Source organism: Triturus cristatus, chromosome 1_1 (assembly GCF_964204655.1).
Source record: "Triturus cristatus chromosome 1_1, aTriCri1.1, whole genome shotgun sequence".
Taxonomy (NCBI): Eukaryota; Metazoa; Chordata; class Amphibia; order Caudata; family Salamandridae; genus Triturus; species Triturus cristatus.
Window position 1 is genome coordinate 698709234 of NC_140579.1, and position 72089 is coordinate 698781322.

Consider the following 72089-nt stretch of genomic DNA (forward strand, 5'->3'; position numbering starts at 1 on the left):
CCAGGCTATACCGGATAAGGATCGGCTGGGGCGGAGGGCGCCAGCTAAAAGAGACAACCAGCGTAGTTTTACAATAAACACTTCAAGGGGAGCGGGAAATTGTTAAAAAACGCCAGTAAGGCTAATCTTGGTAGAGTAGAGATAACACAAACAAACAAATTGTAAACCAGGCCAGTAGGGCTAACTGGACAGAGTAAGGATAATTCAAACAGGACTAATAAAGTGGCTGCAAACAAGTACTTACTCACGCCCCGGGTATTCTGCTCTGAACACCTACGTGCCTCCAGGATCGCCGGTAGTTGACACGGTTTTGGAGGCACTATTTATGTCCAAAGTTGATTGGGTGTTCAACCCGGAACAGCTGCGAGTGTCGTGGAAACAGAGGCGGGACTGTGTTTCACGAAGTTGTGGATGGCGGCCATGTTTGAATGGTCTAGAAATGTCAAGGAGTAAGAGTCTCCGTATCGACGATTAAGAAGGGGGGAACACATGAGTGTGTCTCGAGGGTGTGCGTGGCGTATGGACCCAAAAATAAAAAATAATAATAATAAAAGTGCCTCAGGGTCACGCAGTGAGTTGGTTAACTGGTAGCACCTCTAGCTACTGTGGTTAGCACGTCGGCCATATTGGAACGGGTCTGAAAGATATCCCAAAGTGTGTATATTATTGAAAGATTGCATGGTCTGGATACAGGCACATGGATTGGTACAATTGTGTCCGTTCCAAATTTACGTGTCATCGTAAGGGTGTCTCTGTGTCATAGATCTTAGAAGACACGTGTGGACATGGTGATGCATAAATACAGCAACCGTGTGGTGGTCCCAAAAGCCGGGCAGTCGAGTGAGGTACTATCATCCCATACACTTCTGGGATGGGAGCGTCGGCCCTGGTGGGTCCGGGACACTGTTCATGTGTGTGTGTGTCAGCAGAATGACTGGATAAGTTAGGTCATACATAGATATGGTGGTGTCTGAGTGTGATTGACCTGAGAGGTACAAGTGATCTGACACTCAGTGCTGGAGGTGGGGATACACAATTAATAAGGGTCCGTAGACTACAGATATCTGTGCACAAAAACTCTCATGTGTCCATACAATTAAAAGCTGTAGTAATCTAATTGTAAACGGGAAGAGACCCGCTGTTATCGTCAGGAGATAGAAACACATATAGTGAATGTCCGTTGGGTACAGGTGTCAGTACACAAACCCTCTCAAGTGTCCATACATTAAACTGCAGTAATCTAGATCCAAATGATAAGAGGACCGCAATAGTAGTCTGGAGATGGAACACAGGGATGGAGCTACAGTCAAAGCAGGTAGGTGTCGGGTCTGCAGTGGGTGGTGGAGTAAGGTTATGATAGCTGGTATTATGGATTGAGGGAACTCCATGGGATGTCGTCGTTGAGACCTGTGACATCAGTGCGGAGTCTGAAGACCCAGCGTTGTTCTGTTATGAACAGGTTGGTTGGTGTCCATGAGGGATTGTGGTCAATCACAGTCCATTTGAGACTGTCAGGGGAATGGTTGTGTTCCAGGAAATGATTCTGCAGTTTAGTCTGTGTTTTCTTGCACCGTATTGTACTCTTATGTTCTCCGATGCGGGTTTTGACAGGTCTTGTTGTCATGCCTATGTATCGGAGTCCGCACGGGCAAGTAATCAGATAAATGCAGTTTTTAGTATTGCAGTTGGTGTGGTGTCTTAATTGCCAAGGTCTGGGAAGTCCCAGATCCAGCTCTTTCACAGGTTTTGTCTGGTGGCAGGTAGTACAAGAACCACATGGGAAATGGCCTACACCCGGGGGTAGTGCCCACAGGGTTTCTCGTGGTTTCATACCCGCCCCAGAAAGAACAGGAAACCACGAGAAACCCTGTGGGCACTACCCCCGGTTGTAGGCCATTTCCCATGTGGTTCTTGTACTACCTGCCACCAGACAAAACCTGTGAAAGAGCTGGATCTGGGACTTCCCAGACCTTGGCAATTAAGACACCACACCAACTGCAATACTAAAAACTGCATTTATCTGATTACTTGCCCGTGCGGACTCCGATACATAGGCATGACAACAAGACCTGTCAAAACCCGCATCGGAGAACATAAGAGTACAATACGGTGCAAGAAAACACAGACTAAACTGCAGAATCATTTCCTGGAACACAACCATTCCCCTGACAGTCTCAAATGGACTGTGATTGACCACAATCCCTCATGGACACCAACCAACCTGTTCATAACAGAACAACGCTGGGTCTTCAGACTCCGCACTGATGTCACAGGTCTCAACGACGACATCCCATGGAGTTCCCTCAATCCATAATACCAGCTATCATAACCTTACTCCACCACCCACTGCAGACCCGACACCTACCTGCTTTGACTGTAGCTCCATCCCTGTGTTCCATCTCCAGACTACTATTGCGGTCCTCTTATCATTTGGATCTAGATTACTGCAGTTTAATGTATGGACACTTGAGAGGGTTTGTGTACTGACACCTGTACCCAACGGACAGTCACTATATGTGTTTCTATCTCCTGACGATAACAGCGGGTCTCTTCCCGTTTACAATTAGATTACTACAGCTTTTAATTGTATGGACACATGAGAGTTTTTGTGCACAGATATCTGTAGTCTACGGACCCTTATTAATTGTGTATCCCCACCTCCAGCACTGAGTGTCAGATCACTTGTACCTCTCAGGTCAATCACACTCAGACACCACCATATCTATGTATGACCTAACTTATCCAGTCATTCTGCTGACACACACACACATGAACAGTGTCCCGGACCCACCAGGGCCGACGCTCCCATCCCAGAAGTGTATGGGATGATAGTACCTCACTCGACTGCCCGGCTTTTGGGACCACCACACGGTTGCTGTATTTATGCATCACCATGTCCACACGTGTCTTCTAAGATCTATGACACAGAGACACCCTTACGATGACACGTAAATTTGGAACGGACACAATTGTACCAATCCATGTGCCTGTATCCAGACCATGCAATCTTTCAATAATATACACACTTTGGGATATCTTTCAGACCCGTTCCAATATGGCCGACGTGCTAACCACAGTAGCTAGAGGTGCTACCAGTTAACCAACTCACTGCGTGACCCTGAGGCACTTTTATTATTATTATTTTTTATTTTTGGGTCCATACGCCACGCACACCCTCGAGACACACTCATGTGTTCCCCCCTTCTTAATCGTCGATACGGAGACTCTTACTCCTTGACATTTCTAGACCATTCAAACATGGCCGCCATCCACAACTTCGTGAAACACAGTCCCGCCTCTGTTTCCACGACACTCGCAGCTGTTCCGGGTTGAACACCCAATCAACTTTGGACATAAATAGTGCCTCCAAAACCGTGTCAACTACCGGCGATCCTGGAGGCACGTAGGTGTTCAGAGCAGAATACCCGGGGCGTGAGTAAGTACTTGTTTGCAGCCACTTTATTAGTCCTGTTTGAATTATCCTTACTCTGTCCAGTTAGCCCTACTGGCCTGGTTTACAATTTGTTTGTTTGTGTTATCTCTACTCTACCAAGATTAGCCTTACTGGCGTTTTTTAACAATTTCCCGCTCCCCTTGAAGTGTTTATTGTAAAACTACGCTGGTTGTCTCTTTTAGCTGGCGCCCTCCGCCCCAGCCGATCCTTATCCGGTATAGCCTGGACCCATTAAACATTGGGTAGGTTTACCAGTTTGTCTATAAACAGTATATTGCCACACCACCACTATGTAGAATAGTCGTGATCACGGGATTCTGCTGAATAATTTCACCGGCTCCGTTATCCTCACTCACCAGATAGACCTCTAGACATGTCGTTAATAAGCTATCACACTCGACACAAGTCATTTTTCAGATACCGATCCAATCATACCTCAATCTGAAACCCTGCATGACTCACCTTGTACTAGGGCAGACCACGAGGCATGTCGTCAAGAAGTAGTCTCACTGGTCACTAGACAACTTTGAGACACTAGCTCAACGGATGCAGTTATGCCTCCCCCTGATACCCTGCATGAACTTTACACTGTGGAGCTGTCTACTATGCATGTGTCCCGCACTGATTTATCTTGCGTGACCCGTATACCGACAGAGTTGATAGAACCACTAGTCTTTCTTGCACCCGCCCCCCTCCCCTGGCATGTGGCACAACCATGATGCGAGTATTTCTCCGCACCGACTCGTTTTGATACCAGGGACATGTATTACGCCCCCTGGAGATGTTGTTGACCACTTCATTTTGCCTCCCCTTTTTTGTCTCCCTGTCCCCTTTTTCTCCTCCCTTTCCTTTTAGGTTCGCTCATAGGGACTCGAATAAAACGTGATCCCTATACTATGGACATATAGGATACATTCTGACCTATATCAAATTTTGTTACCACTTTCCTTTTGGTCCTGACGAAGCGCTACGGATCCGTTAGGGACCGCTGGGAAGCGCGAAACATGTTGACCACCCACCTCACGTTCTCACTCTCACTCTAACTTTATCACATACGGGTCGAGAGTAACAGAACTATCTACCTTTCCCCTACCTTTTTAGAGTGCTATTTGGGCACCACTCCCCGTTAGATTTTAACCAGACCCGCAGGACCCATTAATAAACCGTTTGGGGTTCCTACAGGTCTTTTTAGCCTCACCACACCACCCACCATCCCCACACACCCGCACGCACAACTACGGCTACTCCAGTAAAAAGATCTCCGACAGAGAGCCCTCCTGAAGGGCCCGTGAGGGACTGCAGCGCCACCCCCACGAGGAGCAACGCCCGATGATGATGCTTTGCACCCGCAAGGGTGTGTGAGGGCACTTGGAAATCCACCCAGGAGTATCTGGCCTACACGTTAGACATCACCGCGAACCTTCACAATCACCATTATTTTCCCAACCCCTCAGCAGTTCACCACTTTGGGACTGCACACATTGAATCCTGCCACACTTTTGCCAGTAACCGGAACAGACCCACTAGCTCATGACTGTATTGAAGTTATTACTATAACGACAAAACCCAGACAAGACTTGACAGATGTCCCATTGTCAGATCCAGACCTGACGTTGTATGTAGATGGTTCATGTATGAGAACAAGTACAGGAGAGTTAGTGGCTGCTTACGCAGTCACCACAGATACTGAAGTCATTGAAACTAATCGTATAAATACTTTGTCAGCTCAAGCCGCAGAGCTCATCGCTCTGACACAAGCCTGTATTCAAGCTACGAATAAAAAAGTCAACATATACACTGATTCACGTTATGCATTCGGAGTTGTACATGACTTCGGCGTGCTGTGGCGAGAGAGAGGTTATTTAACTTCCCACGGTGCCCACATTCAGCACGGACCCCTCATTCATGCCTTATTAGATGCAATACATCTACCCACTGCAATATCAATTATGAAATGTAAGGCTCATACGAAGATTACTGATATCATTTCCCAAGGCAATGATCTAGCCGACAGAACAGCTAAACAGACTGCTCAAACTCAAACCCCCGACATGACAAAGACAATAGTCCCGACACCGACACATTGTATGACAGTTAAAGATCCTACCCTTGACGTAATTGACATACAGACACATGCTACACCAGACGAAATAAAGAAATGGACTGAATTAGGAGGGATCCAAACGGACCAAGGATGGATGATGAAGGAAAAGTCTGTGTGGTTCCTTCCTGATTCAATGGTCCAAGTTATAATTAACACTATACATAGTCCAGCGCATCTAGGAGAAAAAGCTATGCTAGACAGCATTCAACACATTTGGTGCAATAAACATTTACGAGCAGCAGCAAAACAAAAAGTCCGTACCTGTATGATCTGTTGCCAGTTCAACCCAGGAAAAAGCGTTCCCGTAGAACAGGGTGGATTTCATCCTCCTGACCACCCTTTTGAAGTCCTCCAGATGGATTATATCCAGATGGAACGATGTCGAGGATTCAAATATGTTCTCGTAGTTGTCTGCGCTCTGTCCCGTTGGACGGAGGCATACCCGGTTTCAGATTACACTGCCCCGACTACTGCCAAACAGTTGGTTCGAGAATTCTTCCCACGATACGGTTTACCACGTGTTGTCTACTCAGATAACGGCCAGCCGTTCTCATCCGAATTAATGAAACATGTTTCACTTCTGCTAGGGTATCAGTGGAAATTCCACTGTGTTCGACACCCCGAGGCAGCAGGTCTCGTAGAAAGACATAATCAGATACTGAAAATCAGACTGTCCAAAATATGCAGAGAGAAAGGTGTCGACTGGATAGTAGCATTACCAGTTGCACTCTTTTACATGAGAATGGTAGCACACTCTCGAACAGGGCTATCCCCGTATGAGGTGATCTTCGGCAGACCACCAAATATGTGGGGGACGCCTGTACCACGCAAAATAACTGATGTTGACTGTAATATGCTGACAGATTACTTGGCTTCCTTGATGTCTGCACTACAATCTTGTCGTTCACAGGTTGCTGCAGCATTTCCCGACAACACTGAGGTGAAACCCCATGACGTAGTTCCGGGTGATTTCGTGTTTGTGAAAAATTTCGACCGAAAGACTCCGCTGGAGCCCAGGTGGAAGACACCCAAGTTGGTTCTGCTGACCACAAGAACAGCCGTGAAGATCGAGGGCCGCAAGGGCTGGATTCATTCAAGTCATATCAAGAAATTTCATGGACAATCCTCGGATATAGACATTGTGCCCTGCACTCCCTCACAGACTGATTCAAAACTTCCTTTGGTTGAAAAGACTGAAACCGAACTCTACAAAGAAAAGTTGAGGCCTAGAACGTCAGACGATTTGATTGTTTAAGTCCTCTCCAAGGTGAAGCGGTTGAATCTGTCTCTGACATGTATCCTCTAGACATGAATTATGGACAGTCGCGAAAAATGATGAAACGACAGGCGTATTGTAAATCACTGCGTAGCCATTGCATAGTGACATTAATAATCTTGTTTTTCTTGAGTCTTTTAATAATTACTGCAAGCATATTGTTGCATATATATTACCCTATTTCTAGACATGTTTATAATGTTACTGCTGAACATTCTTTTAGTGACTTACCTCCGCATGAATTGTCTTATAGACTTGCGCTGCGCAATAACACTTTCATTAGTATGTTACATCATTCCCATCAGACTAGTAATGCCACTAATTGTTGGGTGTGTGGTCGGCTCCCTCCCTATCAGAATTATGAAGGAGTCCTGCCATTCTTTCCACACCCATTTACACATAACGGCTCCTGTGGAGCATGGTTTAGTTTAATCAATTCCATAGACTCAGACACAGCAGTTTACCAGGACCAGTGGGTATGGGGAAACCTGAACCTAGTTTTACTCAAGGTCTGCTACCCTGACAAGGAGGGTCGCCCCAAAAGAACAGGAACTGATCTAGAAAATGAAGTATATGGATTAGGTAATTTTACACCTAATCTCATGACTCTAAATGTCGTATCCGAAGTTGAACTAGTCTTACCCACCATGTCAGTATTCCCAGCAAAGGGTGAACTGTGTGTAAGAAAGGTTGGTTCCATACATATGGGCCATAGCAAATGCACTACTATAGTAGACTTCAGTGATCAAGGCAAATCTTCATTTAGAGCTTATCGCCACTCCTACTTTATATGTGGTCAGACTGCATATATGCGTCTACCTCTAGATTGGGATGGTACCTGCTACATTGCATTTCTTTTGCCACCTGTTTTCCTAGCTCCTCCTGATTATTACAGAAATATTCATTTAGTACACAACAGGGAGCGGAGAGATCTCCCAATTGTCGATTACACTGAAACAGCATGGGAAAAATACACAGATTTCAATAAAGGCATCTTTCCCTATATAGGTACTGTTACTAATAGTAAACTGATACGTAGATTAACTAGAACCCTTGAAGCAGTAGTGAATGAAACTATTTCCGCCCTAGGCAATTTAACAGAAGAGCAGTCTGCTATGCGGATTGTTGTGCTTCAAAATCGTCTTGTCCTCGATGTCATCCTGGCTGATAGGGGCGGAGCTTGTAGGGTCATCGGATTAAGCTGCTGCGTATTCATACCAGAAAATTCGCCATCTGTATATAAAGCCATCACTCGCCTTCATAAGATTGTAAACCAGATACACCAGAACCCAGGCACTTGGACTTGGTCCAGTTGGTTTTGGAGTGTGATATCAGCCTGGGGATGGAGAGTTCTATCCTTCCTAGGTATTGGCCTTCTCATACTATTCAGTTGCTGTCTATGTCTACAATGTGGACCAGCGATCTGTGGTCTGTGTGCCACATCGTGTATTCCACCACCAAGATTTTGTTCGTCACGGAAGAAGAAAGAAGAACAAATGATGTTATATTAACAGATCAATGGATTAATGAAGATTGATATCTCTTAACGGGCAAGTAGGGGACAAGGAGGGAATGTGGAAATATGGATTTTTCTGGTCAGTTATGTCCCCTATCTTGGACCCCAACGGTTCTATGTGCATGTCACAAGTACATGTATGTTCCCTCCAGTTCCAGTTATGAAGACGCAAATACATGTGCGTCCACCGTCAACATGTCCTCTGTCAGATCCGCCATGAATAGGCCGGATATTCCATTCCTAAATATGAAAGGCCACCGGCTTTATATGGTTCACTTATGCCATTTTACAGTCCAGGCAAGTAGGCCCAGATTCTGTCATCAAACTCCTCTTGCTTTCTGCCTCTGAAAACTCCAGTTCGAGCCTGCATCTGTGACCATGAACTTTGTCTCATTCTCTGCGCGGCTCACGAAGCCTGACATCAGCCTATTCTCTGCCAAGAACTGTATTTCGCCTTCGAGTTATCTGCTTCCCCCTCAGCCGATGCATTCCTGTCTAGTAGTTTAAGTAAACATTCTTCCAGCTACCGAGCAAAAGGCTCGACTTCTCTGTCCTCATGCAAGTAATTCATAGCCCTGTTACCATGGAATATTCCTACCCCCTCGCTTTCAGTGTAGACATTTAGACGCTTGTACACCCACGCACAGTCAGTATAGAATAGATTCTGTCCGAGAGTCCTTCTTTTATGGATAACATAGTTCTTTAAACATAGGATGTTAGATATGATTTGGGATTAGGTTGACTTGACCCCCCAGACTTCTTGTCTCCACATGTAGAGCTAAATGTCAAGTCCCCTTCACCCCCTAGTTACACGTCAATTACACGTCATGCTGCTGCGCGCGCATCTATGCCAAGTATTATCTTATAGATCCACCTATAGGTGACATCATAACCAATTATGTTCCTTTTTACTCCTTGTTCCACCCATTTTTGGTTACGCAGACAAATCGTCATTTTTCCTTATCAATTGTTACGCCTACTGTATTCGCTTCATTGTAATGTATGATCTATAAAAGCCATTTCATGTCAATAATGTATGTACTTCACTTCCTGAACCTCCGTGGTGATGGAACTTGGAGCAACCGATTATAATCGATTATTGGAATAAAGCCCATTCCGAACCTCTAATACCACGGATTCTGCCTCTCATTTTACTGAGCTATTTTATTATGTTTCTGTATCAAATTCAGTCCAGGTAAAGGAAAATTATTTACCACAGGAGGGAAATCCAACAGATGGCTGCCACGGCTGAACACCAGCACAATCTTGCAGGGATATGCCAGGCCCTGCTACATTATGTCACATCTGTGCCTCCCCACGGTCTTGCGCCAACATATGCTGCTGCTGGCGCATCCACATCCTCAGCTCCGAACCCTGATGTGTTTGTGCCTCACAGTGCTGCTCCCACCATACCACCACCTACATGTGAGACACATGACACATCAGAGGATGAATCTGAGGATGAAACTGCCACACTGGCAAGGCGCAAGTACACCTACCAGTGACGTAAAAGGACTGTCTCAACATTGGATTGTTCATAACATCATTCCACTGACCTTCCCCTTCCACTGTCTTCCGACGTCCACCAACACTCAGCTTGGACCCACACATGGACCTGCAGCAAATCTCCTTTTTTCCTTGACAATGGCACTGCAAACTCCGCCTCTTCCCCTGGCTCTGTCACTCACAATGGACTCTGCCTGCCATTACAATGGGCATCCAACCAATCCTGTGTCGTATGGGCTACTTCTGGTCCAGTCTAACCCTTGTCTTGTAAATAAATTCCCTAAAATCACACAGATGTGTGTTTCCATGACCAATCAAGTATTTAACTAAGGCAATAAGTAAAGGGCTGTGAATTCACAAGAAGGTCCAGCAAGGGAAATACAATCAATGTACATGTGTCACCTGACACGGATAGGCAGTGAGATGACCGTGTATGTGCAAAAGCAATCAATCAATTATTTCAATCACAACATCTTTAAAGTGTACCACTAACCCGTGAGTGTCTCAAGGAGCGGGGGGGGAGTCTGCCACTGCTTGAAAATCCTGTTTTTGAGGAGTCTTATTAAGGTTAGCATGTCCTGGGTCTGCCGTAGGAGGGTGGGGAGAGTGTTCCAGTTGTTAGCGGCGAGGTGGCATAATGATCTTCCGCAGGAAGTCGCTCTTCAGATGCGGGGGACTGTGGCGAGTGCGATGTCAGCGGAGCGGACCTGCCGGTTTGGGTTGCAGAAGCTGAGTCGTCTGTTGAGGTATGCAGGTCCAGTGTTGTGGAGTGGCTTGTGTGCGTGGTTCAGGAGCGTGAAGGTGATCAACTTGTTGGCGGTGAGCCAGTGCAGGTCTCCCAGGTGTGGTGTGATGTGCTGTCGGCGAGGGATGTTGAGGACCAGGCGTGCAAAGGTGTTTTGAATGTGTTTAAGTCATTTTGAGAGTTTGGCCGAGGCTCCTGCGTAGAGGGTGTTTCTGTATTCCAACTTGCTGCTGATGAGTGCCTGTGTGACTGTTCTTCATGTTTCGGTGGGAAGCCACCTGTAGAACTTGCCAAGCATCTGGAGGGTGTTGAAGCAAGAGGACGAGATGGCGTTTACCTGCTTTGGCATGGGAGAGTAGAGTTGATGATGAACCCCATGTTGCGTGCGTGGTTGGTTGGTGTTGGATCAGTTCCCAGTGCATTCGCACACCAGGATTCATCCCATGCGGAGGGGGTGGAGCCAAGGATGAGCATTTCTATCTTGTCCGAGTTTATCTCCAGTTGGCAGTTCTTCCTCCACTCGGCAACGGCTTACAGTGAGGGTGGCCATGGTGAGGGAGAAGATCAGCTGGCTGTCGTTGTCGTAGGAGATGATGTTGAGGTTGTGCTGTCGGGTAACGTGTGCGAGCGGTGACATGTACATGTTGAACAATGTTGTGTGAGGGATGAGCCCTGGGGTATGCCGCTGAAGTTTAATATGGATTCTGAGCAGGAAGGGTGGAGGCGGGCGGCCAGGGTTTTGCCGGAGAGGAAGGAGGTGGTCCAGTCACGAGCCTTGTCTCTGATCTAGGTGTCGTGTATGCGTGTGCATAGTGTGCGGTGCAAGACAGTGTTGAAGGCGAATTACAGGTCCTAGACAATGAGTGCTGCTGTTTCGCTGTTGTCCATCCGTGGCATTATGTCATTGGTGGCAGAGATGAGGGCAGTTTTGCTGCAGGAGTTGCCGAAGAAGCGTGAATGGGACGGATCCAGGATGCTGTTTCCATAGAGTTAGTGGGTCAGTTGTCTGTTAATGGTCTTCGCAATAAATTCTCACAGGAATGGTAGCAGGGAGATGGGACGTAAGTTCAGGAGGTCCTTGGGGTCAGTCTTGTGTTTGTGGAGTAAGGGGTTGATCTCGGCGTGCTTCCAGCTCTACGTGAATGTTGAATTTTCGAAGGAGACGTTGATGCTTATCTGGAAATGGGGTGCAATGGTGGTGATGGCTTTGTAGCAGATGTGGTGTGGGCATGTGTCTGACGTTGATCCGGAGTGGATGTTGTACCAGATTTTGATTGTGTTTGTGTCATTTATGTTGGTCCAGGAGAGCAGGGGGTTGGTGCGGATGGTGTCCGTGGGGATGGAGGTCTCAGTGCTATGCGTGGCAGTCGTGACTTTGTAGCTGTCATGGATGTCTGCACTCTTGCGATGGATGAAAGTGTCAAGGGAGTTGCACAGGTCTTGCAAAGGTGGGATGTTGCTGGTGTTGGAGCTGGTGTTGCAGAGTTCTTTCACTAGGTTGAAGAGCAATTAGCTGGTGTGTGCGTTGTTGGCTATGCGGTCTTTGAGGGAGGCCCGATTGCGGATCTGATGAGGTGATGGTGTCTGCGGGTGGCGTCTTTGTCTGTTGCATAGCTGTCCAGTGTCTGTTCTCGGTGCAATTTCTTCACTAGCTCATGGCAGGTCTGCATTGAGGCATGGTGGTCTGCATTGAACCAGCTGGCTTACTTGCTGGTGTGTCTGTTGGAGTGTGTCTTAATCTGGGCGAGGGTGTTGGCGCAGTCGCCGATCCTTTGTCTGAGGTTCTGGGCGGTGGAGTCAGTGTCGGTGGGTGTGCTCTGGGCAAGGCTGGTGGTTAGCTGGGCTTCTGTGACTTTGCTCCAGCTGTGCCGGTGGATCTGTTGGGTGTGGTGGTGCGTGGTGTCTTTATGGAAGGCGAAGTTGATGCATCGATGGTTGTTCCAGTGGAGGTTGGTTGTGTGGTTGGAGTAGACGTGGGAGCTTGCGGAGAATATGTGGTCAAGCGTGTGGCTGGTGTAGTGGGTGGGTGTTGTGAGGAGTTGTATGAGTCCGCAGTTGGCCAGGTTGTCGATCAATTTGGTGGATCTGGTGCCGTTAATGTACACGAGGTGGAAGTTCAGGTCAACGTGAAGGATGTAGTCTGTGGATGTGAGGGCGTGTGTACTGACAAAGTTGGCAATCAAGTTGCAGAACTGTGTTTGGGGTCTGGAGGCTCTGTAGACAAGGGATACTCTGCAGGTGGTGTTGGGATTGGTGTGGATTTGGAAGTGCAGGTGTTTGGCGTTGCTGAGGATGTCGTCGTTGTTGGTTGAGACTCTGAGAGTGTTCCTGTTGATGATGGCAATTCCTACTCCTACTCCGTTGGTGCGGTCCCTGTGGTTGATCTTGTAGCTGCACAGGATGGCTATGGCGAGGTAGGGTTCCGAGGAGGGGTACATTCAGATCACTGTTATGAAGGCCATGTCTGGGGAGGTTGAGTCGAGTAGGTCCCAGAGTTCACTTGCGGGTTGGCGTCCGTGGCGGGTGTTGAGGACAATGCATCTGAGGTAGTTGGGTTCCTACCCAGTGGGTGGATTTGCTGATCGGATGCTGGTGACGATGCTGTTCCGGCAGGAGAATTGTCCTTGTGTGCGTGTTGGTCCGGGCAGGAAGCAAGTGTGTGATCATCCAATGTTGAGGGTGTTGAGGGTGCTAGCATCGTAGTGGCAATGTGTGTAGTTGCGTTTGCGGTCCCAGGATGTTCCTGCACATTGCGCGGTCCAGGCGTGGACTTACGCCAGAGGAAGGGGAGGTGGGAGGATCAGCCTGGCGTGTGGGCGGTACGAATAGGTGTGTTTCTGTGTGGGTCAGCAGGGGATACTGTGGCGGGAAGGGGGAGCGGAGGCGGGTTGAAAAACACGTGTCCAAATACAGGGTAAAAAAGGTAAATGAGCAATACAACTAAACCAGGCAGAAGGGAGCACAGTGGGCCAAACTAAATTACACTTGCGATGAAGGTACTGATGAAACAACCAAAGTCAGACAGTGAAGAAGGGGCACAGGGGGTCATACGAGATTACACGGGCCAAATTGCACTGCCCACATTGATCATATAGCACAATCTAGCAATATACCAACTCTGACCCATGTCCATGTAGGACATAAGTGTGAGAAAGTGCCATCTTTCTTGCATGGTATGCCCCAACATTTTGCTGAATTGATGAATGTACTTTGACTGAGTGTGCCCTGGTCTCCTGCCAATCAGGTGCCCAGGGCCTATGTTCCTTCCCTAAAACATAAAATCCCGAGTTGGCAATCCCTGGCCACATGTCAGCCCCTGGTAAATGGTACCCTAGGTACCCAGGGCCTTGTGACCAGGGAAGGCCTCTAAGGGCTGCAGCACTTATTGTGACACCCTTAGAGGCCCTGTACCCTAACACAACCACACTGCCCTTGCAGGCTGAGTGTCTGGGTACAAGGAAAAACAAAGAGTCGACATGGCACATATCCCTGTGTGCCATGCCCACAACCTACACTGCCCTGACATACATCAGCCACCCCTCTAGCTGGGTGCCCTATGACAGTGGTGTGGGCACAGGAGCATGAGCCCTGTGCCCCTACAGTACCCAGGTCCATTCCTTGGCACCGTAAGTGCAGTGCTGCCATTTAAGAGTATATGGTGCTGAGAGCTCGTCAAACACGAACTCCACAGCACCATAATGGCAACACTGAAGACTGAGAAGTTTGGTATCAAACGTCTCAGCACATTAAACCCGCACTGATGCCAGTGTGGGATTTAATGTACAAAGCACTACAGAGGGCATCTTAGAGATGCCCCCTGAAACCTAACCTACAAACCACGTATGGACTGGGAGGCTGCCTAGGCTGCCTCACAGCAGACATGTTGCTGGACCCCAGGGGGGAGAGCCCCCGCTCTCATGGGCCTGCAACAATGCACATCCTGGGCGAGGTGCTAGGTCTCCTCCCCCAGCATGGGCAGGGGGAAGCTTCAAAGGCATGCCGCCTCTGTGAGCTTCTCCAGGCCACTTGCTGTACACAGCAAACTGGCCCCCACCGCTTCTGACCCCCACTCTGGCGGGAATACTGTCCGGAAACCCCAAGTAAGGAAAGGGGATGTGACAGCCTGTCAACCCCACCCCTCAGGTGGGGGAGGCGAGGTGAAGCACATCTCCGGGCGATCGCCATCTTGAAGATGGGAAGCCCTGCCCAATCAGGACTAGGCTACTGCCCCCCTCCCACAGGAGAGTGGCAGGATAGGGGGTGTACCCACCCCAGGGCAGGGACCCATTGGTCCCTGCCTTTTACCTACCTGTAACGCCCCTAAATCTAGTATTTAGAGGCACCCTGAACCTTCCTTCTCCAGATTCCAGATTCCGAAAAAGCAAAGAGCAAGAAGAAAGAAGACCTGCCGCGCAGCTGCTAAGAAGAGGAAGACACCAACTGCTTTGGCCCCAGCCCTACCGGCCTGTCGACCCTCGAACCTGCTCCTGCTCCAACCCGGCATCTCTTGTGGCCAGCAACCTCCCAAACCCCAGAGGACCTGGCTACCTTTTGGCTCTAAGCACCTGGGACTCCCATGAGTACAGGCTCTACTCAAAATCTGCTTCTAATCCCTGGCATCATCCCGGAACCGCAAACCTTGCACACTCTGCACCCACCAAGCCTGGCCTGTGCCGGAGTGGACAAAGACCCAGAGGACGTCCCCCCCGGCGACTATGACCCCGAATCCGGCCCCCAAGGACTCACCTCGTCGCTCCTGACGACGCCTGCAGCCCCAGAAACAGGGACCCCCCCAACCATGATCAACAGAGGGTAAGATTTCTCAACACCAAAAGGCACCCCTGCACCCGGCACCCTGAGGCCCCCTGTGCCCGACTCCTGGGCACCTACCTATCCTCCAACTACCCAGCTCACCTCCTGAAGTGGTGTTGGCACCTGAAGAATCTTCGTCCCCGAGCTTGCAGCCTTTGTTCGTCCTGGAGCTTTCCCATTGCAATCCATTGAGCGCCCAAAGGCTCAAAAGCACCCTGCAACCAGCCGCCCGAGTGGCCCTGGCAGTGAAACTTCTACTTCTGCCTACTTTCCCATTTGCCCTGAGCAAGTGACCAGGAGCCCAGCACCCACAGTCACGTGACCTGCTAGTCAGCAGTCACCAACCAAGGCCCCCCTGCCTCCCATAGGATAACATTAGGCCTAACTCACTCTACAGTGCCGCAGAGGCTGTAACAACTGTACCAACCTGACCCTGGGAGACCCCTGAGTCTGTGCCCAGAACCTTAACTCTGCCAGTCGAGTACTTACCCAAAAGCCGATGACCCCATTTTCTTCCATAGGGTAACATTGACTGGTATCATACAAAGAAATACTGTGGGTCTGAGAGTTCTGTGTGAATGCCTGATATATTCAATAGAGTGAAACCATCTGGGGTATACCCAAAAAGGTTGAGTTCCCATCACCCACAAAGGTGGCTATTCATCATCTGGGAACCCTGAACTGAACCATAACAACCAACCACTAGGTAATTATGGCGGTTATATGGTAGTCCCAGTCGTGGGTGACCAAGGGTAGGGTGATGGTTTGCAGTGCCAAGAATATAAAAGGAAAAAGTGCTATTAAAAATGGCTATCAAAACACAAACAATTTTATTCTGGTGCTGTCTTGATGCCACTTTAAAAACAGTGCGTGGACAGTGTAACAAATAACTGTCAGAGTGGTGGTCTACATGTTTCGGCTATCGGACTATGGAGTCCAAGCTCTCATCAGGACCTTATGCGCTACTGCAAAAACGTGAAAAAGGAAACTTATGTAAATTAGTAGTTAGGATAAATTCCCAATACGACCTGTTTATGTTAGTCCGTTTCCCTGGAGTTTTGGGGGGGGAAAACAAGAACCTAGTTACAATAGAAAAAAGAAAATTCATTCATTTCTGAGCAGTATCAGTATCCAACACAGAACACGGCTAGATATAGTATGCTAGCGATCAATTGCACAATACTGGTAGATGTATTGTTTACACAGAATGATATGCTTATCAAAAGATTGCTTATGTACTTACCCGTCAATTTTCGGGTATGTACCTCGCCTCGCCTGGCATCCGCTCAGGACAGGAGGCACCGCTCTATAAAGAAGAGAGTATCAATGCGTAAAGTAAATGACCCCTGGGTAGTGTATCCTATTTAGTTACAGTGGGGGGAGGGAGAAAAACTTCCACAAACTATCGTTTGAAGACGCAACTATGAATGAATGGCAGAATCACATAGTCTAGTCAAGTCTAATCAGACGGAAAAAACACAGATATGTGTGCGTGCTAGTACAATTGGAAGTGCACTGTAGTGATGGCACCCACTTGGAAGCGGGTAAAAATGCAAACCGAGGCTTTTAAGTTAACATTGAGTCCCTTGTTTGTCTAATCATAGCACTCGGTAACTGAAGCGGTGAACGCTCGGGCTAGAAAGACGTGCAGGCGTGCAGTGTCACGTTTAAAAACTCACGCCTCAACTATGACTCATGTAAGTGGTATTAATACAAATTCTTAAGTTAGAGAGTCTGATGGCAAAACGGTAGGACTCACCTCTCCGTCGGTACCCCGCGTTAGCAGCTGAGCTGGAAGGGGAGGTGGCGGACCGGCCGGGGGAGTCTCCTAATAAAGACCAATGAGCGTCCAGCCTCGTCACTTTCTACGGGGCGCTCAAAGGGACGAAAAACTTGTCTTGTTTTACAACAGAAGGGAACTTGGGTAATGTAGTTTAGTTCCTCTGTAGGACGTATTTCGGCGACATATTGAAGTGTCTACCGAAAAGGTACAATCAAGGTATTTTATACAGCAAACTGGTGCGCAACAAGGCGCCAGTCGTACGGAAGGCCGCTAAGCGTAAATCATGCTTATATACGCTGTCATGGTATCACAATCAGTATGTAGACGTCATGTCACATGTTTGTCAGGATTAGAGATTCCAGTCATACGGAAGGCCACTTAGCGTAAATGATAACTATGTATGCTCAAATGGTGTCACACTGAGGGTGTAGACAGTGCGATGTCACGTAATAACCGATGGTGTTGGTTAATAATGCCATAGGTGGTGTCAGTCTATAACGGCTATTAAAGGGTAAATCTTCATCTATTAACACGTATTTTTCTGAATTAGGAATTTAAAACCTAAGCGTGATTAAAGAATAAAGATGTCATGTATAATACTCAGAGATCCCTACGGAGGGGATATTGACAATTTACTCATAGTAGACACTCCAAATAAAATGAGTAGTGTCCTGTGTGCCAGAATGATAAAGATCAGCACGTTTAAAGGTGCATCATGTGTAGATGTCTCACAAAATTACAGGGATGACCATGGGATATCGTCGTTCAGACCCAATAGATCACTCTTGAGTTTGAACACCCATTTTTGTTCTTTTAGGAACAAAAATCTACTGATGTCTGTGACATGAGTGGGGATGAAAGGTTGTTCTAAGATCACCCATCTCAAGTCCTCCGGTTTATCTCTAATCCTGACAAACATGTGACATGACGTCTACATACTGATTGTGATACCATGACAGCGGCCGTACGACTGGCGCCTTGTTGCGCACCAGTTTGCTGTATAAAATACCTTGATTGTACCTTTTCGGTAGACACTTCAATATGTCGCCGAAATACGTCCTACAGAGGAACTAAACTACATTACCCAAGTTCCCTTCTGTTGTAAAACAAGACAAGTTTTTCGTCCCTTTGAGCGCCCCGTAGAAAGTGACGAGGCTGGACGCTCATTGGTCTTTATTAGGAGACTCCCCCGGCCGGTCCGCCACCTCCCCTTCCAGCTCAGCTGCTAACGCGGGGTACCGACGGAGAGGTGAGTCCTACCGTTTTGCCATCAGACTCTCTAACTTAAGAATTTGTATTAATACCACTTACATGAGTCATAGTTGAGGCGTGAGTTTTTAAACGTGACACTGCACGCCTGCACGTCTTTCTAGCCCGAGCGTTCACCGCTTCAGTTACCGAGTGCTATGATTAGACAAACAAGGGACTCAATGTTAACTTAAAAGCCTCGGTTTGCATTTTTACCCGCTTCCAAGTGGGTGCCATCACTACAGTGCACTTCCAATTGTACTAGCACGCACACATATCTGTGTTTTTTCCGTCTGATTAGACTTGACTAGACTATGTGATTCTGCCATTCATTCATAGTTGCGTCTTCAAACGATAGTTTGTGGAAGTTTTTCTCCCTCCCCCCACTGTAACTAAATAGGATACACTACCCAGGGGTCATTTACTTTACGCATTGATACTCTCTTCTTTATAGAGCGGTGCCTCCTGTCCTGAGCGGATGCCAGGCGAGGCGAGGTACATACCCGAAAATTGACGGGTAAGTACATAAGCAATCTTTTGATAAGCATATCATTCTGTGTAAACAATACATCTACCAGTATTGTGCAATTGATCGCTAGCATACTATATCTAGCCGTGTTCTGTGTTGGATACTGATACTGCTCAGAAATGAATGAATTTTCTTTTTTCTATTGTAACTAGGTTCTTGTTTCCCCCCCCAAAACTCCAGGGAAACGGACTAACATAAACAGGTCGTATTGGGAATTTATCCCAACTACTAATTTACATAAGTTTCCTTTTTCACGTTTTTGCAGTAGCGCATAAGGTCCTGATGAGAGCTTGGACTCCATAGTCCGATAGCCGAAACATGTAGACCACCACTCTGACAGTTATTTGTTACACTGTCCACGCACTGTTTTTAAAGTGGCATCAAGACAGCACCAGAATAAAATTGTTTGTGTTTTGATAGCCATTTTTAATAGCACTTTTTCCTTTTATATTCTTGGCACTGCAAACCATCACCCTACCCTTGGTCACCCACGACTGGGACTACCATATAACCGCCATAATTACCTAGTGGTTGGTTGTTATGGTTCAGTTCAGGGTTCCCAGATGATGAATAGCCACCTTTGTGGGTGATGGGAACTCAACCTTTTTGGGTATACCCCAGATGGTTTCACTCTATTGAATATATCAGGCATTCACACAGAACTCTCAGACCCACAGTATTTCTTTGTATGATGTTCGTTGATTGGGGACTCATACTGTAGTTGGTCTTTAAACATATCCCTTGGACCCTCCCTACCCACACTTTCCCTCTTTGTGTAGGGTTCTTCTTGTATTTAACATTGACTGGTGTCATCTGAAATTTCTTCTGTGTGTGGAGATTCTAAAACTTAAAATATTCACCCAAAATCAACCGATCCCAGTGCTGGATCTTGGTGCCCAGCACTGACCCTGAAAAGTACTCACAACCGTACTTACCACTAACCCAATTTTCTTCCATAGGAAATCATTGACTGTTTTTTCTGTGAAATTTCTTTTAAGTGTAAACTTTTAAAATAGCAAAATATTGCTGAAAAATCACAAATGTAACTAAAACAAATGTACTCACTTGTTTCCAAGACCTTTCCAAGGACTGAATCTAGGATCCAGTCCTGGAATTAGAAAGGTAATCCTGGAAGTGATCTATTGCAAATAACTAAAAACTCACATTGAGCTCAAAGTATTGTGTTTGAAATTGTGTTGCCTATTGCCACAACTTGTAACTATTACCTACCAAAGTCAATTGCATATTGCAAAAGTATTTAACTAAAGCCTCTCATTCTGAGAAAGTATATTTTGATACCTATTGTTGGTTCTAAAATAAAACAACCATATATTTTTTATATAAACCATTGGCCTACAGTTCAGTTCTTGAGTTTGTGAGACCATTTGCTGACTGAGTGTGTACAACAAATGCTTTACACTGTCCTCTGATACTGCCTTACTGCTCGACCAAGCTACCACTTTAGAGAGTAAGGTTATATCTAACTTTAACCTCTGCCAAACCTCCGGGGACTGTGGACTCTGTGCACACTGTACCTATTTGGGAACAGTATATACAGAGCCACTTTCTCACAATATGCATGTGTGACAACATGTACAAGTCTGTTGCAGGACACAAGTAGTGTCACCAAGAAGGATAGCAAAGCATAATCTCCTGGCATATTGCCTTACACAGGACGTGTTGGTCAAAGATTGTTGTGATGTAGCACATTGCATGTCACATCTCTAGGTGTTCACAACAGATTCACATTGCTGATGAAACCCAAGGGCACAGGTCTAACATACATACATGGAACTACAAAGTAAGCCAGAGTGAAGTTGAGTCTACAATAGTTACTGAAGCCAAAGTGCAAAGCGTCAGTCAGCCCCTACCTGTGCACTAACAATGCCAAACCGACTTCAGAGCCCTGGCATGAAGTGCCCACATATTGGCCAATGTGCCCACGGATGTCAGTTGAACTGCACTTAGCATATAGTCTGAATCACTGGCAAGATTACAAGGCTGTCATCACTATGAGCCAATGCTAAAGTTACAGCTGGGATGAGTGGCTATGACACTGTTGGTCCTGGGAGCAATGCAGCACGTCACCACTTGTGTGCAGCAGAACTGTGTGCCTGCAACCAAACATCATCAGCTACAAAAGCATAGCTCAAATGATTAAGGGTGTCACAAAAGCAAGAAACTCAAAGTTAAGTCTGTATTCTGAACAGTGCAAATCCAAAAAGACACCTGTGAATGACCTCTATTCCAAAGTCATGACTTAGTCTCATATAACTCATGTGACTCACTAACACTCGTGCCATGTGACGTTAACAATGGACACACAAATGACCAACAGCATGCATGGAATGGAGATCGATTGGCCATGCCCAGGAACATGTGAGATGTTGGAGGTCACAATAAACTGTCACCAGAGTAGGCCGTAAACCATATTTGCTGATCTATCAGACATGCAAGGTCATTGTGCTCACATCTAAGGTATCTGGACTCAATCCATGCTGCTGAGTGACAGGTCAGGACCATAGTTACACATACAATGATTACTCCAGTGATGGTATGAGTTGCACACAATGGAGCAAGCCCCACTACCCCGCATCAGCCATTTATTTAACAATATGAAAGATACAAAAACCCTACACTAATCTATTACCCTAACTCTAGACCTAAACTAGCTACAAATATTTTCCTAACAAAAACTATCTACCCTAACTATTTACAAACACACAAAATGAATAAAGACATCAACCCCCCACCCAAAGCTAAATGAAACCTATCCCCAAATCCTATAACATTCAAGAAGTAAAAAAGTCTAAATCTACAACTAACTAAGCCTATACTAAAACTATTCTAACTAATACACACAACTATGACCAAACACAACATAAGACAAAAATAGGGACATTGTGGGAACGGAGAAGAGGGGGATGGGTGAGAACAGGGGGAGTCTTTATTGCAGTCCCTGGTGACTCCGGATCTCGTGGAGGTGCCGGTTCAGGTACAGAAGTTCACAGCGAATGTCTGTCAGAATGGTATTGTTGTTGCTAACCATTTGCATTAGTTGTGAAAGGACAGGATCCATCAGTGCAGGTGCAGGTGCAGGTGCTGGTGCAGGTGCAGGTGGCGGAGCATGTTGGACTGGCACCTGTGCGGGTGTTGCGGCAGGGGGATTGACCGAGGGGATGTTGCTGCTGCCGGTCAGAACACATTCCGTCAGCGACTTCCAGGTCCCAGCCGCCTTCTCGGCCCGATACCTCCTTGCCATGAGTCGATAACCCTTGTGGTGGACCTTCCTCACGTGGAGGTACCGGTCCTTGGCAACCTGGAATTTGTGCTGCTCCTCAGGTGTCATGTTGTCTGTAAAAATAAACTCAATGTCATTTTTCTGTCCCCTACACTATGTAAATGTCCAACATAATATCTATATCACAAGTTAAAAACAACATGGGAGGCAACACACCCTCTTCACCCTGTTAAGTCAAAGACTGACCTGTTAAACCCAATATGTCTACGCATGATTCAATCACTAAATGCTGTGGAGACTGACATGACAGTGCATGGCATGGTACATGCACTGACACAACTAAAAGCTAATGACACACTACAAACATGGCACCATTGGACAACCGGGCTGTGGGTGACATGTACAATTGACTTCAGTCAGGGGGCATAACCTCTACATTCATAGCACAACCCTCTCCCATCCTGTGACAGACAGCTGCATCAAAAGTACAATGCACATGTGCAGCCATGTGTGTCCCCCAGGAACTGTGTGCAGTACATCAAGTCAGTGCCAAGACAGGCAAGGGTGTATGTGTGCAGGTGTGAATAACTACCTATTGTAGTCTCACACTACATGCACAATAACAGGACTGGGACTGCCCTAATCACACTTGCAATCATGCTGCATCATGCCGCACACATGGAAACATGTTTGGTGTATGAATGCTGACTTAGGCACTTACTCACTTCACCATTACTATGAAATTGGTGATAGTCATCCACTGCGAGGGGGAGACATCATTGAACCACAACTGCCACTCATGCTTGTGTTGTAACCACCAATCTCACTCCATAGTAGAGATGAACACGCATGCATCAACTACACAAAACTGTTACAATGAATTACACATTCTAATGGCACCCTGGGGTCATGAGGGTTGTGTAATTCTTATGGCTAATGCGTGCACACAGATATTGTTGGCGCAGGCTGGATTTACAAATCTATGTGACATCAAATGATGCATAGCTAATGCATGCGTATGAAATGTGTGTTGAGTAATGTCACCAATTGTGTCAGCTGAGTTGGTACACATGATCCTGATTCCAGCATGGAATGTCCACATGGACATAGCCTGTCAACACCATTGCAGTGCACAAATATTAAAATTCAATTAACATACACATCTATTGAATGTGTTTGTGTAACATGCCATTGACAAATTTGGATCTGAGCTACATCTTGCCACTTCTGGTTCTTTGCTATGCAGCATACCTTAGGGATCACTGTGCCAAGATGTCTGACCTTGTACGCGGCATAAATGCACTGCCTCATTGTGCACAATGCAACACCCACTGCACGCCCCTTGGACGATGTTTACAGCATGTAATTGTGCCATCTTGACTAGGCTGCGCAAATGATCATGGGAGAAAATGCAAGTGGCCTATTGCCAACACAACTGCAGTGTAAATGCCTAGTTGGCAGCATTAGTTGCTCGGAAATAGGCACATACATTGACATGTGTATCACTGACTGTTGATGGACAAAGTCACAACTCTGAATAACATGCATTGTACCCCTTCAAACTACTATATTTGACACAGATCGGAAATCCTGAATACCTCTGCACATCGCAGGCAATTGATATGTGATACACACCCATACTGCTAATCAACAACTTGTTGCATTTGGCACAGACACTCATGACCCCGCAACATGCCAATATTTGTTGTCACTACTCACCAGTGGCATGTGGGTCCTGGAAATGGTCAATGTCCCCCTGGGTGATAGGTTGGCGTCCATCTGTGAGAAGACAAACGTAAATATGTGTTGTTAGCAAACCCCAGCAAACGTGGCATATTCATAAAGTGAATTATTACAGTGACAGACAAGGCTACATCCCTGTGGTGTTGACTTCATGTTGGCCACATGACTGGGTCTACTTTGAATGGCATCCACACATGACCTGTGGAAACAGAGGCTGCCCAGCCAAAACATCACTGCTGGCAGACCTGCACATATGAGTTGTGTCACGCAATATCAAGGCACCTCATCCACACGGAGCGAGAAAAAAACAGTTGCACTCATCATCCTTGACCTATCGCTGTGGCGTTCACCACTGTCTCTCAAAGCCCACCAATATGCAGACTCCACAACAAAGGGATCCAAGACAAGGCCCTCAACTGGATCTGCTCCTTCCTCAACGGACATACGCTGTGGGTCAGACACCCCCCTTTTCTCTTAGAGCCTACAACAACCACCTGTGGAGTCCACAAGGGATCCTCACACAGCCCTACAATCTTCGACATCTACATGGCTCCGCACGCCACAATCGGGATCAGCTATGGACTCAACATTGTATCATAGGCATACGACTGACAACTCCTCCTCGACACATCCAACTAACACAACTCCGGCAAACACAAGTATTGAGAAGCCATAGCAGAGATTGCTAAATGAATGTCAAACAGCTGCATACAAGTGAACAAACCAAAAAGATAAGTACCCATCATGCTCCAAAACCTCGCATGGAATTACACAGGGTCCTCACACGGCATGGGGAACCCACACCCCACCACGGACAAGGCACGCAACATGGAATCCATCATGGACTCCGATATCCAAGATAATTGCAAGATCTATCCGGTCTCATCATCCCGCTTAGACACACTGTGCCTCCTATGTCAGACAGTCAAATGACTCCTACTCAAACACACATAGACACTCACTCATGCCCTGTGTGACAGCTCACCCTACTACGGCACCACAGTCCATGCCGGAATTTACATGAACCACATCCGCAAGCTGCAGGACATCTCAAATGCAACCACAGGACTGATCCTCACACTGCCAGGACCCTGTCACACCTTCCACCACCTGCGCACACTCCACTGTCTCCACATCAAAGCTAGGGTCACCTTCAAGATGTTCACTCAGGCTCACACAGCCATCCACAACACTGGGCCAACATACCTTAATGTCCAACTCTCTTTCCATGGCACATCAAAGGACCCGACGATCAGACCAGCTAGCCTATGCCGTGTTCCCCACACCAGATAGACCAGATCGTGAGTCTGCTCCTTTTACTACCTTGCAGACATAGCCTGTGACAACCTTCGGCTACACCTCTGACAGGCAACGTTGCTCCCCATCTCCAAGCACTAACTCTGAACATTGCTCTTCAACAGACACGCCCCTTGCTATACTTCAACATGCAAACACCGCCACGCACCCTGCAACCCTTCCTGCTGAGTAGACGCTCACAATAAGCATGTGTATTTTGGGGTGGTTAACACCTGGGATCTCCATTCCTTTGTGGTATTTACAGTGGCAAACTTAATCTACGCGGTCATTGCAACGCCAATCGTCACTACAACTTGCACTGCATGTCGCACATCAATAATGGATATTTGGATTGACTATTCCAACACCTTCCCTACTGTTGCACACACTGTAGTGGGAAGAGTAAGTCATACAAATCCTAAGTCAAGGTCATCATGCCCAAGTATTTTTGGCAAGTAGCATTGCATTAACCACGTTACAGTGTCGCGGTCTTGAGACAGCATAAAGACATCATATCTTCTTGTCACACACGTCACTCATATATGTACGTAACATTAGTCATGGGCAAAAAGGGAATTGGTACTTACCACCCTGGATGCCAGGCATGACTCCTGTGTAGTCCAGTAGGTCGGCCTCCCGCGCCAGCATGTCCTGCCAGCGGTGCTTCCACTGGCGCACGGTCCAATTGACTTTGAAGCAGCAGAGCATCTGCACCCGCACACGCTCCCACCGCAACTTCCGCACACCCACACTGTAGCCCTGGAGGATACGTCCTCCCCTCTACAACATCAGAGGCAGGTAGCACTGCACCAGCCAGAGGAAGCCCCCCAATTCCCCCTCTGACATCTGTCCTGACCTTCCCACAGCCGGCATCTCCCTGCACCCCAGTTCTCACCCAAGCCTAACAAAAGAAAACCCTCTAATGACGCATAACTAAAATAACCCACAACAAACACAACAAGACTGAGGACAGTAGACAGTAAAAAGTAATAAAAATGTAAAATAATTTCAAAAGACACTTTAGACAGGACACAGCAACACTCCAAAATCCACTCTCCAACACCACAATCCACCAGGCACCTCCTTCACTCAGCCAAATCAACCACAATATGCTCAAAAGAGAAAGTGAAAGTGAATACCACACCCAAGGGAGACAGGAAGCATGCATACATCACTTCCTGTGTGTTAGCGGCAGGTTTTGTACAATGCGACAAAAATCTGCACGCTAAGGGGCCGCTAATGAACTCAGGCTGAATAAATGTGATCATAATCTGCATGCTAAGACACTGCTAATGGACTCAGGCTGATACTGTAATGTGTATGCGGCCCGTTTTATTAAATGCGATCATAATCTGCACGCTAAGGGGCCGCTAATGTACTCAGGCTGCATAAATGCGATCATGATCTGCACGCTAAGAGGCCGCTAATGTACTCAGGCTGAATAAATGCGATCATAATCTGCACGCTAAGGGGCCGCTAATGTACTCAGGCTGATACTTTAATGTGTATGCGGCTTGTTTTATTAAATGCGATCATAACCTGCATGTTAAGGGGCCGCTAATGTACTCAGGCTGCATAAATGCGATCATAATCTGCACGCTAAGAGTCCGCTAATGTACTCAGGCTGATACTGTAATGTGTATGCGGCCTGTTTTATTAAATGCGATCATAATCTGCACGCTAAGGGGCCGCTAATGTACTCTGGCTGAATAAATGCGATCATAATCTGCACGCTAAGGGGCCGCTAATGTCCATAGGCTTACTGTAATGTGTATGCGGCAGGTTTCATAGATAGCAGCAGGTTTCTTCACGCTAAGAGGCCGCTACTGTCCTGATGCTGATACAGTATTATAGAGTGTGTCCAGCGATGTCCTTTCAAATGCGCGGGAGAAATATCATCATAAAAATTTCACGCCCCACCATTTTTCAGACTATGATGGACAGTCAGGCAAAAACGTTGATCATGGCACAATAATACAATGTGAAAATAGGTTTGCACAATGAAGGCAGACTACATTTTAGGGTTACATTAAGGGTGGGCGGAATTTGCGAAATTGCCTTTTGCAAAATATCGCGAAACGGCAAAAAATCTGTTACTGAATTTGAGCTTTAACTCGGGCACCTGCTTTATTTATATCTGTAAGTGCCTCCTGTTGAAGTTTAATTTTTGTGACAAGAGCATCGTACCAGAATGAATACTGCCCTGCATATTTACCCAAGAAGATGCCACCGTTTTGTGCAATACCTCTACTCAACTGGAGTACTTTCTGCTGGCTAATCAGTAAGTGCTACCTCGTTGGGTAAATGTATAGTGCTTTTCCTACACTACAGCTGCGTAAAGGGCCAGAAGAGTTGTCTACAGCGGCCATGTGTGTCTGTAACGTTGCCACCGCGCTGACGGGCGCCAGGGTACCTCGAGTGAGCTGTCCATCATAGTGGGGAAAGGGCGGGAAGACATTGCACACCGCTGGTGTGTGAGCTGGGGCCAAACGGGCGTGGCTTCCATGCAGTTCACATGCCTCTTGTTTATAAAGGGCCAGAGTCCGATCAGAGCAGCACATGAGGAGACAGACCCTCCTGGTGTCAGGAACTACACGGGGATTGCGCTTGGGAAACTCATGGATGCACAGAGCTCCATCAAGGACTACAGCAAATTGTTGACGGTAGATATGGGGAGAAAAGCACACCTGCCTATCCTCGACCGTGCTGACGAATGTTTTGTGCTGATTAATGCGTTACTGAATTTGAGCTTCAACTCGGGCACCTGCTTATTTATATCTGTAAGTGCTTCCTGTTGAGGTTTAATTTTTGTGACAGGAGCATCGTGCCAGAATGAATGAATCCTGCCCTCCACATCTCCGTTCCGCCGCGGATCGCGAATGTTTCGACATATTTGCGTTCCGCACGGAACGCGAAAATGCCGAAATTTCGCAGTTCCGCGAGCAGAACTGAATTTGTCGCCCAGGTTACATCTTTTTATAGAAAGGGAGAAATATTTGTCAAACACAGCTTGCTGCCTACAGCCAGAGGCCGGCCGGGCAAGCATTGTGAGCATTTACACAGTGTTTAAGCCGCAACCCGGAGGCCGGCCGCATACCGGAAGAGCAAAAAGCCACTAAGAGCGTCTTCCATTTTCCAAAGAATAAACATGTAAAACAGACAAGTGAAACAATCAAGAACAAGGGAGAAAACAAACCCCTCCCCCAATAACCTTCCACAACACCACCTTCCGCACCGGTTGCAGCCTCCCTAGATGATAGTAACCATACACAATATGCGTGGAAGTGAGCCCCCTCATCACTCCACTGGGTGAGCGGCGGCGGATGATTGCTCCATCGGTGGAAGGGGTCAGACCTGCAAGTACTTGGGGCATGTGACTTCCCTCATATCTCGGGACAATGAAATCACAAAGGGGCACCACAGAGTTGCGAAGTCTCTCACCCTTCCCCGAGACAGACGCTCCATAGCTAATAGGTTCCTTAAACGTTGTAACCAGAACAGGAACCCTGGAACTACCACTGTACCCCACTGTGCTAGGATAACCTGCCTGTCCGCCAGCAACGCTGTGACTATTTGCCTACCCCTGAGGGATGTTAGTGGGAAGGCCTTCAGATGTGAGAGGCCAAGGAGAGTGTACCCCGGTGCACCGGGCATTGCAATGTCACACGCTGTATCTGTGTTATCTAAGGACTCACCCAATATCTTTTAAATTTCCGGCAATGCCAGAGTAAGTGCACGAGGGTACCAGTCATTCAGCATCCCCGACAGCAGTGATCTGGCTTGCTTTTATCCCAGATATGTAGTTGCACAGGTGTGCAACACCAATGAGAGCGAACCTTAAAGGAGGTTTCAGCCCCTGCTACACTGTGCACAGTGTGGTGTGTGCGATACAGGATACTTTCCCATTCCTTGGAGGAAAGCGGCCTCTCCAGTTCCATTTCCCACAAAACCTCCGCTTTTGTGCACTGACCACTCGGACTGGTCAAAAGCATTTTGTAGAGCTCAGATATGAGGGGACATTTGTCCTCCTTACACGCTAACCACTTCTCATATGACGTAAACAACCTCGAGCCCCGTGACCCAGTGTGTTATTTGGCGTTATGAATACACATCAGCAACGGGCAAATCATAATCCTGTAGGAGCCGCAGATATGGCACCAGCCCTTCTAGATCAAAGATAGACCCTATGCTCTTGCAGCCCTGTTCTCACCAGCGATGCAATATCGCTGATTCCTGACCCGGGGGCAAGTCCGGGTTATCCACGCTGGAGGTCATGGGTGAGGGGAAAGAGGTCCAGCCCTTCTGTACTGCCAACCTGTCCCAAACCTTGAGGGTGGGCGCCGTAACCGGCAAAGAGTACAAGCCCCAGGGCCAGTGCTTATGGGCTAGCCACAGTTATATCCAGATGTTTTTGCCCACCACAGACTGGTCCATGAAGTTCCAGTGCTTCTCCAATAGCAGCCTATTCCATTCCACTATATATCAAAGGCATGTGGCTTGGTAGTAGCCACCAATGAGGGGCAATCCCAGGCCACATTGCATTTACGGGCGTGTAAGCTGCACAAGTGAGAGGCGAGGCCGCTTGCCCTCCCTGACAAACTTATCAATGAGGGTTTGCAATTGTGTGAGTGCACGGGGTGGGACACCATGTGTCCAAATTGAAATACATAGAGAATGCGTGGAAGAATCAACATTTTTACTCCCGCTATGCATCCAAACCATGTGAGGCGCAGTTTTGACCAGGCGTCCAGCGCCTTCGCCGTCTCATCCAACAGTGTTGAATATTTGAGCTTCACTGTACGGGCAAGAGTCGGAGCCAGTTGGAGACCCAGGTACTGCATATCCACCTGCACCCAACAGAATGGGAATTGTAGTTCCATAGCCAACACTTCCTCAGGGGGTATACCCAGACTACCTTTTATGTTCCAAGACAGTTGACACCCAAAAGGACATGTAACATGACTCATCCCCACCTCTTTTGCTAATTTCACAGACATTCATTAAAAAAAAGATTTTAAGGGCACTACTCACCTGGGGTGGTCTGTAGGTGATGAGTATGTGCGCAGATCAATCGCGGGTGATAAGGAGTCCTTTGTTTAATCACGTAATGAAAACATGAACGTCGACGTATGAATTTGTATTTAAACGCGTCTATCAACAAGGGCTCGGTTTTATCAATATCAATATGGACTACGACGATGGGAGTACTCTCCTCCTTTTTTGGTAAGAGTAACTTTATTTGAATAAATATTACCGATATTATTTAGAATCTCGTATATACTGATATATGACTTTGCTCTAAAGATGATGCCAAATACACTTATAACCTGGTAGTACTGCATCGTCTTTACTATAAAATGCAAAATGACCACTTTTAACTCCGTATATGTTGATATGCGGCTTTGCTTAAAAAACAATGCCAAAACGCCTAGAACTCCTTAGCACTGTACCGTCTGTTTTCTTGGAATGTAGAATAAACGCTTTTCAATATAAAAGTGCGGCGGACTGGGTATCTCCTTTTGCCTAGTAAGGCGCGTTACTGTGAGATTTAGGAATGTTAATCGATTGGTTTCTGACAATAGTGCGTGGTAAATATTGGTGCCGATTCCGATCCGGTAAAAATAATTTGTGTACGACCCGTATCCGTATTTTTTTACGTACGAGTCGCACGAGTACCGTACAAACTGCCAAGTACGATTGGGACGTGAAAAAGAACTACGAATAGTGTTGGGAAAAGTTTACGAGAGTGCGTCGGAAAGTGTCCACGTCCGAATATCGTCGGGAAAAGTGTACGAAAGTGAGCCGGACAGTTTCACTTACAAATCGTAAAACACAAGTCCGAGCGCGCAAGTACGATCCTGACCGCCCGTCCGAATACACAATCGCACGTAAAAAGGCCCGTACGGAGCCAACGCAGTAGCACACATGTACACGGGTAAACTCATGCCCGTGTACGAGCCGTACAGCCCCCCCACACCCAAATATGTCAGCACCGTACAACACCCTGTCCGCACTGCACCCCAGGCCCGCAACTGTACGCGCCGTACCCCCCCATGTACATGCAGCACCGCCTCATGTACGCGCCGTACCACCGCATGTACACACTGTACCCCCAGCCCCCCACCGCATGTACGCACCGTACCCCCAGCCCCCCGCATGTAGGCACCGTACCCCTGCACCGCATGTATGCACTGTACCCCCAGCCCCCACCGCATGTATGCACCGTACCCCTGCACCGCATGTACGCACTGTACCCCCAGCCCCCCCACCGCATGTACGTACCGTACCCCTGCACCGCATGTACGCACTGTACCCCGAGCCCCCCACCGCATGTATGCACCGTACCCCTGCACTGCATGTACGCACTGTACCCCCAGCCCCCCACCGCATGTACGCACCGTACCCCTGCACCGCATGCACGCACTGTACCCCCAGCCCCCCCACCGCATGTACGCACCGAACCCCTGCACCACATGTACGCACTGTACCCCCAGCCCCCCCACCGCATGTACGCACCGTACCCCTGCACCACATGTACGCGCCGCACACCAACACTGTACCCCAGCCCCCTCACCCAGCATCGCGTATGTACAGATCGTACCTACGCGAAAAATACTCTTACAGAACCAGGACACTGTAAAACAGCACAAGGAGGGTCAATCCGAATCGCACAACAACACAAAACATGTCGACATGACAAAATACATCTCAAAGACTGACCTGGCACATCCAAACAGGCAAACAGAGGCCCAAAATCACAACCACCACTTATAACACACCCACCAAAATTCAAACACAGCCACACCCAAAAATGGACCAATAAAAAGGGCCCACACACACAACCCATGAGCCTTTGCAACAGACCCACTGCTGCCAGACCCCACTGACAAACAACCCCGCACAACTCATACCTTCGCAACACCTTCACTCACACACCTTCACACAACCACCTCCACAAACATCCCCCTCTTCACATTCACACACACACACACCCACAACCATCCACACCCACACCCACACCCCACACCATGCCCACAGACAAGAATCCAAACTTCACCACAGCGGAGCTGGAGCTCCTTGTCAACGAAGTCGTCAGAGTCGAGCCACAGCTGTTTGGAACATTGGTCAGACAGACCAGCATAGCTGCAAAATCAGCCATGTGGCAGAGGATTGTCGACAAGGTGAATGCTGTAGCGCTCGTCCGCAGGACCAGGCATGAATGCCAAGCCAGGTGGTACGATCTGCGCAGGGCGGTCAAAAATTAATGAAGAACATGCCCAGACCAACATCACTGGAGGTGGGCCGCCCCGCAGACCCGTACACTACCATCCCTGGGAGGAGAAGGTGATGGCCATGCTACCGACGGTGGGACTACACGGAGTCGAAGGAGTCGCAGAGCCTGGTGAGTACACAAACAACTCACGTAACTTGGGGGGAATGGCATCCACACCCCAACCACCAGAGGCGCAACTAGAGCCAAATTTCGGGGGAGGCTAAGAAAAAATTTCGGGAGGGGGGATGAATCTTTTAAGCCATAGGCAGAGTGGAGCTGCAGGGGCTCTTTAAGGGGTGAAACAACAGCGAGGCCTCATTAACATGCAAATGGCCTGTTAAAGACCTGTGAAGTGCTCGGGTGCGGCTGTGAGTGCGCCGGGAAGCTGTCTCATCCCGGGCTGCCACACACGACAGGGGGGGGGGGGGGCCGAAGCCCTGTGAGTCCAATGGGTGTTGCGCGCCTGCCAACCACAACAAATGCACGCACCTACCCCCAAGCACTCACCGCACACAACCACACCCAAAAACCACGCCCATGCCACTAACGTCACCATTCACCCATCACAAACACAAGACTGGATGTCTGGGAGGCTGGGAGGGTGGGCCCCACACAACACATTGTCAAAATGAGACGCAGACAACAATGTCCTCAGCCCATATGACATAGGTACATACCCATGCACAATGCACAGGAACTGGCAAAGTACTGACAAAGTAGATGACACTGGGCCCTGCTGTATGCAGCACAAGGCCCTCCTGGGACCACTGTTCACCCAAACACCAACTCCATAAGCACAGGTATCTAGCACAGGAACTCACACAAACTGTCATGCCAGCATGCACCATGAGGGGACACACACATCACCTGGGAGACCCAATGACAACTCACACTACACACAACAGCACGCCCGGTCACAGCCCCCCCTAACACAAGCACACCCCCGCGGGGCAGACAACGGATTCACACACTCCCACAATGGACATGTGACACAACAAGACCAATCCAGAGCCAAGTATGCATCAGAGCCAACTATCTACAGGTCACACACTCAGGAGAACATCCCAATCTGTCCCCCGCAACATGCCCCTCCCCAAGTGGACAGTGAGAGGAATGCTAGGGACATCCAACTACCTGGGTGAACTGTGTCAACTAGAATATGTATGAAACATGGATGTGGCATGAAACAGCATTAACATTGTCTCTCTCTCACACACAGGGCAACGTCGACGATCTCCCCCAACACTGGGGAGGAAGAATTACAGTCCCAGGCACCGCGTGAAGACGATCCCACTGGCAGTGACGACTCTCACCACTCCGTGGATGACCCCGACCAACCTGGCCCCTCTGGTGTACAAGCCCCTGCAGCACCTTTGTCAGGTACAACTGTGCCAACCACCACCCCCATTCCTGCCACATCCCAGGAGACACCCAGGAGCCCTGCTCGCACTGAACAACACAGCCAGTCTGACCAGGAGGGACAAGGTTCTCAGGGCACCCAGGAGGAGGCAGGCAACCCTGCAAATGCCATCCCTCAGGGGTCCCGGAGACCCGATGTGCCCACAACGGCAGGCCAGGCTCGTGTGGGCAGGGGTGGTGGGAGTGGAGGCAGGCGGAGGTGCAAACCTGACCAGCCAGCTCAGGACCCCGGTATGACACACATACGCAACATCCTGGACTCATACCGGCGTGACACCAGAGGCATGGACCAGGTCGTGTCCAGACTTTCCGGGATGCAGGGGACCCTCGATGAGATAAAGAACCTGCAGGTCGAGCATCATGCCAGTCATCAACAACACCAAGGACGGATGAAGGCAAGACTGGCTGAGCTCCTGGCGGTGCACAGGGACGTGGGACAATCACTCCGTCAGATCGCCCAAAGCCTGGCAAACCCTCCCTGTACCACCAGGCATAGACCAGCACCAGACACAGCGAGGGACGAGGAGGAGGAGGATTCGTCTGACGGAGCGTCCCTGACATCGTCAAGGCCTGCATCTGAGGGTCCCCGGAGGAAGGTGGGTCGTCCACGTAAAAGACCGTGAGAGTTAGCGGACCATCCTCGTCTCCCAGGTCACCTGGCCTGGCACCTGGCCCTCTGGCGCAACAGCAGCACCTCACCCAATGACATTCTCTGCCACATGGACTTGCTGGTCACAGTCTGACCAATGATGACCAACACTGTGGTCTGGACTCTGATGACTCCAACTGACAAGGATGCCATCTCCCCCTGTGAACTTTGGATTCTATTCCCCCGGTAGAGCACCTTGGCACATCTACCAAAAGACTCACCCCACCAAAAATAAATTCATATTGTTCTGCACATGAGATGTTGCTGTCATTTTGCATTATTTAACGACATATGTGTGTGGAAATGTGTAACTATGCCTGAGTGTTGAACCAACTCCAGCCATCCATACCCTGGGAACAGAGTCTGGTACAGGACACACATGGGTCACAAGGTATCATTCAATGTAGGCATGGAGCACAACACTCACCTGTGATGGCCTCTGGCTGCTGAGGGGGGGCTTGCTAAACTGTGCGGACAGACCTATTTGGGAGATCATCATCAAGGCGTAGAGGTCATGGCCCATGTGGAGGTACCCGGGGAGGGAGTCCCAGGTATGTGTGGCCAGGTGGGAGAACAATGTCCTGTATGCTGGAGTACGGCGGATGTGAAGAACGGTGTCCAGGGCAAGGTTGGATGCACGGAGATGGCCCAATGGGATCTAAGATGACAGACGTACAAGGTATGTTTGGGGTCGGGGTTGTGGACTGCCTCCTGAGTGTGGGTGGGGAGTGTGGAGGTCATCCTGCAGCAGACAGTGATCCATTGCAGCTATCTATGGTGGACGGTGAGGTGGCTGGGGCGCAGGCTGTAGAAGCTGAGGTGTGCAGATGCCCCCTGGAAGTGGACCAGGTTCCTGGGAGTGCGGATGTACTTGCACCGTAGAGGGCAGGGCAGTATATGAGACGGATGTTGTCATGGACCTGGGGGATGGTCTGTCGTAACTTGGAGTGGATCTATCTGTGGATCATGTGCATAATGCTGAGGGCGTTGCAGCATGAGGTACAGATGCTGTGGACTAGCATGGCATATGTGAGCGAGCCAAACATGATGCACACCACCTCGTGTGTGTGGCCACTGGGTGCTTGTGCAGGGCCCGCAGCAGCAGGCGCCATCTCCCTGAAAAATGCCCCATTTTGCACACAAAGACTAGGATGTCAGAAGGACAACTGCAACAGGCGCGTGTGTAAAGTAAGGAGTGTCCGGTGTCACATGGCACACCCAGAGACAATGCATGCATAATCTCCAAAGAGCCATTACACCGTATCAGGAAACTGAAGGGCGACCTGCGCACAGGAGACACACCCTCAGCAGCTGGTGATGGCCCATTGTGTGGTCGACCTTGCTAAAAAACATACACGACCATGTACTTCGTGCCCAATAGAGAGCCTAATCCATGAGCAACTGCAAGCATGTCGCTAGACTACACATGGACTCCTATGCATTATCGACAGCAAGTATGCCAGAGATGCTGCATGCCAAGTGGCAAGAAACCTGCATTGACAGAGACGAGGCACCTTGGAGTGTGACGAACACCTTTATTACTCAGCCTCACAGCAATGGAATTGCATCCATTGGAACAGAATCACAGGTCATTCGGCTGACCATGTGTGACCTACACTGGACACCCCCTGCAACACACAGATGTGGTAAATCCTACTGAGCTGGCACACAAGTGAAGGGGTTGAACCTCACACCCCTTGCTGCACACGGAGAGTGTACAATTCCCCATTGAGCCTCATATGGGGATGTCCCACACCATGTCCACCATTGGCATCCCGTATGTTCCTGAGGGACGTTATACACACATTGATGCCTTCATCAGAATCCACAACCCATGACAGATGACTGTCAGGAAGGGTGACTATCAATTCATGCGAGCCATGCAACACGTCAGGTGGCCCATGGTGAGTCGACATGTATGCACGGTAACACAACATGCACAGGAGCAGTCCCCACATATCACAAACACGTACCACCCACAAAACACCTTGCTGCACTCCTTACCCCAAATGACTTTTCACCATGTCTGTGCATGTAACTCTGATCCAGCACACGTTGCAATACTCATGAGGAATAGCAGGAGTGCAATGATGACATGCGCAGACGACAGCCGCAGGAACCTGGGAAGGACAGACACACAACAAGTCAGCGAAGAGCTAGTAATCCGCAGACATGTACATGCACTCTACAGGATTTACGTTGTCACCATGCTAATTATGAAATTTGTGTACCCGCTGAAATTTAGGGAATGACATCATCACTTGAATGACACATCAGAACACACCTCCAAGTCACTTAGCACACAGTCAGCTCGACACACACATTGCAACACATGCCACACAAGGCCCTAAGCGTGCACACTCAGACACAGGGACTCACCATCATGAGAAGAAGTTGCGGATAAGCTGACTCCGGATGTCCTCATCCTCATCCTCATCCTCATCCTCACTTGCCCCGTGCCCGAGCCCTTCATCCTCCACGGGTGGATTATCCTGCTCATCCGGATCCAGGATGAGTGGCACGGCCTTCTCCACTGCCATGTTGTGCAGCATGCAGCACACAAGGAAGATTTTACAGAACTTCACCGGGGCATATGGGAGTGCGCCGCCGGTCTTGTGGAGGCACCGGAATCTGCTCTTCAGGAGTCCAAACGTCCTCTCAATCACGCGCCTCAACTGCCCATGGGTGTCGTTGTACCGGTGTTCTGCGGCTGTACTGGGGTTGTGGAGCGGCGTCATCAGCCATGGCATGTTGGGATAGCCAGCGTCCCCTACATGGAAACATCATGGACAGAAGTGGGTCAGGAGAAGCAGTAAGATATTAAGATACCGCTAAATACAGGACTAACAGAGTATACCCACCAACAAGACATGCACGTTTGTTGCGCAGCTGCAGCATCATTTCAGGCACCCTGCTACGCCTCATGATGTAGGCATCGTGTGCTGATCCTGGAAAACGGGCACAGACATGGGATATCATCATGTTAGAAAGACATACCACAAGGGCATTGATGGAGTGGTAATGTTTGCGGTTACGGAAGGCTACCTCCTGTGCGTGTGGTGGTACCAAAGCCACATGTGTCCCATCAATGGCCCCAATGACATGGGGCATCCCTCCCAGGGCATAGAACTCACCCTTGACACCTGTCAACTGCTCACGAGTCGGGAAATGTATGAATTCATCCAGGTGTAACAACATGGCCTCTAACACATCATGCAGGACACGGCTGAACATGGTCTGGGACATGCCACCTACATCAGCTATGGTCAATTGAAACGTACCTGTGGCAAAGAAATGTAGGGCTGCCATCACCTTCATCTTGGCTGTCAGTGCAGTAGGATACCTGTGTAGCGGTTGGAGGTGTGGTTCCAGCCTTGTGGTCAAGTCGTCAATCAACGGTTGGGAGAAGCGGTAGCGGCGTATACAGTCACGTTCCCTCATGGCAGCCAAGTCTGGCATTGGTCGGGGGAGAGGCGGTGCCCTGCAGAATTTTGGAAGGAATAACGAAGATTGAGTACAGCACTACACCACTGTCAATGAACTGACCACATGTTCAACAGCTAATACACATATGCTACATACAGAGTCTTTACTGTGCAATGCATCCAGGACACATATGCCAGCCAGGTGACACCCCTACCAACAGTCAGCTACACACGTAGGTGCTCAAGGTCAACATGACATGCCATGGAACTAGCTGTCGGCCAGTGTAAGTGAACAGGCAGAAGCATTACAGGAGTGACAGACAACCACATATGTGCATGAGAAGGATGTTTCATCATACAGACCGGTTGCGGATCACTAGAGGCATAGGTCACATGTCCTTGAAATAGGACAGTCCACACACCTTGCCATGAAGGGGTACATGTCAGGAATGATCACACATACATTGAGACTACGCAGATATGTCCTTGTCTCGCAAGGCCATGTGCGATGCATACATACACCCGTTACGTCTGATTCCACATGTGGCCTGGTGTGCGTAATAGTGTGCCATGCCCATCGACACGCACACACATGTTGGATGCAGCAACTGCAGATGCATGTCACGGAACAACTACAGCAAGCTCATGGGAACACATGACACACACATGACATAGTCACATCGTGCAACGCCGGTAGTTACATGTCAGGTGTCATTATCCGTGTCCCTGGCATAAGGGGACAGTTGCGGGTGTAGGTGACTGTGCCATGCCAGTGATGCAGTGCTCGACTGTCCACAGAGGGTAGCTCCTCTGTATCAATTGATATCAAGTAAATTTGCTGTTGTGTCATGCTCCCCATTGTTTCCCAGTGGCATGGTGGGTAAACCAACTGAGTGGTGCAGGGCCTACATTTATTTATTGTATTTATTTATTTGTGAGTTTATACCGCGCTGGATTCGACTCCCGAAGGAGTATTTCCGCGCCTTTGGTCGACCATAATGCAAAAAAAGAGGTCTAAGCAGTGTATCATGTTAATTTTGGAATAGGAAAGTTTTTAATTGTTTCCTGAAAGGGAGGTGATCATCACAGAGTCTTAAAGATGTTGGGAGGCTATTCCATAGAGTTGGGCCTGCAACCGAGAGGGCTCTGGCTCCCTGTCTTGCTTTTTTTACTCTGGGTACACATAGCAGAGCCTGTACACTGGATCTCAGAGGGCGCATGGTTACATAGGGGGAGAATTTGTTGGACAGATATACAGGGCCTCTCCCATGCAAGCATTTGTGTATAACACAACAGATTTTAAACTTCACCCTCTGTTTGATGGATAGCCAGTGAAGCTTAATGAGCAAAGGTTTGGAGGGAGTGCGAGGGGGCTGATTTAAGACAAGGCGAGCAGCAGTATTCTGGACCACCTGCAGTCTAGAAATTACTCCTTCATAAGCCGCCAACAGTAGCCCATTACAATAGTCCAATCGACTCAATACTAGAGCCTGGACCAAAGTTTTTCTAGTGGAGTCTGGCAGCAAAGGGAATACTTTCCGCAACAAACCGATAATGTGGAAACAACAGCCCACCACTTGGTTGCCATGATGTTTAAGGAAAGCTCCTGGTCCAATCGGACCCCTAGATTTTTCACTACCTGCTTGGGCTCAGGGACTGGGCCAAGATCTTGAGGCCACCAGTCAGGAGTCCACAGGAGTTTGACCTCCCCGAACAGCATCACTTCCGTCTTTGCAACATTACATTGCAGGAAGTTAGATGCCATCCAGTGAGCCACTGCTTTCATCCCCTGGGCAAAGGAGTTTCTAACCTCAGCAGTGAGGCTTTTAAAAGGAAAGAGGAGTTGGGTATCATCCGCATATGACACTGGGAAGAAGCCATGGGACCTCATGATGTCAGCTAGGGGGGCCACATAGATGTTAAAAAGAGTGGGGCTCAAACAAGAGCCCTGTGGCACCCCCTTAGAGATCCCCACCTCCTCTGACCGATATACACCCAATGTGACCCTTTGGGTGCGGTCTGTTAGGAAACTCCTCAACCAGGCTAAAGCCTTGTCTTCCAGGCCGATGTTACCTAGCCTGGTGGCCATGATGTTGTGTGACACGGTGTCAAACGCCGCAGACAGAGCCAACAGAACCAGGATAACAGAGTAGCCTTTATCCTGGAACATGAGTAGATCGTCTGCGACTGACAACAAGGTGGTCTCAGTACTGTGTCTTGGCCTAAAACCTGACTGGGAAGAGTCCAACCCACCTGCCATTTCGATGTAATTTGACAAGTGCCGATTTACAAATTTCTCAGTTATTTTACCCAAAAAGGGGAGAAGCGAAATAGGTCTTAAGTTAGACAATTCCGTCCAGGGGATAGCAGTGTTTTTCCTCAATGGTCTTACCAGGGCCCTTTTCCAGTCTAAAGGAACCTCCCCTGTGCTAAGGGAGAGGTTAACTAAATTCTGAATTTCTGGTCCTAAGACATCTGCCAACATAGGCATAATACGTGCAGGGATGGAGTCTAAGGGGCTACCACTCTTAATTTGAGTAATCAATGAGGTTACCTCCTCTAAAGAAATGGGGGGAAAGCTCGTAAGGCACTGAGTAGATTGCACTTGCCGTGCAATGTTCTGAGAGGTGTTATTTTCTCCTGCAGCAGTTGCATTTGAAACTATAATCCTGTCATAGATCCCCTCTATCTTCTTCATGAAAAACAGAGAGATCTCATCACAGAGATCCTGGGATGCAACCTCCGCAGTCTCACAAGCTACTGGCTTGGTAAAAGTTTGTAATATGTTATACAGTACTTTTGAGTCTTTCCCAGCCGCTGGTAGTTGTGCTGCAATATGATATTTTCATGCCGCCCTAATGGCCTTATGATATATCTTAAGGGAAGTTCGATACTGTATCTTCAAATCTCTGAGACTGTCTCCATAGCTTTTCCAGTTTCCTGTTTTTTTGTTTCAGAGATCTTAAATCCTCGGAGAACCAAACTTCTTGCTTATTTGCCGAGCGAGGTTTATATGTTTTCTGCGGGATAATAGTGTTGATTGCTACTCTAACCGTCTCCTCAAACCTATTAAGAGCAGTTACTACGTCATCTGTAGGATTCTCAGACAGAGAAGTTTTATACTTCTCTCTGAAGGTTTCCGTGGTAAGTTTATGCCAAGGTCTCCTTTTACTAGCCAAGGCGATCTGAATTCGTGGCTTATACATGGAAGCAGTATGAAATTTTAAAATAAAATGATCTGTCCATTCTACCTGAATAGGTGCTATGCATTTAATGAAGGGTGAGTTGCACAGAACTAAATCCAAAGTATGACCTGCCTCATGAGTGGGCCCATAATTAATCTTTTTAAGTCCCAGAGAGTCCAGATCCATTAGGAGAGTTCTTGCCTCCATGCATTTCTCTGACTCACTATGGACATTAAAATCCCCCACCAAGAGGAAGTCCTGATTTTCTTTCACATACGGTGCTAAGGCCTCTATGAGTACAACAGAAAAATTCCCACTCGGGCCTGGTGGACGATACACCAATGCTCCCTTCCTTTGTTCCCTAGGTGTTGAGTTGATTTTAAAGATTAATAATTCCATCTGGGGTGTACATATTTCCTCGAGGATGGTGATATTCAATTCCTCCTTATGGACGATTGCCACCCCACCACCTGTTTTATTGGGGCGGTCCAGCCTAGCTATTTTGTATCCCGACGGGATACCCAATGTAATGGCTGGGACTGAGTAAGGCTTAAGCCATGTTTCTGTTAAGAAACAAAGGTCGGGTTCCTCAGTAGATATGAGATCCCACACCTGGGTGGCATGCTTCGCTAGTGAGCGAATATTGCAGAGCAGGTTTTTGCTCCCCAGGGGGAGACTATCCATTGTGTTATTCATCAGGACAGTGTCTTGCACTTTAGGGTGCAAGCCAGCTGGGTCACTCATTTGGTTTCTTTCCTCCCCAAAGAAGTGGAATCGTGTATGACATACCTGACAGGTAAACGGTCTTTCTAAAGTGGTTGCCATAATTTCATCACATTTAATCGGGAGGTGGTTACGCAACTCTAACAGTACCTGTGAGGTATATGTTCTCCGGTTACTGGACGGGGTCTCTGGGGTGTATGTGCGTATCTCCATAGCCCCCTGCCCCTGGCTCCGTCCGGTCGCGGACGGGCGCAGACGGGCTGGTCTTTGGCTCATCTTAGGCGCAGGAGTAGGCGCCATACTGCGCGCCAACGCTGCGCGCTGGAGCCGCCGAGGGGCTAAATAGCCCTGAGCTGAAGAAGGGCTAGAGCGCTAACCGCTCGTCTTCCTGTGTGGCCTGTCTCTGCCCCGCCCTCCGCACACCGTGAATGGCTAGCAAGCGTGCAGGCACGAATCAGGGCTCAGGAGACAGTAAGTGTAGTACAACACCTAGCAACCTCAGTGTTTGCGGGTATGCGTTACAACAAACAATTGATGGACGGAATGCTGACAATGCAGACATTCTCCCCCAGTCAAGAGATCTGGGTTAAATCCATCGTTCTTTTGCCCACTACGCCACCCCAGTTCAGACATGGCCATATGCAAATCAGTCTTGACCCTGTGCCTCATGGGAACAGTCCAGCCCGAACTGCCAAGCCATGTCTTCCCTGGACCGGAATCAAGCATCCTAGGACCGGTTTCTGGCTATCAGCCGTCATCAGCCAGGATAGCTTGACTCCAGTGGCGTAGTGAGCACGGGTCCCACGTCTGGGAATACCCATCCCACTTAGGGCGAAAAGCGTTACAACAAACAATTGATGGACGGAATGCTGACAATGCAGACATTCTCCCCCAGTCAAGAGATCTGGGTTAAATCCATCGTTCTTTTGCCCACTACGCCACCCCAGTTCAGACATGGCCATATGCAAATCAGTCTTGACCCTGTGCCTCATGGGAACAGTCCAGCCCGAACTGCCAAGCCATGTCTTCCCTGGACCGGAATCAAGCATCCTAGGACCGGTTTCTGGCTATCAGCCGTCATCAGCCAGGATAGCTTGACTCCAGTGGCGTAGTGAGCACGGGTCCCACGTCTGGGAATACCCATCCCACTTAGGGCGAAAAGCGTTACAACAAACAATTGATGGACGGAATGCTGACAATGCAGACATTCTCCCCCAGTCAAGAGATCTGGGTTAAATCCATCGTTCTTTTGCCCACTACGCCACCTCAGTTCAGACATGGCCATATGCAAATCAGTCTTGACCCTGTGCCTCATGGGAACAGTCCAGCCCGAACTGCCAAGCCATGTCTTCCCTGGACCGGAATCAAGCATCCTAGGACCGGTTTCTGGCTATCAGCCGTCATCAGCCAGGATAGCTTGACTCCAGTGGCGTAGTGAGCACGGGTCCCACGTCTGGGAATACCCATCCCACTTAGGGCGAAAAGCGTTACAACAAACAATTGATGGACGGAATGCTGACAATGCAGACATTCTCCCCCAGTCAAGAGATCTGGGTTAAATCCATCGTTCTTTTGCCCACTACGCCACCCCAGTTCAGACATGGCCATATGCAAATCAGTCTTGACCCTGTGCCTCATGGGAACAGTCCAGCCCGAACTGCCAAGCCATGTCTTCCCTGGACCGGAATCAAGCATCCTAGGACCGGTTTCTGGCTATCAGCCGTCATCAGCCAGGATAGCTTGACTCCAGTGGCGTAGTGAGCACGGGTCCCACGTCTGGGAATACCCATCCCACTTAGGGCGAAAAGCGTTACAACAAACAATTGATGGACGGAATGCTGACAATGCAGACATTCTCCCCCAGTCAAGAGATCTGGGTTAAATCCATCGTTCTTTTGCCCACTACGCCACCCCAGTTCAGACATGGCCATATGCAAATCAGTCTTGACCCTGTGCCTCATGGGAACAGTCCAGCCCGAACTGCCAAGCCATGTCTTCCCTGGACCGGAATCAAGCATCCTAGGACCGGTTTCTGGCTATCAGCCGTCATCAGCCAGGATAGCTTGACTCCAGTGGCGTAGTGAGCACGGGTCCCACGTCTGGGAATACCCATCCCACTTAGGGCGAAAAGCGTTACAACAAACAATTGATGGACGGAATGCTGACAATGCAGACATTCTCCCCCAGTCAAGAGATCTGGGTTAAATCCATCGTTCTTTTGCCCACTACGCCACCCCAGTTCAGACATGGCCATATGCAAATCAGTCTTGACCCTGTGCCTCATGGGAACAGTCCAGCCCGAACTGCCAAGCCATGTCTTCCCTGGACCGGAATCAAGCATCCTAGGACCGGTTTCTGGCTATCAGCCGTCATCAGCCAGGATAGCTTGACTCCAGTGGCGTAGTGAGCACGGGTCCCACGTCTGGGAATACCCATCCCACTTAGGGCGAAAAGCGTTACAACAAACAATTGATGGACGGAATGCTGACAATGCAGACATTCTCCCCCAGTCAAGAGATCTGGGTTAAATCCATCGTTCTTTTGCCCACTACGCCACCCCAGTTCAGACATGGCCATATGCAAATCAGTCTTGACCCTGTGCCTCATGGGAACAGTCCAGCCCGAACTGCCAAGCCATGTCTTCCCTGGACCGGAATCAAGCATCCTAGGACCGGTTTCTGGCTATCAGCCGTCATCAGCCAGGATAGCTTGACTCCAGTGGCGTAGTGAGCACGGGTCCCACGTCTGGGAATACCCATCCCACTTAGGGCGAAAAGCGTTACAACAAACAATTGATGGACGGAATGCTGACAATGCAGACATTCTCCCCCAGTCAAGAGATCTGGGTTAAATCCATCGTTCTTTTGCCCACTACGCCACCCCAGTTCAGACATGGCCATATGCAAATCAGTCTTGACCCTGTGCCTCATGGGAACAGTCCAGCCCGAACTGCCAAGCCATGTCTTCCCTGGACCGGAATCAAGCATCCTAGGACCGGTTTCTGGCTATCAGCCGTCATCAGCCAGGATAGCTTGACTCCAGTGGCGTAGTGAGCACGGGTCCCACGTCTGGGAATACCCATCCCACTTAGGGCGAAAAGCGTTACAACAAACAATTGATGGACGGAATGCTGACAATGCAGACATTCTCCCCCAGTCAAGAGATCTGGGTTAAATCCAGCGTGTCACTAGATTAATAACATCATATAATGAGCTACAGTTTTAAAACAAAAACAAACAGTTCACTATTTCATTTTTAAAATTTTTATCTCGAAGCTGCCTTCAATCTAAAAATGAGCACAGCGTAGCCGCTTTAGTTACAATGATAATGGGCGCCAAGCGGAGTCAGGAGAAGCTGCCACGTCTCCCTGCCGCAAAAGTCGGTGCCTCCTCGCCGCCTAAATAGCCCTGAGCTGAAGAAGGGCTAGAGTGCTAACCGCTCGTCTTCCTGTGTGGCCTGTCTCTGCCCCGCCCTCCGCACACCGTGAATGGCTAGCAAGCGTGCAGGCACGAATCAGGGCTCAGGAGACAGTAAGTGTAGTACAACACCTAGCAACCTCAGTGTTTGCGGGTATGCGGTTTAATTCACAGCGTGTCACTAGATTAATAACATCATATAATGAGCTACAGTTTTAAAACAAAAACAAACAGTTCACTATTTCATTTTAAAAATGTTTATCTCGAAGCTGCCTTCAATCTAAAAATGAGCACAGCGTAGCCGCTTTAGTTACAATGATAATGGGCGCCAAGCGGAGTCAGGAGAAGCTGCCACCGTCTCCCTACCGCAAAAGTCGGTGCCTCCTCGCCGCCTAAATAGCCCTGAGCTGAAGAAGGGCTAGAGCGCTAACCGCTCGTCTTCCTGTGTGGCCTGTCTCTGCCCCGCCCTCTGCACACCGTTAATGGCTAGCAAGCGTGCAGGCACGAATCAGGGCTCAGGCGACAGTAAGTGTAGTACAACACCTAGCAACCTCAGTGTTTGCGGGTATGCGGTTTAATTCACAGTGTGTCACTAGATTAATAACATCATATAATGAGCTACAGTTTTAAAACAAAAACAAACAGTTCACTATTTCATTTTAAATTTTTTTATCTCGAAGCTGCCTTCAATCTAAAAATGAGCACAGCGTAGCCGCTTTAGTTACAATGATAATGGGCGCCAAGCGGAGTCAGGAGAAGCTGCCACCGTCTCCCTACCTACATATGTTTGTGGTATTGTAGATGTCACTCATGTTGCTGTTCATGCTATGCACTGTGTCCTATGTAGTTTGGACTCATGTGTCATATGTATACAGGTGTCTGATCATTTCCTGTCTCTTCACCTTGCCCACAGCATCGTCGGGGGAAACCGAGGGAGACACTTGCACGGACGTGGGGGAGGGATCCAGCACCGGGGCTACCAGTGCTGGGGAGGCTGGCGCAGCAAGTGGCATGGAGGCCGAGGGGAGTCAGGCGGAGGACCTGTCCAGTCCCATCACCGCCCTCCCACTTGCTCGGGTCCCTTGTGTCCGTGCTAGGCGACAACAGGTGCGTGAGAGGCGGCAAGGAGGTGTATTTAAAAGGTGAAGGGTGCACTTCCATTCTGTGGTGTGTAGGCAGATTCAATTGCATGGTGCATGTCATATGCACGCTCATGATTTAGCTTGTATTCTGAGGTGGATTTGTGTGCCAGTCATGACCCCGTCTTGTACGCTGCTTGATAACAGTAATTATGTGCTGTTCAATGAAGACGCTTGCTGTGGGATGCTTCCGGGAATTCCTCACATCGTGACTGTATCACTACGAGTGGTTTTCTGTCATTACGTCCTTTTCCCACCCCCGCATGGCCGGCTGGATGTATCCATCTGGCCTTCCATTCTAACCTTGTAAGCAGAGTTCAACAAGATGAGCAGAATAAGGGCTCTATTGTCTCGAAAACAAGTCGTGTTGACTTCATACCGAGAAACATTTGTCCTTCACGTAGCTCACACGCGCACAGAGGTGCAAGCGCTTTTGGACACTGATCTCCCACTACATATTTGGGACTCGGATTCAGACTATCTTTCATGCCTCGTCAACAAGTGGCCTCGATGTTTTTTTCAGAATTATGTGCTCCGGCCTCGTGACCTCCTTCCATACTCAGTTTGGTGTGATCACCGCATTCCATCATTCGATTTGTTCTAGCGTCTTCGGAGGTCTCCCTTTGCTTCTCGCACTCGTGGCTGGGGTGCTATTATTGATCTGCGTACTACGCTGTGGCTTCACAACTTGCGTTACAAGACAGCATGCACGCGAGGTTCATTGAATGAACTCTTTCAACTTTACCGTGTCTGTGTCTATTCTGTTGTGGACTGATCTGAGAATAATGACGTACAGGTATGTCTGATTCCCACCATTCGTGAGAATATTGTCATGCGCTTGTTCTGGGTTGTCTATACATTGGGACCGCCGAGCTCAACCTTGGCTAACAAATGGGACACTAAGCTAGTCGGATGAGGGGTTCTGGGTTCTGAGGGGAGTTTGTGGTACACCAAACATGTCTCCTTCGTGCCAGGCACCGCACCCCCTGCCCCTGTCTCCCCTGCTGCCGTCCATGCAGAGTCTGTGGACATTCAGCGCCAGTTGCAGGTTGGTCAGACATCGCTCCTGCGTGTCCTCCATGGCCACACCAGACTGCTGACACGGATGGTGTCGTACATGGAGGGAATGTCATCAGCGATGTCTGACCAATGGATGTTGCTGAGGTCCATTGACTCATCACTGACGACAGCAGTGGGTCTCCTGCAGCGCTCTGTCCCCCCCTACCCCGGCACCATCCGCACTTCCCACTCCCATGCCTGTCCCATACACACCCAGACGTCCCCATGCTCGCACCCCACCAGACACAGGCAGCACACCACCAGGGAAGGCCAAGCGCACACCTCCTGTCACGCACACACAGGGGGGAGAAGGCACAGGCACTGGGTCGGGGGAAAACAGCAGCCACGCTGTCACAGTAGGAGTCCGCAGTCCTGACGACCCACTACCTCCGAAACCACTCCCCTTGGCTCTCCTGCCCAACAGTCGGACAGAGAGTCCTTCATGGCCAGTCCGTCCCCAGCCCCAGTGTGACACCACCCCGCAAGCGTTTGAGGGATTCCCCGGACAGGGTAGTTGATTCCCCCCCTGTCCACACCCTCCCCCAGTTGCGCTGCAACCCATCCCTCCGACCCCCCCCCTCCTTGGGGCCTGTGGTTCCTTCGGGTGCAGGGGACACACTGGAAGAGCTTGCTGCCATGTGCAGCGCCACACTGACCTCCTCCTTTGGCGCTGCCCCACCCCCTGTGGTGGAGTCGTCCGTCCCTGCACCCACGACACCTACCCGTGCCCCTCCTTTCCCTGCGGTGCCTGGTTCTTCCCCCCCACATGATGCCCCCCACTCTGTGGATGATATGGTACAGTGCACTGTGCAGGCAAGCTAGGGGAGACGCGTCCCAACGTGTCCCCCCCCCAGGACTTCGCATCTGGCGTGGCCCATCGGCTTGGTGAAGAGTGTACTGTAGCTACTTTTCTTCGAAATGCTGAATGTGGTTTTTTGTTTTTCCTTTGCACACTATGGCTTTTCTGGTATTGCTGTTGGTGCTGCTGCTCCCTGAGTTGGGGTGGTGATGATGTGTTGTGTGTCTGGGAAATGTTGTAGTGTGCTGCTCATGGGGTGGACCCTGGTATCTGCATGCCGTCACAAGGTGACTGCATGTATTCTTAGGTGATGTTAGCTCTTACTGCATGGTGACATTGTCCCAAGGTGTGTTCCTTACTCTGTGGCACCTGCCATCTTCCCTGCAGGGTGTTTCCCAATTGTTGTGCTGAGCTGTGTCAACATTTCCTGGGTGTGTGACACGTCCCTTTGACTTTGGCCATGCATGCTCTGCTATGTCTCCACCTGCATCGTTTGTGGCATCCTTGCTGGACACTGTACTTGTGTATGGAGTGTATTGACATGACTTCATGTGGACATTTTCCCTTTTCCGCACTATGCATGTGTGTACTCCCTGCCTCACACACATGTGTTACGTGTTCTGCAGGGTATTTGGGCACCTGACTGACAATTGTGGGCATTGTGTCTGTGTGTACTCCACCCTTTTCCTTCCATGGGAGGCTACAACTTGTTGGCTGCCCCGGCACCTGTACATTTCTATCATTCCTGGAATTTGGGTGACAGTGTGTGTTCCCTTAGGCTCTCTTACTTTAGTGGTGTTTGACATGAGGATACTGTCATGTTGCATGATCTCAGTGTGTGTATTGTGCTGCCTCCGCCAGGGGTGGGTATGCATGTGTAATTTGTCATCACACCCACATGTGGTGTGTCATGCAGTGGGGGAAGGACATACATCCTCATGGGAGTGGGACACTGCAGTTAGTGATGTGTTGTCATGGCACTCTCAACATTGTCGCACATTGTGTATACCTTCATGCACCCATGGAATTTGGCTCATCGGAGGGTGATGTACACACCCCCATGGCTCTGTCCACTGCTGGGGGTCCTCTACACCCACCCCTCATATGTCTGGGCACTGCTGGGAGTGATAGGCACCCACCCTTCATATGTCTGGGCACTGCTGCGAGTGATAGGCACCCACCTCTCATATGTCTGGGCACTGCTGGGAGGGATAGGCACCCACCCCTCATATGTCTGGGCACTGCTGGGAGTGATAGGCACCCACCCCTCATATGTCTGGGCACTGCTGGGAGTGATGGGCACTCACTCCTATGTATGTGTCCACTGTCGTGGTATGAGCCGTACCCACGCGCTGATGGCCTGGGTAGGGCCCGTACCCCTATGGCACCCCAACTTTGGGGGGGCGGCCCGTACCCATGCCTTTGGGACGTGGGTACCGGCCGTGCCGCCATTGTTGGTGTGACGTAGGGGTAGGTGTGGTATGTGCTGTACCCACGCGCTGATGCCCTGGGTACGGCCTGTACCCCTACGGCACCCCAACTTTGGGTGTGCGGCCCGTACCCATGCCTTTGGGACGTGGGTACAGGCCGTACCGCCATTGTTGGTGTGACGTAGGGGTAGGCGTGGTACGGTCCGTACCCATGCTCTGAGGGGCGTGGGTACGTCCCGTACCACCATTGTGGTGGAGGCGGGTAAGCGTCCACGTCCACTTCCGTTGTGGCGGGATGTGGGATTGCTGGACACGCCCCCCAAAGTGGCCAGACCATGGAGGTAATTGATGCGCATGATGTTTCAGTAATTTGTGGGGTGTGGGTTCTGTTTCCTGCCCCTTGCACACACACACGCCCCCCCCTTTGCCCCTGGGGGTTGTTCTGACCTTCTGCGGCGTCTGCGTCGGTTTCTGTACACGAGGTGGTAGGCTATGAGGGCCGGGATGATGCGTAGGTTGGGGTCCATGGCTGTCCGTCGCGTACCGGTGCTCCTTGTTCGCGTCGTCCTCAATTTCCCGGCAGTTTTTGGCTCCCGTAAAAACTGCTGCGTGTGGAGTGATGTCGGCACGAATCGTACTTGCTGGTCCGTAGAACGCTGCCTGACTCCGTCCGGACTTCGCGTATGCGCCGTCCAGATTCAGATATGTATGTATTTTTTTGCCGGTCTGTGTTTTTTACAACTCGTACGGAAATGGTGTTTCTGTGCGAATCGTACTTGCGAGTTTGTAAGGTGTTTTTCCCGGTTACGAGTCGGACGGGAAAAACGCTCAGTACGACCATTCGTGCCCGGGTTTCACAGGATCGGAATCGGCACCGTAATAATACATTTTTTACAACACAGCATCATTTCCACAAAGTAGTTTGTTTGCCTTTTTTGCTGTTCTCAGAAGACATTGAATTTCACTAGAAATAGTGATTTCAATCGTACTCATCACTTAACAGCGGGCAAAAAAAAACAATCAGAAAGATTGTTAAAAAAAAACAACATGCTATTCTCAGTAAAATACCACAAAATACAAATCACACATATATGAAATGCTTACGGCTTACAAAATTTTATAACTTTAACTTATAAAAACTGTAAATATTGCCGCTTTAAAATATTCACCGAATCAATGACCACCAAAAAGGCCATAATTCAAAAATATACCTTTCCTTGAGGCCAAATGGTATTTTTGCACTCCTTCTTTCATTATGTAACTTGTCCAATGGTAGTCCTATTAAATTATAATAATAAATTCCTCAGAGAATGAATTATCTTCCTAAAACTTTGACTTTAAAAATATTAGGTAGGAATTTTGTAATTCCCTAGGCAAACGTTGTTTAAAAACCAACTGAGAATCATTAGAAAGTGTCCAGCCTTTGTCACATTTTAGATAGGCAGTGTAATGTCCAGATGTGGTGAAAGGACCATCATGGAAAATTATCGCAATTGCTACAAAAGTCCTTCCTGATATTGATAGTTGTGCTGCTACAAATTGCTTTATTAAAGTATACAATTTTCTTCCGTCAGCTGTACAACGTTGCATCAGTAAAATTAAGTATTTTCCATATTTTGTTAAGAATAATGTGGATAACATTTCTGATTTACATTGGCTACACTCCATGTTTTGATTTGCACCTTTAACTAATTTATTGAAAGACACTGATTTACAGTCTGGTAATGTTAAATACAGAAATCTCTCAGTGTCTACATTGGTGCTAAATGTATACATGCAATTTTCACAATGATGTTCTCATTTGTAAGAAAGGCCAAAAATATTTTCTATTTCTACACCTTCAATTTCAGAAATGGTAAGCATATACATTAAAAGTTCCTGAGCATCTTGTTGGATATGTTGTGAAAATTGTGTAGAACCAGAACACACATCCAAAATACTACGAACATCTGAAACAGATTGTATTTTACTTGTATCTGTTGTCAACTTTTCATAAACGGAATGCAACAGAGAACAAAATCTTTTTTGCCGATTCTGCATAATTTGTTCTCGCAAACCTTCCAGATAAAAAACAACATTGACCAGTACATTAGCATAGCAGTTGACACCTGAACTATTTTCAAACTGATAACCAACAATCTCTTCAAGTGTCCAATTTCTTTTTACCTGCAATCACAACATTATCTTGTTCTTTTCCCTTCTTGACATCTTCAGTACAGATATTCTCAAACCTTCTTAACCTATTATACTCTTTTACACAGTTTGCATCTGCAGTAACCTTCGTCTCATCAAAATCAATCAAAAACAAACCAGATAATGTTTGACTCGTGACAAAGCAACATATGACACACCCTCTTTAAATATGGTAGGTCCAATGTTCACCAATGCACTGTCTACACTTAATCCTTGAGATTTATGAATAGTCACTGCGTATGCCAGAGAAAATGGAAATTGTTTCCTAAGGACATATAAATCTTTAACAAGCAAAAAACAAACTGAACAACAACCAATTTCTTTAACTTCATCAATCTGATCAAATTTTATTTTAAAAAATTAAATTCCTTCTTTTTTCTGATAATTCACAAAATCCACCACTTTACCCATTGTACCATTAACTAAACCTTTCTCTACATCCAAATTGCGCCTTAAAATTACCCAACAGTTTACACACGCATATAGTGTCTTTTCTAGACCAGCAGTTTTAGATATTTTTTTTTCTAAACAATCCAGTTTTGATCTCAACTTTCCCGTCAAAATAGTGATTCCTTCATGCTGTATTTTATCGATGGCTTCCATTTTTACAATTTCTTCATTTTCCAGTTTCATCAGTTCTTTGTTGAATATGGAACACTCGCGCAGTGTTGGCATTAAACAAATCACTGATTTATTTTTTAGCAATTTCCACGTACACTTTTGCAGGAGCTGCATTTTCATTTGGAAAGACATTGCAAAGTAATTGACTCTCCAAAACTTGTTTGCCTTGTTTTGAAAGAATTCCAATTCTTATATCTTGAAGAATACTTCCATATTCAGCATCATTTGCCTGTCGCATATTTGTTGTCAGTTCTTTGTATTCAAAATGAGTCCAAATGTTCACAATACCAACACTGCCAAGAGACTTTCTGGTATCTTCATGGGCTAGTGTTTTAAATACCGGTTGTCCTTTTACTGGAGTCAGTTGCAGTAGATCTCCAAAAACTATGACGTGTTTTCCTCCAAATAACATGTCATACTCTGTTTTAAGAATTTGCTGCATTCTTAAATGCACAAAGGCAAGCATCAAGTTTGAGACCATGCTCACCTCATCAATAATGAGAAGTTTCATTTTCTTCAGGACTCTTGAAACTTCACAACAAGCTTCTCAAGATAGCTTGTGGTATTCCAATTTGTTCTCATGCTCTACTGGCAGCATTAGTAAACGATGTAAAGTAATTCCTTTAATGTTATGTGCTGCCAACCCAGTTGGAGCAGTGACAACACAAGACAAATGCGAATCAGTTGTTTTCTGCAGATAACTTGTAATTACTTTAATTAAGAAACGTTTTCCTGTTCCAGCTTGACCACTCACATACATTCAGATAGGTTGAAATGATGTACATGAGCACCCTCTCTTTTCATGAAGTAATCCATGGTCAATCTGCTCTTTCACTTGCTGATATATTTGTTTCTGTTCAACATTTAGTTGTTCTTCCAAGTTTCCTAACTGTATTGCATCTTCTTGAGCTTGATGCATTACTGTTTCCACCTCATTCATTGCAATCGCTGCTTCATTTTCAACAATTGGTTGTCCTAGTGGATCTTGACTCAGTGCAGCAGAACTTTGACTGTCTTGAGAACTGTCTCTAGCAATCTCAGCTGCAATTGTAGCTTCTTGATCAATTTCATCATTCAACTTTTTGACATAATTTGCTAAAGCACTACATTGTATGCTATCTTTAGAAGCATTAAATGAATCTTCATAGCTGGGAAAATCTCCAAGTAATTCCAGTTCTGAACGCCATGGCCTGAACATTTGCAAAAGGGCTAAATAGTAAAATTCCCTTTTTTCAGCAGTGTCGCAACTCAGTTTCCTTTGATTAATTAAATTTCCTCTCCTTTGTTTCACCAGACATCCTTCGGAACCAATCACTGCATATTTTCCATTGTTGATGTTCTCTGTAGTATTCCGTTTAAAAGTGTAGTTTTGCAGCACTTCATAGAGGCGCATGTTCTCAAGATGATGACTTCTATTTGGGTAGTATGTGTCCAACATATTCGTTTTCAAAATATCTGTACTTTCTGGTTCATTTTCTGCTAAATATTCAATTTCTTGAACAGATTTCAGCACCCGATTTTGCATTCCTGCAAGACCTAGACTCACCCAAATGATTCTTCTACTTTTTTAATATAGACTTGCAGATGATAACCGATCTGAACATTCATATGCTCTAATTTCACGATGCGATAACATCTTCAAACTGAAACTGTATAATTTCTTACTTAGAGTCTTCTCGTGAGAAATCTCTTCCCACATTTCTTTCAATTCAGTCTTTTCTGATTTAGTAATGTAAGACGTTACATATCGAGCAACAGCAATGGAATTGTCCGCAACATACTGAATATCCATGTTAGCGTTCCACATGGATAAAATAACTAGATTGTAGTCATTTATGTATTTTGATTCTTCGCTTCTTCTTAAGTTGTAGGTGTTTTTCGGAGACTTTCTTGTGATGGTATGTCGCATAGCTGATATAAAACTGTTCACTCTTCCTTTGGATAATACAGGACGTGGAAATCCAAAACGACATTTGGTATAGAACTTATCCTTTGACTTGTACTTTCGTCGACAGTATTTTCCACACCTGTGGCTTTGAAATCGTAAGACTTGTTGTTTTAAGTTTTTATCTTCTCTGCTATTGGGAAGAGCACATGTAGCATAATCTTCAATGAAAGACAAAACAGTTTCATCTGAATCTGTTCCAAATTTGGGGGCGTCCTTGATCCATAACAACATATGTATGTGAGGAGCACCTCTTGCTTGATACTCCTTTCTCCAAAAGAAATCCACAACTTCTCCAAGAGGAGGATTCTTTTTATTGCAGATGAAAGACATCATAGCTTCTAATCTATGATTGAAATATCTGCATACATTGACAGGATCTAAAAAGCACAATTCTCCAGGTGTCTTGTATTCAATGTTTTTTATATTGGAATTTGCCTCTCGAAGAAATTCAAGTAAATCATCGCAAGCATACTCAGCACAGCTTAGTGTAACAAACCATGTAGGAGTTCCCAAGTTCCGTAGTTCTCCATGTCGACGGTACCAATATTAATTAGTCCCACGCTGACATGCCATCAGATTAATCAACTGAGATTCTAAATGATCATCTCTCTGATGCACTTTATCCATAAAATCGTTTGCATTTACATTTTGAAGATGTATTCCAGTTTTTAAAATGTGATTTACTGCATATGAAAGTCCAGACAAGTCACTTTCAAACAGAAGATGAAACACATAAGGGATACATTGTCGAAATCTTGGATCTTCTGCATATAATCTTATTGTCCGATATTCAGATGCAGGAATCTGCACAGGACGTTCATCATATCGTCCACCTTTTCCTGTTGGAAACAACTGCGGGAAACAACGAGCTTCCAAGCTCTCTTCCCATACACTCATGGGACTTCCTGTTGCTTTTTTCATTTGAAACAACTCAATTGTATTCCCCATCACCTCTTTGGAATGAAGAGGATGTACACTGTAATGTTCATAGATCTCTTCACATCTGGACATGTCCACTTTTTGTATTTGTTCACTTATTGTTTCAGTATCTTCTGCTAAATCTATTTCTTCTTCTCCTACAAACACATTTCTATAGTACTCATTATTTTTTAACAGCTACAATGACACCTTTTGCACTTTTCTAACATCCACTAACTTTTGCCAAATTTTCTTATTCTTAGTAGGAACACCATTAACTAGAATGACTAGTGGCTCATTTTCTGCATGGTCTACACCAATAGTTTCAATATTTTTCCTTAAATCTAACGGTAAATACACAACTCTTCCTGTCAATCCTCTTTGCAACTCTGATGGAGGTAAGTTACCTGTTTTGGGCTCCACACGAACAATAGCCTGAAACGGGTGAACACATTGCATGAGAATAGACTCATACGTATTTAAATCTATCAGCTCTGGTGGAATAGCAACCAACTCTAGTTTATTATGAACAGCTCTAGCAGGCATTTTATTCTCATCTACTTTGTTATAACAATATTTGCAAATATGTTGCTCAGATCCCAAATCAAAACAATCCTCTACCAACAAATAAGTTGCAAATTCCATCCACTAATCATTATCTTCTATTTCACTTTTTAAATACAGATTGACACCCCTAGTCTGATTTTTAATGACTTCGCCGACAACAAATACAAGAAACATTTGGTCTTTCACCTGAAATTACCTTAAACTTTGTGATTTTATCCTCAAATTTTTCTGTAATTACGGGTTGTACATTGTCTTCAACATTTTGTTCTACTAATGTGTCAGTTTCTTCACTCTCTTGCTGAGGACCAAAGTAACACAACTCAATATCATCACATACCTGCTTCACATCTGATACTGACCCACGCAAAAGAGCACTGTTCAACTCACTTAACTTTAGTGCTGGACTTTTTGCATAATACAACCTTCTCACTAACTTCCGCATTTGAGTATGATGTACTGCCAGCATTCTGAAATGGTGAAAAACACTTTGACAAACTTTCCTAGAAAGACAAGCCAGAGAATGAACTTGCAAACCAGTATGTTTTCTCACTCAGCAAGGGTCTAGTCCTTGCAACATCTTAATCTTTTGTTTTACACTTTTTTTAGTATAGGCTCGTAAGAAACTATATAATTTTTCATTAGATTCCTGTCGTACACTGCAAATACTACTGCAATCCCAAGTGTACACAGGGGGGCATATTTATAATAACTGACGCATCCCTGCATATCAGCAGGGATGCGCCAGTTATTATGCGCCACAGCTCCGCCACCATGGATGCGCCGCATTTATAATGCGGCGCACCATGGGGCAAAAACGGCACAAATGCGTGACGCATCTGTGCCGTAAAAGTGGCGCATTGCTAGAGTTGCGTCGCAAGCGCGACGCAGCTCCAGCAATGCTCTGGGGGGCCCTATCTTGTGAATGCTGCGTCAATCCTTATGCCTGCTTCAAGTAGGCGCAGGGTTTTGACGCAGCATGGGCCTAAAAGTGACTGAGTGAAATCTTGTAGATTTCACTCAGCCACTTTTAGGAGGCGTTCCTGCGCCGGAACGCCCCCACCTGCTCTGGAACGCCTACTTCTGGCGCAGGGCTTTACAACGTGACGCATCTCCCAGATGCATCCCGTTGTAAATACCCCGCACCATGGCGCAGGATTTGCGCCGATGCTGCGTCACAAAAATGACGCAACGGCGGCGTAAATGAGGCGCAAGTCGAACATAAATCTGCCCCAGGGTTTTTAGCACGTCTCCCTAAAACTTCATCAGCTATCACTTCTTCTGCATTTCTTTCAAACATTTTCTCTTTCTCAATTGGACAACCGTCTCTAACCTCATAACCTCTACCACTGGTGTCAACTGCATACAATAATTTTTCACTCTGTGAATAACTCTATTCGTTAAAAAAAGGCTCTGAACTGGAACTGTGTATACATTCTCCCAAAAAATATCACAATTTTTTTTTTATTAATAACTCTTTTCCTCCTACTTTTGGCCTTCATTACATGGATTGGTTTATCTAGTCATCGAATTCTGTTTAATACTAAAATAAACAGTTTCCTTTTTTATTTCAAAAGCCTTTTCCACAATGTTTTCAATATACTTCTTCTTTTTATAAAATAAAGCTCTCTTTTTATATTTCTTCACATCTTTCAGCAAATTATGCACTACTCTCTTGTAAAATATTTTTTTGCGTGATTCCTTATACTGATTTTGCCTTCTTTTACCATACATCTCCTTTGACTGACCATTTGCTTTTTTGCTTTTCCTCCTATTTTGAATTTTTTTCTTAGTTGAAGCATTCTCAGTAGTTCCAGCATTATGTACATTCTGTTTGGTCCTACAAACATTTTTAATAAATTGCTTTGTGATCTTACCAGAAGATTTTTTCCTTTTAGCAACATTATCTTGTACATTCAATACTTGTGGTTGATGTTTCTTCAAGTAATCCTCCTGTCTCTGTTCTTTTCTTTTTCTTTTTTTTCTGGCATGATTTCTCTATTTTAACGTTGAAAAACAGTATCTGTAAAAAAGAATCACAAATAAATGTATATTAATAACTTTCAAATTTATACTATTCTATTACTGTAGAAACACATTTTATATAAAAAACTGACTAAGAAACTAAAACCCTGAAGCACAAGTGTGACAATGGTTAAAACACTACATGCATAGTGCATACTACTTTGAAGCAGTTCATGCCCTAAAGCCTACCTCACTAAAAGACTTCATGCTAACTGACTGAATGATTACAGTACTATAAGGAGACAGACTGGGTGAGTGACAGGGTGTTTGCTAGAAGTGTATGAATACTGACTGGGGAATTGAAGGTGTGAAAGACAAGTGTGTAGGTGGTTAGAGGACTGCATGCATAGTGGATAGGCGTTTGAAGCAGTCCATGTGCTAAGGCCTGGCTCACTGCATGAGTACTTGTGTACTGACTGAATGATTAGAGTACTGCAAGGAGAGTGCCTGGGTGAATTTATAAGTGGTTGGCTTTTGGCGCAGGGAATGGATTAGTACTTGGTACTGAATGGGTCACTAGAGGAGTGCAAAGGGACTGACAGGGTGTTTGCTGGAGTGTATGGATACTGACTAGGGAATACCTAGGTACTGTAGGGGCACAGGGCTCATGCTCCTGTGTCCACACCACTGTCATAGGGCACCCAGATAGAGCGGTGGCTGATGTATGCCAGGGCAGTGTAGGTTGTGGGCATGGCACACAGGGATGTGTGCCATGTCGACTCTTTGTTTTTCCTTGTACCCAGACACTCAGCCTGCAAGGGCAGTGTGGTTGTGTTAGGGTACAGGGCCTCTAAGGGTGTCACAATAAGTGCTGCAGCCCTTAGAGGCCTTCCCTGGTCACAAGGCCCTGGGTACCATTTACCAGGGGCTGACATGTGGCCAGGGTTTGCCGACTTGGGATTTTATGTTTTATGGAAGGAACATAGGCCCTGGGCACCTGATTGGCAGGAGACCAGGGCACACTCAGTCAAAGTGCATTCATCAATTCAGCAAAAAGTTGGGGCATACCATGCAAGAAAGATGGCACTTTCTCACACATATGTCCTACATGGACATGGGTCAGAGTTGGTATATTGCTAGATTGTGCTATATGATCAATGCGGGCAGTGCAATTTTGCCCGTGTAATCTCGTATGACCCCATGTGCCCCTTCTTCACTGTCTGACTTCAGTTGTTTCATCAGTACCTTCATCGCAAGTGTAATTTAGTTTGGCCCACTGTGCCCCCTTCTGCCTGGTTTAGTTGTATTGCTCAGTTACCTTTTTTACCCTGTATTTGGACACGTGTTTTTCAACCCGCCTCCGCTCTCCCTTCCCGCCAGAGTATCCCCTGCTGACCCGCACAGCAACACGCCCATTCGTACCGCCCACACGCCAGGCTGATCCTCCCACCTCCCCTTCCTCTGGTGTAAGTCCACGCCTGGACCGCGCAGAGTGCAGGAACATCCTGGGACCGCAAACGCAACTACACACGTTGCCACTACGATGCTAGCACCCTCAACACCCTCAACATAGGATGATCACACACCTGCTTCCTGCCCGGACCAACACGCACACAAGGACAATTCTCCTGCCGGAACAGCATCGTCACCAGCATCCGATCAGCAAATCCACCCACTGGGTAGGAACCCAACTACCTCAGATGCATTGTCCTCAACACCCGCCGCGGATGCCAACCCGCAAGTGAACTCTGGGACCTACTCGACTCAACCTCCCCAGACATGGCCTTCATAACAGTGATCTGAATGTACCCCTCCTCGGAACACTACCTCGTCATAGCCATCCTGTGCAGCTACAAGATCTACCACAGGGACCGCACCAACGGAGTAGGAGTAGGAATTGCCATCGTCAACAGGAACACTCTCAGAGTCTCAACCAACAACGACGACATCCTCAGCAACGCCGAACACCTGCACTTCCAAATCCACACCAATCCCAACACCACCCTCAGAGTATCCCCTGTCTACAGAGCCTCCAGACCCCAAACACAGTTCTGCAACTTGATCGCCAACTTTGTCAGTACACACGCCCTCACATCCACAGACTACATCCTTCACGTTGACCAGAACTTCCACCTCGTGTACATTAACGGCACCAGATCCACCACCTTGATCGACAATCTGGCCAACTGCGGACTCATACAACTCGTCACAACACCCACCCACTACACCAGCCACACGCTTGACCACATATTCTCCGCAAGAAGTGTATAGGTGGTTACAGGACTGCATGTATAGTGGATAGGGGTTTGAAGCAGTCCATGTGCTAAGGCCTGTGTCGCTGCATGAGTACTTGGATACTGACTGAATGATTAGAGTACAGCAAGGAGAGTGCCTGGGTGAATTTATAACTGGTTGGCTTTTGGCTCAGTGAATGGATTAGTACTTTGTACTGAATGAGTCACTAGAGGAGTGCAAAGGGAGTGACAGGATGTTTGCTGGACTGTATGGATACTGACTAGGGAACTGAAGGTGTGAAAGACAAGTGTGTAGATGGTTAGAGGACTGCATGCATAGTGGATAGGGGTTTGAAGCAGTCCATGTGCTAAGGCCAGGGTCAATGAATGAGTACTTGGGTACTGACTGAATGATTACAGTACTGCAAGGAGAGTGCATGGGTGAATTTATAAGTGTTTGGGTTTTGGCGCAGTGAATGGATTAGTACATGGTACTGAATGGGTCACTAGAGAAGTGCAAGGGGAGTGACATGGTGTTTGCTGGAGTGTATATATACTGACTGGGGAATTGAAGGTGTGAAAGACAAGTATGTATGTGGTTAGAGGACTGCATGCATAGTGGATAGGCGTTTGAAGCAGTCCATGTGCTAAGGCCTGGCTCAGTGCATGAATACTTGGACACTGACTGAATGATTAGAGTACTGCGAGGAGAGTGCCTTGGTGAATTTATAAGTGTTTGGGTTTTGGCACAGTGAATGGATTAGTACATGGTGCTGAATGGGTCACTAGAGGAGTACAAAAGGAGTGACATAGTGTTTGCTGGAAGTGAATGAATACTGACTGGGGATTTGAAGGTGTGAAAAACAAATGTTTAGGTGGTTAGAGGACTGCATGCATAGTGAATAGGCATTTGAAGCAGTCTATGTGCTAAGGCCTGACTCAATGCATGAATACTTGGGTACTGACAGAATGATTAGAGTACTGCAAGGAGAGTGCCTGGGTGAATGTATAAGTGGTTAGCTTTTGGTGCAGTAAATACATTAGTACATGGTGCTGAATGGATCACTGGAGGAGTGCAAGGGGAGTGATAAGGTGTTTGCTGGAGTGTATCTATACTGACTGGGGAATTGAAGGTGTGAAAGAGAAGTGTGTAGATGGTTAGAGAACTGCATGCATAGTGCATAGGCGTTTGAAGTAGTCCATGTGCTAAGGCCTGGCTCACTGCATAAGTACTTGGGTTCTGACTGAATGATTAGAGTACTGCAAGGAGAGTGCCTGGGTGAATTTATAAGTGTTTAGAATTTGGCAAAGTGAATGGATTAGTACATGGTGCTGAATGGGTCACTGGAGAAGTATAAGGAGAGTGACAGAGTGTTTGTGGGAACTGTATGAATACTGTCTGTAAAATTGAAGGTGTGAAAGACAAGTATGTAGGTGGCTAGAGACCTACATGCATAGTAGATAGACGTTTAAAACAGTCCATAGAGTAACACTTGGATCACTGCAAAACTACCTGAGTACTGACGGAATCATTACAGTACTACAAAAAGAGTGACTGGGTGAATCTTTTTTAGTTTTTTGGTTTTGGTGCAGTGAATAGATTAGTACTTAGTGCCATATGAGTCAGTGGATGTGTGCAATTGAAGTGACAGAGTGTTTATTAGAGTTTATAGATACTGACTGGGAAATTGAAGGTCTGAAAGACAATTGTGTTGGTACTTAGAGGCCTCCCTGCATAGTGGAAACACGTTTGAATCGATCTATGTGCAAAGGCCTGTCTCACTCTATTAGTACTTGGGTACTGACTGAATGATTATACTATTGCAAGAAGAGTGCCTGGGTGAATTTATAAGTGTTTCAGTTTTGGCGCAGTGAATGCATTACTACATGGTGCTGAATGGGTCACTGGAACAGTGCAAGGGGAGTGACAGAAAGTTTGCTGGGAGTACTGACTGGGGGATTGAAGCTGTTAAAGACAAGTGTATAGTATGTTAGAAGACTGCATGCATACTGCACAGACATTTGAAGCAGTCTATGTGGTAATGCATGGTTCACAACATGAGTACTTGGAAACTGACTAAATCATTAGACTACTGCTAGGACAGTGCCTGGGTAAAACGTTTACATTTTCAGTTCTGGCACAGTGAAGAGAATAGTACATGGTACTGAATCAGTCTTTGAATGAGTGCAAGATGACTGACAAGATGTTTATTGAAATATATAGATGCTGACTAGTTAATTAAAGAAGTGAAAGACAAGTGTGTAGGTGACTAGAAGCCTGTATGCATACTGTATAGGGTTTAAAGCAGTCCATGTTCAAAGGCCTGGCTCACACCATGAGTACTTAGACACTGACTGAATGATTAAAGTACTGCAAAGAGAGTGCCTGGGAGAATTTATAAGTGTTTGGGTTTTTGCGCAGTGAATGGATTAGTACATGGTGCTGAATGTGTCACTAGAGGAGTGCATAGGGAGTGACAGGGTGTTTGCTTGAAGTGTATGGATACTGACTGTGGAATTAAAGGTATGAAAGAGAACTATGTAGATGGTTAGAGAACTGCATGCATAGTAGATAAGCATTTGAATCAATGCATGTGCAAAGGCCTGCCTCACTCCATTACTACTTGAATATTAACTGAATGTTTACAGTATTGCAAGGACAGTTCCTCGGTGAATACACAAGGAATGACTACCTTTTAATTCTACCTAAACTTGAGAACAGGAAATCTTTTAAGCAGTTATGTATATTCAAATAAATGAAGTTCTCAAATGCTTCTCTTACAGTGGTTCCCAAATGTACACAGACTCACAGTGTGATTGTAGACAAGCACCACTATCCCTTGGAGTTTACCAAAACTCATTCACTACTGTGGAAGGGGTAAGGGGACTGCACACAAGCTACATATTTCAGAACTGCACTTTAGTGTCAAAGCCTGACTCATTTAATCAAAGCATAAGCAAAAACTGCCTTCAAATACTAATAAAACTTGTCAACAAGACAGGTTTTAAAACAGTTATCTGTCAGCAAATACACGATGTTACCAAATGCTTCTCTCACAGTGGTTCCCAAATGCACACAGACTCACAGTGTGATTCTAGACAAGCAACACTATCCCTACCAGTTTACCAAAACTCGTTCACTACTGTGCAAGGTGTAAGGGGACTGCACACAATCTACATATTAAAGTACAGCACATTACTGTCAAAGCACGACTCATTTTATCAATGCATAAGCAATGACTAGCTTCTAATGCTACTAAAACTTCACAACATGACAGGTTTTAAAACAGTAATCTGTCAGCAAATACACGATGTTACCAAATGCTTCTCTCACAATCCTTACCCAAATGCACACAGACTCACTGTGTGATTCTAGACAAGCAACACTATCCCTAGCAGCTTACCAAAACTCATTCACTACTGTGCAAGGGGTAAGGGGACTACACACAATCTACATATTTAAGTACAGCACATTAGTGTCAAAGCATGACTCATTTTATCAATGCATAAGCAAAGACTGGCTTCTAATGCTACTAAAACTTGACAACATGACAGGTTTTAAAAGAGTTATCTGTCAGAAAATACATGATGTTACCAAATGCTTCTCTCACAGTGGTTCCCAAAAGCACACACACTCACAGTGTGATTCTAGACAAGCACCACTATCCCTTGGAGTTTACCAAAACTCATTCACTACTGTGAAAGGGGTAAGGGGACTGCACACAAGCTACATATTTCTGAACTGCACTTTAGTGTCAAAGCCTGACTCATTTAATCAAAGCATAAGCAAAAACTGCCTTCTAATACTACTAAAACTTGACAACAAAACAGGTTTTAAAACAGTTATCTGTCAGCAAATACACAATGTTACCAAGTGCTTCTCTCACATTGGTTCCCAAATGCACACAGACTCACAGTGAGATTCTAGACAAGCAACACTACCCCTACCAGTTTACCAAAACTCGTTCACTACTGTGCAAGGGGTAAGGGGACTGCACACAATCTACATATTAAAGTACAGCACATTACTGTCAAAGCATGACTCATTTTATCAATGCATAAGCAAAGACTGGCTTCTAATGCTACTAAAACTTCACAACATGACAGGTTTTAAAACAGTAATCTGTCAGCAAATACACGATGTTACCAAATGCTTCTCTCACAGTGACTCCCAAATGCACACAGACTCACTGTGTGATTCCAGATAAACAACACTATTCCTTGCACTATACCAAAACACATTTCTTCATCTAGAAGGAGTACTACATTTTAGTGTAGAAACATAACTCATTTCACAAATTCATAAACAATTTCTAATTGTACCAAAATATAAAAACAGCCAGGTTATCTCCCTAAAAACAAATGAAAAACACAAATGCTTATCACAAAAGACCTCCTTTCAATTAAATAACTCACCTTTCAAGTAGTTTTATATATTAAGAAGTATATCAGTCACACACCAGATTTTCTTATACAGAATCTCTGCACTGTGCACCTGTCAGCAAAACCAAAGAATGACAATGTTTCCCTCTCATTTTCCCCACATATACATGTAAACATCAAATCACATTCCTTCCCACATAAATTCAAAACCAAACACACATATCCATTGGTTAAACATTTCATCCCTTTCCAAATGACATAAATTTAAACCCTTCCCCCAATCTGCCTTCTACCTGTTACCATAGAAACAGGTCATGGAACACTGTACTGAGCACACAGGTCACAAGTTCAGCACACAATGTTGCTAATCAAGACAGCAAGTGTGCTTGACTTTTCAACATATCAGCTTATCATATATAATGTTCCTTACAATCAGTTTTTGTTAACCAATAAGAATCATACGTTTAAAAAACAGAAATATGCACCCTACCTTTCAGTGTAGAAGTTTGTCAAACAACCAATGATTTCTTGTCTTTTTTCAAAGCTGCATCTTAGCCACCATTTTAGAAAATTCTTACTTTCCCAACTGCCATTTCATTTACAGAGACCATCTGAGTGCATCCAGACCTCCTTTCAAGATGCTTAAAGTGTGGATTGTGGGACACAGCTATATTTTCAGGAGCCAAAGGTATGCAGAAAACAAAGGCATTCACAAAGACCTAGGTTTGCCAAATGTACACATTAAATGGATTGGACAGAGAGGGTTAAAGTGGCACCAATTGATGCCATTGGTGAAATCCTTCATGCATATCCAACACCCTGACCTCATAATAGTGCACTGTGGTGGCAATGACCTAGGCACTTTGACTGGGGTAGGTCTGGAAATGCTTATGAAGGACACCTTTGCAGAACTGATTTCACTTTTCCCTAAAACTGCCTTTGTGTATTCTAACATATGCCAAAGGCAGAAATGGAACTAGTCCGATCATTTTTGTCCACAAATTGAGAAAGCTAGGAAACATGTGAATAAATCTGTTTCTGCTTTTCTCCGAGACTATAGAATGGGGTCCATTTTCAATAACAATCTGCACTTTCATATGCAAGAGATGTATAGGAGAGATGGAGTACACTTTACTGATGAAGGAAACAGAGTCTTCCTCAACAACTTTAGACTATGTATAGGTACTTAATTATAAGTACCAAAAACTCTCAATGAACACAACGGCTCTTTTTGGAGCCACTCAAGAACAAAACACTTAAGCTTGATGTTTATCTCCCAAAAATGTCATTTTTTTTCCCCTTGGATCCGCGCACCCAACGCGATAGGAACCGCTCACCCAACGCGAGAGAATCCGTGCACCCAACGCGATAGGATGCGCGCACCCTGCGCGCATTTCACAGTTTGTTTTTTTAAAAAAAAGGGGGCCCCAGGGGGTCCTTCTGGGACCCCCTAAGCAGATCTAGAGGGTCAGAGTATTTCCACTCTGCCCCCTATATATGTTTTACACACTTATTCCACTTGCTTCTTCAGCCTCGCTTCTATCGAGGCAGAAAATGGCCGCCAACAGTTTCTGGTTTCAAATGTAGACAGACAGTCGACAGCCAATTAGCATTCCGCGCGTGATCGTCAGGGTGCGTGCTCGGTTCGGGGAGGGTGCGCTTACGGTGCGGGTAGGGTGCGCGGATCCTCCCCGGCCATAAATATCACTAACTTTTTTACCCTAATTTTCTCAGGAACTACTCAACAGATTCACACCATTTATGCAAAAGGCACGAGTCTGAACTGAGGACTACCTATTTGCCAAATTTGGTGCAATTCCGTTCAGCAGTTCCGGCTGTAGCTGCGACAACAGATCCTATGGGAAATTGCATTGGGAAAACGCGTTTTGGGACCCCCCTTTTTCTCGGCCCCCGCTTGACGAATCAACACGAAACTTTCAGGGTAGAAGCGGAGCGGAGCTGGCCAAAAGTTTGGCAAATTTTGCGAAGATTCATCAATCGGCGCCAGACTTATTGGGAATAGAATGTCGCGGATTTCCTATGGAAAATAGGCCCTAACTACAACTATCTACTGGCGACTGCCAGTAGATAATATATATATATATATATATATATATATATATATATATATATATATATATATATATATATATATATATATATATATATATATATATATATATATATATATATATTTATATAGATATTTATAGATATCTATATATTAATATATATGTGTATATGTGTATATATATATATATATGCATGTGTGTGTATGTATATATATGTACTATCTACTGGCGGTCGCCAGTAGATAGTTATAGTTAGGACCGTGTTTCCATAGGAAATCTGCAACATTCTATTTGGAATAACTTTGGCGCCGATTGACAAATCCTCGCGAAATTCTCAAAATAGGTGGGGCGCTCCGTTCCGCTCCTTCCCTGAAAGTCTCAGGGGGATTCGTCAAGCGGGGGCTGAGAAAAAGGGGGGGTCCCAAAACGCGTTTTCCCCAAGCATTTTTCCATAGAACCTTTAGTCCGAGCTACAGCCCGAACGGCTGAACAGAATTACTTGAAATTTGGCAGAGAGGTAGCCCTCAGGTCAGGGATGTGCCTTTTGAAGGTCTTGTGTAAATCTGTTCAGCATTTCCTGAGAAAATAGCATTTAAATCAATATATATATCTATAGGCGCGCTCCGAGCGCGTACCGTAAGCTTACCGTACGCGCACGCCGCCGTGCACGAGCGTGATTCTGATTGGTTGTTAGATCTCAGTAAACATTCGAATCGGTCGAAACCAGGAAGTGTCGGCCGCCATTTTGTCTCTCGCAGTCTGAGGGGGTGAAAAACAAAGTTGGAGAACGTGAAAAGGGGGCAGGGTGGACAGTTCCTGACCCCCTAGCCTTGGTCAGGGGGTCACAGAAGGACCCCCAAGGGCCAAAATTACTTTTATTTATTTTTTTAAAAATCGCCGAATGCGCGTAGCGTACGCGCACGGCGTAAACGGAAAAATTCTGCGAGAAAAATTCCGCGCACGGCAAAAAAAAAATTTCAAAAAGGAAAGCTTAAAAAAAAATAAAAAAAATTGTGAGGTAAGGTTGGCTCTTAAAAGAGCCGTTGGGTTAATACAGGGATAGAGGAAAGAAAGAATGGGAATATTATGAGCGTCTACAAACGTGCTGGTCTATCTTATTGTTAATAAGGGAAACACTGGTCTCCCCAAAAACAATAAGACCACAACACGTTGTACACCTCATTGAAACCCTCCGAAATCGAGGGTTAATGTCCAGAGGAGCAGAAGAAGGTGATGCTCCCACCTCAGAGGAAGGGCTCAGCTGAGCTGCCGATGATGTACTCGGCTGAGCTTCTGAGGTTGGGCTCTGGTGACTTACTGAAGAGTTTTCTTCAGTATGTCGAGCAAAGGTCCGGATGTTTATCCCTAATGTGTCTCATCATAGAGTGATTTCCAAAGGAATACTTCTTCCTTGGATCTCCTCTAGATAAAACACGGTCACAAAGTGTGCAAGTGACCAATGGAGCACTGACCTTTTTCTGCCCCTCTGGAAAAATAAAATACTCCCACACAAAAGAATCCTTTTGTTTCCTCCTTCTCTGTCTGATGATGGTGCTGCTAGGCTCACTCTCAGAAGAGGTCTGCTGCTCTGCCATTGTATCTCAATGTCAATTCAGCTCCTTCTCCTAGGGGATCTCAAGCAGTAATGAGGGGAATGGGTGTGGTGTGGGAAGTTTCTGGAACTGAAAGTAGTTTCAACCAATGAAAAGTGTTCTTTGTGGATCACATGACCTACCGTGCGCGCTCCGTAAGCTTACGGTACGCTCTCGTAAACAAGTACGCATGCGCAAACGTGACGCTTACGGAGCGAGTACGTAAGATGCACTCGCGCATGCGCATTACACGCCCCTGCGTAACCATGTACGTCACGTACGTATCACGTAAGCGCACTGTACTTATGACGTACGGAGCGCGTAGCGTCAGCTTACCGTACGCGCATCGTATCACGTAAGCGCACCGTACTTATGACGTACGGAGCGTGTAGCGTCAGCTTACCGTACGCGCACGGCAAAAAATGCATTAAAAAAAAAATACAAGTTTCAAGAGTTGTAGAAGATAGTAACTGTGATGTACAACTGTATGTAAACATTAATTTAAAAAAAAATAACCATTCCATAATGCAGGATATAGTACATATATTATTTTATACATAGGTTGGATATTATTTTTTACCAAAAATCTCAAAAAAAAATTTGCATTTAAAAAACCGTACAAATTCACTGAAAAAACCATAGGTTTCACACACGTTATAGTTAGGAATTAGCATTTAAAAAACCTTGCAAATTCACTGAAAAAACCATAGGTTTCACACATGTTATAGTTAGCAGGACATTTCACTCGTGAAAAACCAATGAAATTCCCCCGTTATAGTTAGTGCAGGCAACTATAACTCACGCGACCGCAATCCTCTGCTGATGATGTCAAATATTACATCACTGATGACATATGTGTCTTTCTGAAAAAAAACATATTTGTAATATATGTATAGCTGAAAATTAATGGAAGAAGACATGGGTAAATAAGTGTCTAAATACAGTGATGTAATATTTGACATCATCAGCAGAGGATTGCGGTCGCGTGAGTTATAGTTGCCTGCACTAACTATAACGGGGGAATTTCATTGGTTTTTCACGAGTGAAATGTCCTGCTAACTATAACATGTGTGAAACCTATGGTTTTTTCTGTGAATATATATATATATATATATTTCGCCAGTAGATAGTTATAGTTAGGACCGTGTTTCCATAGGAAATCTGCAACATTCTATTTGGAATAACTTTGGCGCCGGTTGACGAATCCTCGCGAAATTTTCAAAATAGGTGGGGCGCTCTGCTCCGCTCCTACCCTGAACGTCTCGGGGGGATTCGTCAAGCGGGGGCTGAGAAAAAGGGGAGTCCTAAAACGCGTTTTCCCCATGCAATTTTCCATAGGGACCTTTAGTCCAAGGTACAGCCCGAACGGCTGAACAGAATTACTTGAAATTTGGCGGAGATGTAGTCCTCAGGTCAGGGATGTGCCTTTTGCAGGTCTGATGTCAATCTGTTAAGTAGTTCCTGAGAAAATCAAAAGTAAAATCATATATATATGTGGGCGGAGCCTTACCACACATCTCATCCTGAGATCTGATTGGCTGTCAGCACTTCATCCAAGAAGTGTTGGCAGCCATCTTGGGACCAATATACATGTTAGCACCTCATTAAAAAGCATTGCAGTTAATAGAAGGTTTTAAGACTTTAGTTACATTATAAATCATTTGTTGATGGTACCATACTCATTTTAGGAATTGTGGTATGTTCTAAGGTGATTTCACCATGTGAAAAAGCCTTCTGCTGGGATATCATGATTGAGAGAAAAATATTTTCTCATGCTTTTCCCACAGAGGTTTGGAAGGTGATCTATAAGCTAAACTGAGAACTTATTTTCTGTAAATTCACATTATCTTTTTCAGTCATGTGAGAATGAAGTCTGACATTCTCAGTAAAACATGTACACCCAACAAGGGCAGAGACTGTCAGTTGATTCCTTTGTGTTCTACTGCAGCTTCCCAGAGTGTTCCAAAGAACAACTAGAGCGCTAACAGTCCTACTTATGATAAACGTATGGCACACCTGAAGCCATCTTGCTTGGATTAAAGTGGTAACTCTTAAAACATTTAATTTAAAAAGGAACAAAATGAGGGGGTTCATTTTTCCATAAAAAGTATAATTAGTGCTGCAGAAAGAAAAATTAGGGCACATTTTGAGTGACTTCTCAAATCCTCTTCTATTTCATTAAAAAATTCTGACATGCAGACTGAAACATGCACTTTCAATACCAGCAGCAGTTTTCCCTGGTGAGCAGTAGCTTTACTACAGTGATCTAATGAGCAAAAAGAGTGCTAACATTCTGAATTTATGGCAAATGTGTGACACATCTGAATGCCTTTGGAATCAAAGTTAAAAACTGAAAGTATTTCCTACTGAGGAGACTGCAGTAAATGAGGAAATTCGAAACTTCATAACAAATAAGTCTGCCAAGATGGCCACCAGAGACAAAAGAGCCCAAATGTAGCCCAAATATCACCCAGATGTAGCCCAAGTATAGCCCAATGACAGAATGTCCCAGAGTGTTCTTAAAAACAACTAGAGCGCTTACTGTCTTCATTATGACAAAAGTATGGCACACCTGAAGCCATCTTGATTGGAATAAACTGGTAACACTTAAAACATTTGATTTAAAAAGGAACACAATGAGGGGGTTCATTTTGCCATAGAAATTATGATTAATGCTGAAGAAAGAAAATGAGGGCACATTTTGAGTGACTTCTCAAATCCTCTTCTATTTCATTAAAAAATTCTGACATGCAGACTAAAACATCTACTTTTAATACCAGGAGCAGACTTCCATGGTGAACAGTAGTTTTACTACAGTGATCTAATGAGCAACTAGAGTGCCAACATTCAGAATTTATGGCAAATGTGTGACATATCTGAATGCCTTCATGATGGAATCAAAGTAAAAAACTGAAAGCATTTCCTACTGAGGAGACTGCAGTACATGAGGAAATTAGGAAACTTCATAACAAATAAATCTCCCAAGATGGCCACCGGAGACAAAAGAGCCCAAATGTAGCCCAAAATCACCCAGATGTAGCCCAAATATAGCCCAATGACAGAAGTGTGCAAAACACTTATTATTTTGTGTTTTTGCAGTGTTATATAGTGCAGACTTGTCAGGTATTGGAGTGCTTTACATGAGCATTGGTTACATCACACAAGAACAAATTCATTTTGGTTGTAGACATGGGGAGACTAAGTGATTTGACCAGAATCACAGAATGTCGAGCTGAAGCAGAAACTCCAACCTGGTTCCCCAGTTGCAAAGTCTGCAGTTCTGGAAGTAACACCACATCCTCTCCCCTAAGTGCAACATTTAATCAAGTGGTCAACTGGATAAAAAAACATAAAGGTAACAAATAATTTAAAAGTGCTTTCTCGCTATTTAAAAACTCAGAAAATATGTCCTTATTTTAGTCTTTTAGAGCACTAACCATAATTTTGATGCCAATAAGACCCTCTCATATATGTAATTTCTGAAGGAAATGCTCTAGGTATTACAGTTTTGATTACATCAAGATGACATCAGGCGTTCCACACTTTTGTAATAAATATAGAATGTTAGCAATCTAGTTGTTCATTAGGATACTGTTGAGAGGCAGAGGCCAGGGGCACGGACTCTGAAAATTAAAGGCAGGTAGGAGGGTGCAAAGGCAACAATTTAACCACACTGAGCAGGCAGGAAGGGCCGTGGCAGCACAACAGACTATGGAGGGCAGTGGAAAGGGGGGCAGGGGCAACAAACCAACAATACAGGACTTGCAAGAGAGGCTGTGGCAATGTAATAGACCATTGTGGGCAGAAGGAAGAGGCAATGGTAGTACAA